Consider the following 68,722-nt stretch of genomic DNA (forward strand, 5'->3'; position numbering starts at 1 on the left):
GCTATTTAAAAAAATTGCTGGAGGCTGCTATGGGAAGAAAGGTTGTAGGTAGAATTGCCAGATAAAATTCAGTTAAATCTGAATTGTAGATACACAACAAATACTCTTTTAGTGTTACGTATGTTCCATGCAATATTTGTGACATAGTTATACGAAAGAAATGTTTGTTATACATTCTACAACATGGGTGAACCCTGAAGACATTATGTTCACTGAAAGGAACTAGTCACAGAAGGACAAACACTGTGTGATTCCACTCATAGGAAGTCCCTAAAGGAGTCAGATCCACAGAGACAGGAAGTAGTTGGTAGGGCCAGGGGCTAGGGGAGGGGGAGTCAGTGTTTAATGGGGACAGTTTCAGTTTGGGAAAGTGAGAAAGTTCTGGAGATAGATGGTGAGGATAGTTGCACAACAATGTGAATGTGCTTAATGCCACTGAGCTGTGCATTTTGAAATGATTAAAATGGTAAATTGATTGTATATTTTATCACAATGAAAATACTTAACAATAAATGCACATAGCATCCAGTAAAAATATTTTTTAAAATAGCTTTTTAAAAAATGGTTAAGATTGTAAACTTAGGGGAAGGGTATAGCTCAGTGGTAGAGTGAGTGCCTAGTATGCACGAGGTCCCAGGTTCAAGCCCCAGCACTACCATTAAAAATAAATAAATAAAATAAACCTAATTACCTCCCCCCAAAAAAATTAAATTAAAAAAATTTAATTGTAAACTTAAACTATAAAACATTAAAGTATTTGGGGTTTTTTTGTTTTTTGTTTTTTTTTTTTATAAAGTACTTGTTTTTTATCTGAAATTCAGATCTTACTGGGCGTTTTGTATTTTTATTTGCTGAAATGCTTAGGGATGGAAGTCCCATAATGAATGAGGAAGTTGGTGCAGAGGGGCCTGGATTAGGCCAAGGTACAGATGGGGACACTGAGGCCCAGAGAGGGGCATGCCTTGCCTGAGGTTACACATTCAGTTCATCCCAGGGCAAGAGAGCCACTTCTGCGAGTCCTCACCTCCAACGCCTTCCTGATTCGGTGGAAACTTCTCCCCCAGACCTTGAGCCAGTGCAGAAAACCAGAAGCTTCCTGCCCAGGCCTGGCTGAGCTATGTCAAGCAGATGAAAAAAAGATCAGCTCTGTTGAGAGCTGGGTGCAGGGTTCCCCAAGAGGCTTAGGAGGGCCCTCAAAGTGGCGGGTTGAGCAGAGAGAGGATACATGCCTTCCCGCCAAATAAGAGGCCAGTGAATCCCAAGGTTGAGCCAATAGTAATCACCTGGGGAGGTGACATTACTTCCTGTTCCCTGAGAGATGGGGCCTGACACCTGGCCCGAGGAGGCAAGGTGGGGAAGGCGCCAGTCTCAGCCCCGCCCAGAACTGCATGAAACGTCCCCTTCTAATCAGCAGGTGGCCCGAGCTCCTACTGTGTGCCACAGGCTTGCTCTCCAGTTTACAGCCTGGACCATTAGCTATCAGTCTTGTCTTTGGCAGATACCTACTGAGCACTTACCCAAGTAGAATTATAACTAACATTTATGGAGCAGTTCCAAGCCACAAACAGTAAGTAAGAATTTAACATGGTTAATTTCACTCCCCTGTCAATTGTTCTTTTCCATCCCTACTTTCCAGATAAGGAAACTGAGGCAGAGGGATAGCATCGGGGGTTGGAATCCAGGAGTGTGATTGGGGTCTGATGGTCCTAGGTTTGAATGTCCCTCTGCAAGCTGTGGGGATATAGACAAGTCCATCCGAAACTATAAATTGGTAAGAAATATCAGTACTTATTTCCCAGGGTTGTTTGTTTCAAAGGTTTGGTATGGATTTCTTATTACTTCTGTGACAAATTACCACAAATTTAGCAACTTAAAACAGTGCAAATCTAATTGGAAATGGTACATTCTGGAGATCAGAAGCCCCCCGTGGGTCTCAGTGGGCTAAAATCCAAGTATGGGCAGAATTGCATTCCTTCTAGAGGCTTTAGGGGTGAAGCCATTTTCTGGCCTTTTCCAGCTTCTACAAGCCGCCTGCATCCCTTGGCTTGTGGCCCCTTCCTACATCTTCAAAGCTACAACAGCAAGTTGGGTCCTTCTCGTGTTGTTGCAGTCACACATCTCTTCTGACCCTCCTGCTTCCTTCTTATAAGGACGCTGTGATCACACAGGGCCCATCTAAGTCATCCAGGATCACCTCTCCATCTCAAGGTCCTTAATTTAATTACATCGGCAACATCTCTTTTGCCACAAATGTCACCATATTCACAGGTTCTCAGGATTAGGACATGGTCATCTTTAGGGCCCACTCTTCTGCTGGCCCCTGGGATTCAAAGTATGGACCCTAGAGGGTCGAAGTACTATTTCTGCTGCACAAAAGCTGGGCAATCTTAAGCAAGTGGTTTGATTTCTCTGGGCCTTAGTTTACTCATCTGTAAAATGGGAGTCACAACAGTGTTTGGTTTATAAACAGAGCTGCTGTGAAGATTGTGATGATAACACAGAGAACATGGGCCAAACCCTCAAAAGAGAGCCAGGCACATAGTGAACACCCAGCAAATACAACCAATGGTTATTACAAGAGGGAGTTGCTTTGGGAGCTCAGAGAAGACTACATCCAGCATGAGAAAGGTGGTCAGGGAGGGCTTCCTGGAGGAAGAGGATTACTTTAGATGGATTGGAGAGAGGTCTCTTCCAGCAGAGGTGACTACTTGGACAAAGGCCTGGAGGTAATAAGCTATGAATAGTTCTAATTAGCTAAGGCAGAGAGGGCAAAGTGGGTGATGACAAGAGGTGAGGCTTGGCAGACCCCCAGGAGCCTCCTGATCTTGAATGTCAAACAGAGGAGCCCTACAGGGCTTCACTCTCAGGGAAGTGGCCGGGGGTGGAGGGGTCACTGCCATTGTCTGGCTGTGTGATTTTGGGCCTGTCTCTTTACCTCCATTGAGACTATAAAGGATATAATCCTTTATTTCACAGTGCTAAACTGTAATTTTCAATATTTCAAACATTTAGAAAGCATAAAAAGAGTAGCACAATGAACACAGTATGTTCTTCTATTGGTTACCTATTGGTGCCTGATAAATTACCCCAGAATTTAGTCACCTAAAACAACATTTAATGTCTCATGCAGATTCAGTGGGCCAGGGATCTGGGGGGTTCTGGCTGAGGGTCTCTCATGAGACTGCAGTCGAGACATCAGTCCAGGGGTGGTGAGAGAGTATAGCTCAGTGGCAAGAGTGGATGCCTAGCATCCACTGGGTTCAATTCCCATACCTCCATTAAAAAATAAAATAGATAAACATAATTACCTCTCCTCAACAAAATTTAAATAAAATAAATAAATTAAAAAAAAATGAGTCACTAACTCCAACTCACATTCAAGGGGAGAAGAATTGGGCTCCACCTTTGGAAAGGGGGACTGTCAAAGACTTTATGCACATATTTTAAAACTACCACAACACTGTACCTAGATTCAGCAATTAACATTTTCCCATACGTGGTTTATATATCTGTGTGTAAATATATACATATTTGTTTCTAAACAAATTTGGAAGTAAGTTTCATACATCTAGCATGACATTTCACCCTTAAATACTTCAGCATTTCCTAAGAATAAGGAAATTTTATTACATAAGTAAGATACCTTTATCACACCAAAAAATCATATTTATGCCAAGATATTATTTAATATTCAGTCCATTTTAAATTTCTTCATTGTTTTAAGAAGTTTTTGCAGCTTTCTTTTTTTTTGTACCAGGATCAAATCAAGGTTCATGCACTGCAAGTAAGGATTGTGTTCCTCTAATCCTTTTAAATTAGAATCTTGTTTATTTTTCACAACATTGACTTTCTGGAGCAAGCAGGTCAGCCAGCTTGGAGAATGTCTCACATCCCTTGTAATTCCTGTAACTTAGACCTAGAGGCTTAATTCAATTGTCTTGTATTTTAAAATAATATTTTCTATTGTAAAATTAATAGAGCTCCATTAAAGAAAACTTGGACACTAGGAAAAAAGGGAGAAAAATCCCCTATAACCCCCCCAAACCCAAGTAACCTGTGTTAGAATTTTGCCCTTCTTTCCTGCCTTGTTTTTCCATAGCATGCTTTCTACCTGCTGCAAACTGGTGGGCAGAAAGCACCCTCTATTGCATTTGTACTCATTGCTCTAGTGTGGTGGGGCCGCCTCCAAGCTGGACCCCAGTGATCTCTTTCCAGTGCTATTCTTATCCGTATTTTGTAGACAGGAAACTGAAGTTCAGGAAGGTGGTCTGCACTAGATTCTTCCTTAAATCCCGCCCACGCCCTTGGGATAATCTCCGTCTCCTTAATTTAACCCCCTTGGGGATCCGCCATCGCGGGTCTCCAAACCCTAGCCCTGAGCATCCTCTTCATTCTCTCCTCCACTGTGTGCGTGGGGGCTACTGGGCTGACCGCGGGGCTGGGGTGTGGGGGCCCTGAATGTCCCCGCATTGAATTGGGACTTTATCGCGTAACCGCTGGGGAGCCAGGGAAGGTTCCTGAGCAGCGGAAAGGACAGAGCCATTGCTTTCTCCGTGAGGGTCAGTCGGCCTGTCCCTCCCTCTCTTGTCTCTCTTTGGAGAACGCGGTGAAAAGCGCTCACATACAGCCTAGGAGCGCCTTCGTTGCCGATGGCAACAGAGTCCTGGAGAACCACCGAGACGTGGCCCAAGAGTGCAGAGCGGTCACTCTGGGGCCAGCAAGACGCGGAGAGCTAGAGAGGCACGCCCAGCCGATTGTCACGTGGGTGGCCGCGCGAAGGCGGGACTTCCGGCAGCACTGTATTTTCTTTCCGGTTGTTAGCTCCTGCCGGCCCCTCCCTGACTGGGCCCTGCGCCCCCCGCCCCCGCGGCCCCCCGCCGCTGGGCCCGCCACCACCATGAAGAAATTCTTCCAGGAGATCAAGGCCGACATCAAATTCAAGAGCGCGGGGCCCGGTCAGAAGCTCACAGAGTCGGTGGGGTGCGTGACGGGTGCTGGGGCTTGAGGCCCGGGGGCAGGGGGAGGGTGTGGGCTGGGGGAGGACAGAGAAGGCGAGAGGCAGGGAGGGGCAGCAGAGTCAGGGGGTGGGGAGAGACCTTGGGGGGGCGGGGCAAGGGGGAAGTGGAAATAAGGGGGAGGGGAGGCCTCTGGGGGCGGGGCAGGATGGGCGAGGCCCAAGGGGGCGGGGCTGCAGGAAGTGAGGGGTCTGGAGAGATCTTGGCGGGCTAGGGTGGGCAGTAAAGGAGAGACCAGGGGAGCGGAGAATGGGCATCACTTAAGATTGGGGGGAATCTAGGTGACCGGAAATTGGGGACTGATCCTGAAGAAGCAAGTAGAGCTGGGGTCGCAAAAAGTTGTGAGACTTGGAGTCCATGGCAATAGGGACCTGGGCCTTGGTTCTGGAGCAGGAGGGAGGACGGGATGAGGTTCTGGAAGGCCAGGGAGTCTGAGGCGTTGTTGGAGGGGTGGTCAGGTACTTGAGAGGTCCAGATAAACTGGGGGATGCTGCGAGGGGCTGAAGAAGATCTGAGAGGAGAATGGAGGCAGGTGAGTGGAGGCGAGGAGCTGGAGGAGTCTGTGACAGGAAGGAGATGGGGGCTGTGTGGGTGATGGCTGAGCTGGCCTGGAGGCCCCGAGGGAGATCTGGGAGGGGAGGGAGGTGGCCTGCACTTCCAGGCCTCTGACTTGTCTGGGAGGACTTGGAGAAGAGAAGGGCCTGGGGGCAACACTGGAGACTCCTTGGGGAGGTGTGTGAGGGGTCAGTGCTGTGAAAAGCTGGAGCAGGTACAGATGCCAGACCAAGGGATGGTGGGCTGAGAAGGAGGCATCACTGCGGGGTGGGTTGTGCAGAGGGAGTCTCAGAGGGGCTGAGGTTGCTACAGGGAGCTACAGAGGGTGCTGGAGGGCCTGTGGAAGTTTTGGATGGGGAGTGACTAAGAAAGATGTAAGGCTGGGGAGGGGTCTGTGAGGAATGATGGAAGGGATTGTGAAGAGGCGGGAACTGGGAGGAGTCAGAGAGTCTGGAAGGCTGGCAGGAAGGGATGGTGAGGGAATCATGAGGCAGTGGGCGTGGGTGAGGGAGAGTGGGTGTGTGGCAAGGACATCAGGGCATCTGTCACAAGGATTGGGCATTCCTGGGGTTCCTGGGAGGGGAGCACTGTGTGGGTGAAGGAGGCCCATGAAGGCCAGGTCTGTGAATAAGGGAGGAAAGCGCAGGTCCTGGGAGCCTGAGGTGGGGAGAGGAGGGCAGCAGGCCCAGGGGAGCCGTGGGCCAGACAAGGGGGTCCGTTCATTTGTTCAGCAAGTAGTCAGTGGAGATGGGGGGGGGCTGGTGCAGCTGAGACTGTGTGACAGGAAGGAGGTGGGGGCCGAGTGGGCGATGGCTCTGTCAGACTGGAGACCTGGGAGGGGAGGAGTGGGCAGTGAGATGGAGATCTGGGCTTCTGTGACTTCCCTGGAATGAGACTGGAAACTGAGGGTGTGTGGGAGGGTGTGTCCAGCACTGTTACGGTGGCAAAGAGAGAAAACCCCTGCCCTCTCAGGGCTCACCTTCTAGTGGGGAGAGTTGAACAAGTAAACCAATGTATAAATGATGAAAGATCAACCATGAAGGAAAATAAACAGTGTCAAGATAGGGACGTTGGGGACTGTTAGGTAGTCTGGGAAGGCCTCTCTGAGAAGGTGACCTTTGAACTGAGAGTTGGATGAGGTGAGACTCAGTCATTCGGAAATCAACCCCTGTCACCCACACACCCCTGTGAAGCAGTCTCTGCCAACCCGCTCCCAGACAGCACACTCCAGGCATAAGGCACAGAAAGTGCAAAGGTCCTGTGGTAGGAATGGTTGGGCCTATGTGAAAACAGCAAGGAGTGTAGATAAGATAGGAGTGAATGAGAGAAAGGGTCAGGTTGTAAGGGGCCTGTAGGCTTTGGAGGCTGCAGGATTCTCTTGTGCTTGTTACGGGGGCTTTGTGCAGAGGAGGGACAAGCCCTGGCCTGGGTTTTAGAAGGATCCCTCTGGCTGCATAAAGGGAGTGCGTGAGGGGTCTTGGAAAATGGCATTTTTATAGAAAGATCTAGATACCACATGGGGCTTGGGTGGAGCTACACGACTGGTCTTTTCTTCAGTGCGAAATCCTCAGCTATGGGGAGGGCTAGAGAGAGGGGCAGGGCTAGGCAGGAATCTCCCAGAGGCCTTGGGACAAGAAAAGAGGGCTGCCTGGGGATCTGAGCAGAGTGGCAGCGTAAGGGTCATGAACTGACAGCCTTGGTTCCTGAGAAGTTGGTAGAGATACAGCACAGATGATTCCAGCTACCGAGGTTGGGAGAGGGTCCTGAGGAAAGGAGGTCAGACCAGGTCATTTTCGTGCTAAGATTAGGAAGCTGCCCATCCCATGGGGTAATCACCTGCTTACCTCCCAGGAGGAGGGGAGATGAAACCAGATCTTTGTAACACACTCCACGCAGGGCTTGTGTGTGACCTGGCATGCTGCCCAAGCTTCCGTGACCCTCTGGGGCTTGTGAAAGGGGATCTAGAGACCTCCCCTAGAGGAATGTTGGTGTGAGGAATACACAGGCTGAACCCCAGCTAGCTCCTGGCACACTGCCTGGCATATAGCAGGTGCTCAGTAAATGAAGCCTGGATGTCTCACCGTTGTAGATAGTGGAGGGGGAGACTTCCTGAGGGAAGGGAGTGAGAGGCCTGAGGTCTCGGCCCCTGCAGACGGTAGGTGCTTCACGCCAGCTCCACGGCCCCACACTCACAGGCAGGCGCTCTTACCTCCACTTAACAGGTGACAGCTACCTGGCTCAGACTGGTGTAGGACTTGCCCAAAGGGGCAGAGCTGGGAGCAGAACCACCATCTGCCTGCCCCCACGTTGCCTCACTGTCCCTCTGTGTCTGCTCAGGGAAAAGGCCCCCAAAGAAAAGCCCAACCAGCCGGCGATCCGGCAGCCCCGCCAGGGACCCACTGATGAGGCGCAGATGGCGGCCGCGGCAGCCCTGGCCCGGCTTGAGCAGAAGCAGCCCAGGGCGCGGGGCCCCACGTCACAGGACTCCATCCGGAACCAGGGTAAGCTGCAGCCGTCCTTGGGCTGCTGTCGGGACGCAGGGAGAGGTGGTGCGGGCCTTTGCCCCTCCACCCTCGAGGCTGATCCTCCACTGTTCGTGGGTCCCAGACCCTGTGCTTGGCTCCGGGTGAAAATCATTGCATTAACCATTGATTTGGAGTTGGAGGGGTGGTTTAAATCACAGTTGTGAACCGGTCCACAAAGGGGAGATGCAGGTGAAAGGCAGAGGGGTCTGCCGTGGTCTGGGTGGCTCAGACCTCAGGGAGATTGCGGAGGGGAGACAGGAGGAACGCATGGTCTGGCACAGCCTGGGGGTTTGGAGAGGCGGTGGGGCCTCGTGGGACCTTGAGCTGCAAGAATTCGAATTTGACCCACGTGAGGATCCGGGCTGGGGAGGGCGTGTGCCTGGCTCACTGGCTCACACACCGACCCATACCTGTCTCTCCAGTGAGAAAGGAACTTCGAGCTGAAGCGACTATCAGTGGGAACCTGGACGCCCTGGGGACCAACACGGTAAGAGCCTCCCTAGTGGCAGCACAACATCCTGAGGGGCGGCCTGGGGTTGGCGAGCTGGGGGCCCTTAGAGGCCCTGCTTGGGCTCTCTCCTGTGTCAGGTGTGGGGAGGCTGGGGAGACACAGAAGAGATGTCCCAGTGGATCAGTCACCTCTGGCCTTGGGGTGTGAAGGAGGTTGGGGGACCCCACCTTGAAAGGTAGAGGTGGCTGTGGTGGAACGTGGTGTCCTCTGGGACCTGCATGCTTGGCACCTAACGACACCAGGCCCAGACGTTGGGAGAGGGACTGAACCTCCACTAAGTCATCCCCACAGCCTGTGACCCCATGAGAGTAGGTACTGTTATAGCTCCCACTTTCCAGAAGAGAAAACAGGTTCAGAGAGGTGAGGCCAGCTGTCCTCAATCATGCACCTCAAAACCAGCAAGGGCAGGACTACAGCCGTAGTCTGTCCTGCTCTAAAGCCCTTACCCTAGCACTGCCCTCTGCTGCCTTACTTAGAAGTAGAAGGGTGCCACAGAGACTGGTGCAATCAGGACAGGGTTCCTGGAGGAGGCAGGCCTTGAAGGAGAACTTGAGCAGAAAGGCTGTTCTGAGCAGCGCTTCCCGTCAGGCCTCACTGAATTTTAGAAAGGAGGAGACCCTGAAGATTGTCTAGGAATTGAGGGCCAGGGTGAGGCTGGGACTGGTCCAGGGCACCATGACTCCTGACTCTCCACTAAAGCCCCTTCCTCACCAGAGGGGGAATGGGAACAGCAGGAGCCATCGACTGAGCGCTTGCCCTGTCTGGAGCTGCCACATGTTCCTTACCTTGTTTAAGTCTGAGGTGGTCCTGTGGGACATCTTACAGACCAGAAGACAGGCTCAAAGGGGCTTGGCCACTTGGCCAAGGTGTCCCATGGCCAGTAGGCGGAGGGGACAGCATTGGGACCAGGGGTGTTTGGCTCCCAGGACCAAGCTCTCAGGGCTTTGGCTCACAATCCAAGCTGAGACGCCTTCACCCCTCCTCCCAGGTGCCTGAGCCCAAAGAAGAAGGCTCGACCCACCTGGCGGTGCCCGGAGTGTACTTCACCTGCCCGCTCACAGGGGCCATCCTGAGGAAGGACCAGCGGGACACCCGCATCAGAGAGGCCATTCTCTCGGTGAGTGCCCGCCCGCCCCGGTGCTGGAGCCGCCTCCCAGGAGCCCGGCTGGCACCGAGGCCCTGTCACGTCCCCACCTGCGTATGCTGTGGTCTGTTTTAATCTCTCTCTAAGGAGGTAATATTCACACATGGGATAGAATTCAAAATACAGAAGGGTAGGTGGGGAAAAGCTGCCTCCCGCCCACCTCCGGGCCACCCTCCCCGAGGCAGCTGTCGGTGGTGGTTTCCGTCCCTATTCAGACAGAGTCCTAACGCGTACAAACCACCGAAGCCTCTGTAGCTCCCCACACTTGTTGTGTTTTTATTTTATGTAACAGGTAATGTATCATTTATACCTGACATGGAAACTGCTGGGTGTTATGTCAATACAGAGAGAACTCCCATTTTTTTCTTTTTTATTCCTTAAAACCCTGTATCTGGAAGTAATTTCAAACTTAAAGAAAAATTGCAAGAACTAAAAGAACACCTGAATACCTTTTACCCAGGGCCTGAGTTCCAGTAGGAACTTATTACTAATTTGTCTTACTACTGTTCTGACAAATTGCTGCGAACTTAGTGGCTTCAGACAGCATGTCTCTCCTCTTAGTTCTGGAAGTTAGAAGTGGGACGTGGGTCTCACTGAGCTACAGTCAGGGTGCCTTCTGGGAGCCCTGAGGGGAGTCAGGCTGTCTGAATTCCGTGGCTCCTTCCTCCTTCCTCCATCTTCGCTGCCCGCGGTGCCAGGCCAGGGCTCTCTCAACTGCCATCTCTCTGCTGCTCTCTCCTCTCCCTCATCCCCCTTTTAAGGGCTGGACTGAGTCTGCTGGGCTCACCCGGATAATCCAGGCTCATCTCCCTATTTTAAGGTCCACTTGATCAGCAGCCTCAACTCTACCTGCCTCCTTCCTGCCCCCGGCCAGGTAACTTAGCACATTCACAGGTTCCAGGGATCAGGACACACATATCTATCATTCAGCCCATCTTAGCCAGATTTGCCAGTTGTTAACATTTTTAATCCCATTTGCTTTGTCACCCTTATTTTTTTCTGAGCAGTTTGAGGGAAAGTCTGCTTTCTCCATACCGACTGTGTGCTGTTCACTGCAAATTGTTCCCTGTTTACCCAGCCCCACGTGGAAGAGCATGTGGGAAGGTTCATCTTTTGCTAGTGAGGACAGTTGATATGAAAACGTCTGCACGTCACTTCGAGCTGTAGGTTGTTCTGGAAGCAGAGCTCCTGGGACAAAGGACACTTGTGTCGGGCTTTGGATGGTTGTGAGCAGGTGACCCTGCATGAAGGTGTCCGGACTCACACTCCTGCCAGCAGCGTGACAGAGTACCCACTTCTTTGTCCCCTCCGCCATCACTGTTGCCAGACTTTTTTTTGTCTTTATCCAAATTGATAGGTAAAAACAAGAGCTTAGTTTTAATTTGCATTTCCCTTATTTTGGGTTAGGTTGGCTATGTTTTCATATGAGAATGCATCCTTTGCCCATTTTTGTGTTGGGTGTTGGTTCTTTTTCTTACTGATTTGTAGGCAGTTTTTTAATCAAGAAACTTAGTGTTTTGGCTGTGGTTCGAGTTGTGAATACTTCTCTCCGGTTGTTTACTTTTAGTCGACATACACCACGTTGCCACGTAGAAATTTTTTCTCTCTATAATTGGGTGTGTCAGTTTTATTTTATGGCTTTCGGGTTTTGTGGCATACTTAGAAAGTCCTTCCCCACCTTGGGATTAAAACAGTTCCATGGTTTTTCTAGTGCTTTTCTGTTTTGCTTTTTGTTGTGTGTTTTGTTTTAATGTTTAAAGCTTTGATCCAGCTGGAATTTATCCCTGTGTAGAATATGAAGCATGGAGCTAGTGTTTTCTTTTCTCCCAGATAGTTACCGATTTTTCCCAGTCCCCATTTATTGAAAACACCCGTCTTTTGGCCGCAGCTGTGAAATCTGCCCTTGTCACCAGGTAAATCCCTACATGGATTCTGTTCTTCCCGGACGCTCTGTTCCTTTGCCCCTTGTCTGTCTGTGTGCCCTGGCCCTAATTCAAACGAGGCTGCAGGCCACCTGGAAACATCTGAGAACGGCGTTTGGAGCTGCGGCTCTTCCCCAGGGGGTGGCTCTGCTGGCTCTTAGGAGGTAGGTGGGGTGGTCTGCCAGGGCTGGCCTGGCTCAGCCGTGTCCTGATGCCCCCATCTCACTGTTTCTCTGCAGACCTGCTTTCTCTGCCCTTTTCGGCCCTTTTGTCCTACTCCAGCAACTAAACTGGCCGGCTGGGCTGGGTCCCAACTTGAGGTTCACAGGAGAGCTGGCCTAGCTTGGATCCGACATCCGAGTGCCACCAGCGTGGCTGCTGAAGGCTCACGCCTGTGTAGTTTTAGGGAGGCGGCTGGGGCAGGGGCAGGGCCGGGGCAAGGCCCACACCTGCCTTCCCTGAGCTCTGAGCGTGCCCGGGCCAGGCCTCTGGCTGGGCTTCTGTGAGGCTGTCCGGGGTGACCTGAGCGTGCCGGCTTGTCTGTGCTCTGACACATCGCCTCTGGTGACCCAGCTGTCAACCGGACAGTGCAAATGAACTGGGGCTGATGCGGGTGGCAGCCCTGCTCGCCCTGTGCCTGTTGCCTTTCTAGGACAGCAGAGAAACGAGACCACATGGCGTGGCCGTGTGCGGTGGCTGTCCAGAGCGCGGGCAGATCTGCTGCGCAGTCTTGCTCCTCGCTTTAGCTGCCGTTCTCGGCCTCTCCCCGCCGGGATGCTGTTCACAAAGTCCCTGGCGTTGGGGGGCAGCTCAGAGGCTGGGCTGGCTGAGGGATCAAACGTAGGCCCTGTGACCTCTCCAGAGTTCCAGCTTCAACTCCCCCCCTCCCCAGGGAAGCAGGTGGAACCCCTGAGGCTCGGGGACTGGTCAGTGGTATTTCCACTATTTTGCCTCCCCAGCTGTGTGCCAGGCAGCCACGGGTCACAGACCTCTTTTGTGTCCTGTCTGTGCCACCTGTTTCTGAAACGCCCCTTGTCGGGCTGGGAGATTAGGAGGGGATGGTGCATCCACGGTGGCCACTGGGTTCTGGGTGCCCAGAAAGCTGCAGCGCCCTTGGCAGAGCTCAGTGCTGGGGTCGGGCTCCAGGGTCAGAGCGGAAGGCAGAGGTCTGTGTCAGACTGACCTGAGGGGTGGCGTCGGCTCAGCTGCCAACGCCCCCTCTTCCCTAGAGGTGAGGGCAGGGCCAAGGCCTGTGATGGAGTCATCAAAAGAGCTCTTCTTCCTTTGCTGCTGGGCAAGTACAGTTGAGTTTGCATCAGTCACACGCTGGGGCCTGCTATGAGACAGTTCCTACCATCATCACCCGTGTCACCGTTGCCACCTGAGTGCTGAGACCAGGCTGCTCAGCAGGCATGGCCTCCAGGCCCCGAGGTGGGTGCTTTCTGACTTGCTTTCCTCCCTCCTCCCAGCACTTTTCCACCGACCCGGTGGCTGCCTCCATCATGAAGATCCACACCTTCAACAAGGACCGGGACCGGGTGAAGCTGGGCGTGGACACCATCGCCAAGTGAGTGGGTGGCCCCATCCCATGGGGTCCCACCCTTCACTCCCCTGAGCCCTCAGGGAAGGGGCTTGGCCTCCTTGGGCCTCAGTTTACCTGTCTGTGTTATGAAAGGGTTTACCAAATCGGGGGTTCCCCCCGCCGGCTTCCCTTCGGGATCATCAGAAGAATGTGAAGGAGGCGTGGTATCTCCACCCCCAGTCGCCTGATTGAGCAGGTCCCCGGGGACTCAAAGGTCTGTGTTGCTCAGGAGCCCCCAAGCTGGCTCTGGGGATGGTTATCCTGGCTCTGCCTGCTCCACCCCTCTATGCAGGTTCCTCGGTGCCCTCAGGGGGAGGCAGGTCAGAGAAGGAGGCCCAGCCTCAGCAGCACCAGGGGCTGGGTATCCAAGGTATGATGGTAGCCTTCCCTGGGGTCACTCTTAGCATGAGCCAGTGTGGCTCTGAGTGGCTGTCCTGTCCTCCCCAGGTACCTGGACAACATCCACCTGCATCCCGAGGAGGAGAAGTACCGGAAGATCAAGCTGCAGAACAAGGTGTTCCAGGTGAGGGCTGCCACCAGGGTGACGTAGCCTGGTGTGGCTGGCGTGACTGGCGTGGCTGGGCCCATGAGGCCACAGGGGACCCAGTCTGGTGGTGGGAGCATCTAGCCTGCAAACACCCAGCGGTGCCTGAAGCCAGGCTGCAGAAGGGCCCCCACAGGGTTCGGGAGTTGAGGTGCACATGTCGTGCACAATACGCGACGTTGTCTGCTCTCCCTGCCACCCACAGTGTGTTTGACTTTTCTTTGAATTAGCTGGGAACACATTAGCACTGGGGAGGTTTTTCACACAAATGCGGACTTTTGATTTCTATGGAGAAATCGCAGGGTCCTGCCACCCTGGCCTGTAGTACCCGTGCAGCTGGCAGGGTACTGCTGTCTCCTGGTGGCCCCCACCTGCATCCAGCATCACACAGCCCGCCTCCCCACACTGTCCTTTGACTCTTCCTTCTGCCTCCTTCACCTTAGTGTCGACTGTTAGGGGTCCCAGGCCCTCTGAGCTTAGTCCCGCAGACTGCTTTCGGGATTCATCCTGTCCAGGGGCAGCCGCTGCTGAGACTGGGGCCTCTGGGCTGGGAGGGTGGTGTGGGCAGTGAGATTCATGGGGCACAAGAAGGCCCCAAGGGTCTTGTGTGACCTCTGGCTCCGCTCCCAGGAGCGCATTAACTGCCTGGAAGGGACCCACGAGTTTTTTGAGGCTATCGGCTTCCAGAAGGTGTTGCTTCCAGTCCCTGACCAGGGTAAGAGGGACAGTGAAGGGCCTTGGCTGAGCCTTGAGGAGTGGGTGGGAGGGCCCGGTGCGGGGGGGCTCCCTCCCGCGGCAGTGACATCAGTCCGTCTGTGCCCCAGAGGGCCCTGAAGAGTTCTACGTGCTGAGCGAGGACGTCCTGGCCCAGCCCGAGAGCCTGGAGCAGCACAAGGAGCAGCTGCTGCGCGCCGAGCCCGTGCGGGCCACGCTGGCCCGCCAGCGCCGGGTCTTCCGGCCCTCACCCCTGGCCTCCCAGTTTGACCTGCCTGCAGACTTCTTCAACCTCACAGCCGAGGAGATCAAGCGGGAGCAGAGGCTCCGGTCGGAGGCCGTGGAGCGGCTGAGCGTGCTGCGGACCAAGGCCATGCGCGAGCGGGAGGAGCAGAGGGAGCTGCGCAAGTACACGTACACGCTGCTGCGCGTGCGTTTCCCCGACGGCTGCCTCCTCCAGGGTGCGTGCCTGCTGCCCGGCTGACCTGCCAGGCTGGGCTCTGGGCGCGGCGTGGCCGCTGCTGCCTTGGGCTTGCTGGGCCCGGGAGGCAGCAGAAGGCCTCTCTGGTCTGAGCTCGTCCTGGGGGAGGCACTCCAGCCCCATCTTCAGGCGAGGAGGGTGATAGCTCAGGGGGCTGGGTGGGCCCAGGCGGGTTCCCACGAGCTCCAGCGCCACCTGCCTGTCTTGCCCCCAGGGACCTTCTATGCCCGGGAGCGGGTGGCGGCACTGTACGGGTTTGTCCGGGAGGCCTTGCAGAGTGACTGGCTGCCTTTTGAGCTGCTGGCCTCAGGTGGGCAGAAGCTGTCCGAGGATGAGAACCTGGCCTTCAATGAGTGCGGGCTGGTGAGTGCAGCAGGTCCGGGGTCTCTCAGGTTCTTGAATTCTTGATGAGGGGGATGCTCTTTAGTTTGGGGTGGCCTTAGGGGAAGGTATCCTGGGGCCAGCCTTCCCAGGTTTAATATGTCCCACCTTTCCACTTACTTGCAGTGTGATCTTGAGTAACTTCTTGTCTATAAAACGGGAGTGTGGCAAGTGTGTAGTCTTCTGAGCAGCAGGACAAGTGTGGCATTCGAAACGCAGGGAATTACTGGGGAGGATGCAGGAGGGGGCCTGAGGGTGACCAGACCCTGATTCAGGGAGTCTGGGAGGGCCTGACTGCCCTGGATATTGGGTCAGCGTCAGCCTGGCCATTGCCAGAGGATCCCCTGCTACGGGGACGGACTGACTGCATGACTGTGTTGTCACTGGCGGGGAGTGGCCCCAGGTGGGCCTGGCTCCAGCTTAAAGATTTTAACATGAAGACAGGGCTTCTGTCACATAAAGGCCAGAGCAGGGCTGAGGCTTCTCATCCCGTTGCAGGTGCCCTCAGCCCTCCTGTCCTTCTCGTGGGACACGGCGGTGCTGGAAGACATCAGGGCCGCGGGGGCCGAGCCGGACTCATCTATCCTGAAACCTGAGCTCCTGTCGGCCATTGAGAGGCTCTAGTGAAATAAAAGCAGGGTTGGCTTCAGCCCCCGTGGGTCTGTCTTGTGCTCCTCCTGCCTCCCTCACACTCCTCTCGTCCCAGTCCCCCCACCACTCCAGGGCCTCCCGGCCTCCTCTGGAACCGCCTGCCCTGGCCCCCAGTGCACGTGGGTGTGGGGAGGGGCACTGCTTGGCCATGGACATGTGCTGTGACCGTGGCCTGGAGAGGACAGTCACTGTTGACCTGCGTACAGAACCCCCAGGCAGGAGGGCAGGCCTGCAGCATGGCCCAGTGTCCGTGTACTGTGGCCCAAGTGGCTGTGGCTGGCCCTGAGGTGACCGGCAGCAGAGGGAGACACTGGGCCTGTCAGGACAGTTCTGTAAAATTATGAACCTGAATAAACAGGCTGTTTGACCAGTTTCCTGGTGGGTCCAAGCTGTCAGGTGAAGTGTAGGTTTAGAAGCTGCAGAGTTGCTGGCCAGAGGGCTGGCTATGGCTCCTGGTGAAGTGGGACCTGCTCTTGGGGACGTGTCTGGGGGCCCAGGAGCCCGCGTGTCGGGGCAAGCTCTTCATTTCCTGTGCTTTCCTGGGGGGGCAATCCCTGACTGTTGTCTCCACCTGCCAGATGAGCCTGCTGGGGAGGGCTTCCCAGGGCCTGGGGCTGTCGGGGCCAGAGCTGTGCAGGCCTGGCAGACCAGGCTCCCTGCCGATGTCCACATCCTCACTCCCGGAAACTGCATGTCACTCATGTGATGAAGGGTGAGTTGGGAGATGGCCCTTGTTGTGGTGCTGGGCCCAGTGTCATCGCAGGACAACAACATGGAAGAAAGCGGGAGAGGGAGATGTGACGCTGTGGGTTTCAAAGACGGAGGAAGGGGCTACGAGCCAAGGAATTCAAATGGCCTCTAAAAGCTGAAAAAGGCACAGAAGTGGATCCCCTGGAACTTCTAGAAGGAACCAGCCCTGCTGACACCTCATCAGACTTCTGCCCCCTAGAATTGTAAGAACAGGTTTGTGGTGATTTGTTACCACAGCCACAAGGAGTGAGTACAGGCGGAACCCGGGGCCTGGAGTGTGGGCTGCACTTGCCTGAGCCTGGGCTCTAGACCACTCTCCCCGGTGCTAGTCCCTTCTAGACCCTTGCCTGCATGGGGGCCTGTGGGGCCTACTCCTCTGGCCTCTGGGAGATTGAAGCTTCCAGGCCCCAAGTATGAGTAGAAACAAGCCCCCCAGCCGGTGAGTAGCCCCCACAGTGCTTTGTCTCACATCTGGGCTGCCGGCAGCTCTGTTCTCACGTGGGGGCAGGACCTGGGCACCCCCCCTTACCGCCTTATCGCTGAAACCCAGCACTGCCTAGGCTTGTCACTTTGGTCTCACGTTCCGCCCTCAGCTGCTGCTGGGAGTGGCCGCAGCTTGTCAGGCGGCAACTGACATGGCTTTAAGCTGACCTGACCGGTGCAGGTAGTCACATCACAGATGGGAGTCACACGTGAGCCCCGTCCCTGTGCTGGCGCTCGGCAGCTGCACCCAACCTGCGGCAGTTAGTCCTGGGTGGGGCCAGGGTCCTCCCAGGCCTGGCAGGGGCTTTGCGCCACACAGTGAGCTCCCCGATGGCGGGGTCGAGCTGCCTTCTCAGCTGTATCCATGGTGCCCCCCTTCTCCCTCGGGAATGTCGACAGCAAATACAACGTGACGGGAAGGGCTAGCAGGACAGGAGTCTAGTTCCCTGTGAACTCTGCCCAAACCCCAGTTGCCCCGGCCTTCACCACACGCTCGCACACCTCTGCAGGGCCTGTCACAGTCCCCGTGTCGGGCTGCTCCGGGGCCTTGCACACCATGCTCAGGTGCTGTGCTGGCGCCACTGTCCTCAGTTTCGATGCTTCCCTGAGGTGTGGCCTTACTCAGAAGTCAGCTCTGGAAGCCGGGTTTCAGCTCATGGAGGTTGGAAATACCCTCTGCTTGCCTACCTGAGGAGCAGGAGGGTTTAACTGGCATAAGTAAGCACCTGCTGAGAAGCCCTCTGAACTGGGTCAGCGGGAAGGCCGAGTATTTCACAACAAAGAGGTACAAAGCGATGAGACAGCTTTTGCAAAGCGTAAAGTTTCATACAAACATCACGGGTCCGCGTGTGGGGAAGGGGGTAGCAGATACCCGACGGCACAGAGCACTGGGCAGCGGACACACCGCTCACGGAGGCGACGTATCTGAAAAGACGACAATGTGCCAGGTCAGGGCTAGACAGTTTATACACAGCCACGTCCGGTCCGGGCACCACGCCACACCCACGGGCTTCAATTCATTTACAAGCATCTCCTCGTGGCATCTGCCAGGGGTCCACAGGGCACGACCAGGCTTTCCCCGTGCAGGGCATCACATCACAATAATGCTTTATTAAGAGGCAGATTAATATGCAGCTTTTGGGGGAAAATCTTTACAAGTATCAAAAAGAACTAATCAAGCATCCTATATAACCTTTCCAGACCTCCAGGGAGGTCTGCGAAGCAGGACAAAGTGCTCTTTACACAGGAGTCAGGACTTTCAAGTATCTGAGAGGCGCCGAGAGTGCCCTAACCAGTCCACGTACACACACGGCCCGTCAGGGGCTCAGGAGGGGCCGAGCGAGCTGGAGGGCACAAGGCTCGCTCTGGTGTCCACTCCCACAGCCCCCCCAGCTCCAGAAGTGGTTCCGCACGGGGCCTGGACCTCTGCAAGGCAAGAGAGGGAGGGGCTTCAGCCACTGCACCTGCCGTGGGAGTGGGCGGGCAGGCCCTGCTCCTCACTAAGGCTTGGGCGGTGTCCACCTCGTGCCTGGGCGCTTTCCCTGGCACCCTTCAGCTGGCTTTGCACCCGACCTCCCGGGAGAGGAAGCCCGTGGCGGAGGCGGGGGAGGCGGGCACCAAGGCCCAGCGGCTTGCTGTGCAGGCCGAGGACAACGGCCCAGGCTCCCTGCCCCCGGGGAGGCTCGGCTCCCGCCCCTGGAGCCTGCCTCCCGACGCGGCTCATCACTGCCGACATTCAGGACGCTGGTGTCCCACGTGTAGCTTTCAGACCAGGGCAGATGGTCCGGGCCTGGGCTGGAGCCCTGTGCCCACACCGCCGCCTGGCCAGCCTGCCCAGTGCCTTCCAGGGCCTCTGAACTCAGTCTTCGTTAGTCACAGAAGAAGGCGGGCGGGAGAGTGAAGGTGCCCGTTCTTCCCTCCCCTGCCAACTTGAAGGAAAAGAGGAGGGTTTGGGACCCTTCTCACCCCCAACATCTGAGATGTCCATCAGCACACAGTCTCCTTCCTCTTCTTCCTCCTCCTCCGTGTCCGCCTGGAAGCCATCCAGGTCCCCAGCTTCAACCTGGACAGACAAGGGCACACAGTCCATCAGCAGCAGCCAGGGATGGTGTGATCCCTCCCATCACCTGCTTCTGTACTCCTGACCTCTGCCCATTTTGGCAACAAAAGTTGAGGAGTCTGGTCAGTTTCCCCAGAGGAAACTTTGGGGAGTCCTCTCACACGAACTAATTGTGTTCAGATTTCTGAAAACTACCCTCATCGTTATTTATCCTATTACAGAAACAATTTGTGAATTGTTTTTAAATTAGAATTCTGGGTTTCTGGTTTGGTTTGAAAGAGAGATTGATAAGGCACACACCTTCCCTGAATTATTACTGGGACTAAGTGGCTGAGACATTAGTTGGTCAGTGTTTTCTTCTCTGCCCAACAGCTTAGTCCCCTCTGCCTGATGCTTTGGTGACACTTTCCTTTCACTGATGCTCAGACCAGCTTTGCTCTGAGGATGCCATGTGCGCTGCGTGGACAGGGGTCAGGAGGAGTGGGAAGCCTCTACTGAGGGTAGGATTTCCAATGAGATCTTGAGCCTGGGCTTTTACCAGAGGGGACAGAGAGAGAGGATGGAGAAAGTAACAGGCCTAACTGTAAACATCAACCAGCCACCCGAGCTTCACACTCTATAAATGAACAAGAGAACCGGCAGAGGAGTCAGAGCTGGGCTTACTTCTGAAGCGAGGCTATTTCTCAAAACACTTGTGAAATTCCTGTCATCCTTGCCTGGAAAAAGGATGACAGCGCAACAAGACCCTCTGCCTTGCACACGGGTTCCCCGGCCTGGCTGGCAGACCAGGCTCATGTCCGCAGTCCCCAGTTCTCAGGTAGAAGCACCACACCAGGTCCTCGTGGCTGGGAGCCACGGAGGCAGGAATGGCTCCAGGCAAGCAGGGAGCACTGCTGCCGGAAGGATGCTGCAGGCAGTTTCCAACTACTTGTTTCAGAAGAACTGAGCAGCTCTCAACCACGCCAACCTGGGGGTGTTCCTTTGGGTCTGGTGAGCAATGGGACAGACAGGTTTCTGCACAGCCTTCCCCGGTCCCCGGGCCCTCCAGACAGGAGGTGCAAGTGCAGATGGACGAGGATTTCTCTGGGTCCACAAGTTTTTAGAGGAGCCACCATCCACAGCTCCCCGGGCGCACAACATTCTAAAATGAAGAATTCAGGACGACATCCTGAGTCCTGCTGTGCTGAGAGCTGTCAGCAGTCTGCAGGCGCGGCGGAGCTCACCACGTCGCTGTCCTGCAGGTGGAGCGTGCAGAGACAGAAGGGAAGCCTCCGGAGTTGGGAAGACGGTGAACAACCATAAAGAACTGAGACTGGGTAACACCTGGTCTCCTTTTAAGTTCCTTTTTTTTTAGTTTTTCTTAGATTTTTTCCCCATTTTTTTAACCCTTTTTATTGATTTATATTCATTTTACAATGTTGTATCAAATTCCAGTGTAGAGCACAATTTTTCAGTTATACATGAACATATATATATTCATTGTCACATTTTTTTCTCTGTGAGCCACCATAAGATCTTGTGTATATTTCCCTGTGCTGTACAGTATAATCTTGCGTATCTATTCTACAATTTTGAAATCCCGTCTATCTTTTAGGTTCCTTTTGATCACAGAATATTTTTGACTGGAAAGAGCAAACAGAGCCTCCCCCCATTTAAAAGTAAAACCAAAGCCAAAGAGTTGAGCCACCTTGGGGCCACACACATACGCGGTGTCAGAACTGGCACATAACCACAGGTGTCACTGGAGCATAGGCCTTGTAGACGCAGAAGGTATTATGACTATTTGGTTCGTGAAAAGAAAAGTTTAAATTGCCACAAATTTAGAAAGCCCAAACTAATCTAAAATATTCACATATGTTTATGGTATAGCAAAAATTATCCCCAAGGGGGTGGAAGCATCAGTTAGTGGCTTTACCAAAATGCAAGGGGAGGCACCCTGCATGCTCCCGGGCCTCCAGCCCTACTTCCAGGAAGCTGTGCCCACGGCTCCCCTTCCTGCGCACGTGACAGGCCCCACTCAGCACGCACCCAGAGCTGTCCTCCCACCCGCCCTTCCACACAAGCAGAATTTTGTTGCTGGTGGTGAAGGTCTCACCTCCCCCACCTCCCCAGCAGCTGGGGTGGCTGTGCCAAAAGATACAGATGGAAGCTGCTTCCTTCCTGCTAAATGGGAATCCTCCCCTAGGAAGGCCCCGGCCATCCTGGTCCTGCTCCCCGGAGGTGTGGCAGCCGTTCTGCAACCATGAAGACAAAGGCCACAGATGAAGTCAGGAGGCAGTGGGAGGCAGGAGGAGGCTGGCCCCAGATGAGTGTTCACCAGCTCAGGACTTCTGCTTGCTGGAGACAGACCCACACGCATTTAAGGTGACGTGGGGGCTGTTACCTGCGGCCTTGCACAGGCCTGGGAGACCAAGTGCTGTCCACCTCGAGTGCTCAGAGGAACGGCAGGGATGACTCCCCACCACCCCAAAGAGCCCGAGCTCAGAGCTTCCCTTCCTGTGATGCATGCAGTGTGCTAGCCCATGCTGTGGTCCTGGCCCTTCCCATGGAACTCCCTGAGAAGGGGCTTTGAAACTGTAAGAACTTGGCACCCGCCCTGAGACTCGCTGAGTCAGACTGGCTGCGGCCAGCGTGCCCAGGGAAGTGAAGGCCCAGGCTGGGGCGCGAGCCACGGGCTGTGTAGCCTTCCGTGAGTCCCCGCCACACTGCGAAGCCTCAAGGCACTGCCTATGAACAGAGAGAAGTCGCACTAGCACCGTTCACAGGAATATCGTCAGATGAAACGCCTCTCCCCTGGGGAGGGGGCACCCGGTTTATTTGGGAGGATTTTCTCTCTCCTGGAGGCTCAGTAAATAACAAAGTACCAGTGAAAACGCAGGCACCCACGTCAAGTGCCTGGCGTGAGGCTTCAGGTGATAAGGGTTACGCCGTCCTTTTCCACGCAGAGAAACAGGCCTCGAGCCTGTGTGAGGACACCCCCTGCCAGGAGAGGAAGAGCAGAGGGGGCTCAGGACGCAGCTGCAGCCCTCACATGGAACCTGAGGGAGGCGGATGGGGGACGAAGCCTGCGAACACTGCTTGGATAAGGAAACAGAATGTGTCTTCCAACCCCGGCTTTTTAAAAACTGGCTGCCCAGCTGGTTTCCACCAGAGCAGCCGCACCTGCGCTCCTTCTGGGACAGTCTGGGTAATGGTGGCATCGGCCAGGCACGATCTGCGGCCCGAGTGCAGCCTGAACACACAGTGGACCATTCTGGGCTGAGCCCAGGGAGGGAAGTGTTTGTGGGGCTGAGGCCTGACTCCTAAACAGGTGGGCTCCCCTGAACCAAGCCATGTCCACACCTCACCCGGACAGGGTCCGGGTGTAACAGAACAGCCGACAGGAACACGTCAGACCGCTGATGGTCCCCATGCTGTGACAGTTTAGGAAGGTTTACGACACATCAAAGACCTCACCAGTAAGTAACATCAGAGAGGCAGGGGCAGGAGTGGGGTGAGGGGCACACACTGTGGCTCCCCTCTTCCTCCGACACCACCCAGCCTTCAGCAGCAGCTCCTAGAGCGGCGGCTCCCTCCAGGGAGGCCCGAGACAAGAGCCGGAAACCCAGTTCTCACCACACCTCCATCTCATCCTTGTGAAATGGAGTCTCCCAAACCTCTAGCTCTGTGAGATGCCTGCCTAAAGTGAGGGCCCAGCGCTTACACAGCAAACCAGGTCTCCAGTGAGAGACATGAGACGAGACACATTTACACCCACATTTCAGTAAGAACCAAAGTGCCCGCGGCTGCAGTCAGGGCCCCAGGCTGTACCAGGGGGTACAGGCAGCACTGGAGACTTCACTCTGGGGGCGTTTCTCAGGAAGCCCACCGACCTCAAGGTCCCCATGGGGCCGTGGGCTTTCTCCTTCGTGCGCTGTCAGTTTGCAAGTACACGGCTGTTCGCTTTGCGAGCCCGTCTCCCATTATATGGTGTTTTGCTCCCCACTGTGCCTGCAAGACCTAGCAGGCGACCTGGCGCAGAGTAAGTGCTTAGAAACTGCGTTGAATGATGTAAAAACTATCTTACTAACTAAATAAAGCCACCACATGGAACGTTATTCAGTGCTAAAAAGAAATGAGCTAGCAAGCCATGATAATTAAATGCACATTACCAACTGAAAGAAGCCAATCTGAAAAGGCTACATACTGTGCGATTCCAAGGATAGGACATTCTGGAAAAAGCAGAACTATGGAGGCAGTAAAAGGATTAGTAGTTGCCAGGGCCTGGAGGGAGGGAGGGAGAAATAGGCAGACCCCAGGGGATTTCTAAGGCATTGACGTGATTCTGTGAGATACTGTGACAGTGCAGACCTGTCATACGTCTGTCCAAACCCACAGAACGTGCAACACCAGGAGTGAGCCCTGAAGTGAAGTACGGACTCGGGGCGACAGCTCATGAGCTGTAACAACGCGCTGCTCTGGGCAGGGTGCCAACAGCAAGAAGGCTGTGCCTTCGGGTGTGAGGGAGGGAAGCATACAGGAAATCTCTGTCCTTCCCCTCAGGTCTGGTCGGTTTTGTCGCCTCGGTTTGGCTGTGAATCTAAAACTGCTCTGAAAGAATGTGTTACAGATGACGAAGCCGCACAGCCCGGCCACTCACCTGACCGTCGTGCCGGCGCTTCTTCATGAATTGGGTGATGCACATGCTGCCCCCTGATTTCCTCTTGAGCGAGATGGGCATCCCCTGGCCAGGCCCCGTGATGGGGACACTGCCACTGTCCTCCCTGGTGGCCGAGGGCACTGCAGTGATGTAGCTCCACTGGCAGGGCACAGGCAGGTGCTCCTGGGCAAAGCTCTTCAGCACCTCTGGATGGACGTACCAGCACATCCTGTAATCGGGCCTCTTCTCGTAAACCGAGTTCTCGGAAATAATCCGCTTGAGCCTGGCCTTGGAGGGGATGGCGGCGTCCTCGCCGGCAGTGGGGGTCTGGGGGCGGGAAGGGCCAGGGCTTGGGGGGCTGGTGGAGCCGCGCTCGGGGCTGCCGGCGTCCTTGCTGAGCAGTCCTCGGCGGCAGCACTCCTGGAACTCCCGGATGATGACCTTGCTCCCGTTCACGTTCCCGTGCAGCAATGGGAGCAGCTGGGCCAAGACTGGCAGGGACAGGGAGACACGGGGCAGCTGTGAGACTCGGGGAGAAGCGGAATGAACACCGCACATGGTTCTGCCATCTGCCACCGAGCGGCCTTTCTTTTCCTTCCGGTTTTACTGACAGCTGACACACGGCACTGTGTAAACTTAGGGTATGCAGCATAATGATGTGACTTACAAACATCGCGAAGTGACCACCACAGTAGGTTTAGTGCGGGTAGTCTTTTATGGGTAGATTTAAGACACGTGAACTTGCTCCAGAAGAGATTCTGGAAGCCCAAGCCGCACAAGGCAGGATTCGTTCAGATAGACTGTCACGGCCCTCCCGGGCTTTGGGGAGCCAGGGACCGAGGTGTGTGGCCTTGGGCCCGGTGCTGTCTTATGCCAGTCGGTGACGTGGCTGCACTGCTCTTGTATCACAGAAAGGACAGACATGCTCAGAAAGTGGTGGCTTCTGCTATTTTTTTAAGAATTTCTAAATTATCACTCCACTTGACTAAGAAGTCTCCGGCCCCTGGCCTAGGAACCACCTGGGAGTCGGAGCAGCTGGAAGCCTGGCCCCCTCCATCCCGCCCGGAGCTGGCACTCACTCTGCTGGTCCCTCCTCTCTCTCTTGGAGGCCTTGGGCGTCGGCTCCTCCTCAGAGGGGACGGTCTCCAGCAGGCACGCCGTGAACTGCTGCAGCACCTTCAGGTCGGCACCGCCGTCCCTGTCGGCCGCCCAGACGCAGCCGATCTTTACAGGCTGGAGCACCCGGAACCTCTTCCCTTTGGCCAGAAACTCGTCCCACTCCTTGGCCTTCAGTTTCTGGCGAACCTTGTGGTTCTCCGGGTCAGCACACTCCTTGCAGGGTAGAGAACAGACACTTGCTCAGGGTCCCCACTCCCCTGCTCCCCAGCACCCGCAGTCCCAGCCTCTGGGCCAGTGAGAGAGAGAGCAGGCCGCAGTGGGCAGAGCCATTCACAGAGTCAGGGCCAGTGCAGCTCCCCAGACTGCCCGCCATGTCTAGTCATCCCTCTTCTGACCCCTGACGGGTGACAAAACAGGCAGAAAGCATTTTCAGGTTGAATGGTAAGTGGTACTTTCGCCCTTTCAGGGTCTGAAATGCACCCTCTTCTCCGGCCATCACTGGAGAGGCACAGGTATTTTGATAACCTCGCCAGTGATCCTCTGACACTACCCTGGATTCTCTGGTTAACATGTGATCCTGGAGCTGTCAACTCAGCAACCCGAAATCACATGTGTGGCCTCTCCCACCCCAGACCGATGCCACTCGCTAAGACAGCTACCCCGTGGGCATGAGGCATGTCTGCCTCGTTGGCCGGAAAGGTAGAAAGAACCCAGGCCCTTCAAGTCTGACCCTGAGAAAAAATCACCCCCTACTGGTATCGCACCAGTCACCGTTTCCCCGCCACCAAAACACCACAACCCGGCAGGCCTTCTGAGCCCTAGAGATGGCTTCCCCAAAAGTCCCACCACCTGGCAGAGCTGAGAAAGCTGGGGGGTTGGGCTGAGCCTCTGAGGCTGTGAGGAGCGAGGTGCACGTGGAATTGGCTATGAGGCGGGCTGGGACCTACGTCACCACCCCCAGGTCAGCGGCCAAGCACCAGCCCCGACGCCTCCCCATTCACCTCTCACCTCAGTTACCCCTTCATCCTCAGACAGGTACCCATGGGGCACAAAGAACCCATCGTCCTCATCTTCATCCTCTGCTACGTCATCATCATCATCCTCAAAAAGAGGGAAAAAAAGTGCACATGATCATAATCCGTGGAAGCCACGTGCGCTTCCTGTAAGGCTTTAATCTCTGAAAACCTCAGAAAGAAAACACCGTCTACCGCTTCAGGTGTAGTTCCTACGGACACCGTGAGGACTGGCTAAGATCCCACTAACTAGTCCTGCTGCACCGCGGTCAGCTTGGGGCCCTGGTGAAGCAGGGAGTGGGCCTGCCCCAACCCAAGGGTTCCACTGCCAGACAGGGCAGTATCACCAAATAAGGGTTTTCAAGAAAAGCTGGAAATGCAGGTGTTACAAGCCAGCTGGGATTTCCAGCAGGTTAGACAGATGCTGTCTGTGAGGGGTGCTGGCCTGGGGCCGCCGCAGTCTTCTGCTCAGAACCTACAAGTGCTCACCCCTTCACTGTGGGAGAGGGACTCTCCTGGCTCCTCCTCTTCCCACTCCTCATCGCTGTCTACCTCGTAGTCAAGGAGGTCCTGAGAAAACAAACACCCAGTGGTCATTGTTGTCTTCAGGGTTGGAAGGGAAAGGCAGAGCGGAAAGGCTGGAACACTTATGGACTCCACAGCACGCTGAGAAGGAAACACAAGAGGGTCAGCCGCTGCTCGCGCTCACCCTGTCCTGGGCCCAGGGGTCCTTCGGGTGAATGACTGTCGTCTTCTTGTTCCATGTCCCCCAGTAAGCTGGTCGGTGATTCTCAGAAAACTGCAGGAGTTTCATCCTGCCGAACTTCCTCCTTTCAGGAACACCATCCACTTTGCTGCTCTCCACGATCACCATGTCGCTGAGAAGTGAAACCCCCACTCAGGAACGCCCCTTCTGTGGCGCATTCACCCGCCCCCAGAGCAGCAGGCTGGGCACTCTACAGAGATGGGCCACCCATCTCTGCAGCAGCGTCCCTATTTCCAAAGCAAGCTAATATTCACCCCAGGGACACAGTGCAAGGAGGGAGACACTAGACTATCAGGCTGCTGCCCCACAGCAAGTACAAAAGTGGGGCTGAGGAGGACACACAAATGTCAAGAACAAAGGACACCCTCCCAGGGAGGCTGGCACGGAAGTGAGAGGTCCAGGCAGTGGGACAGGCAGCCTGCACTCCAAAGCTGTGGCTTTCAGCAAGGCCACCACACCTGAGAGACTCTGGAGGTTCATGGAAGCCAGAAGAGAGAGGACTGATGAAGCATGGAGTTCCAGAGAGAAAGGAGTGGCCAAGGCCACAGGACTCAGCAGCGAACCAGAACCCAGGGCTCTCTGACTTCACCAAGAGGCAAACAGCAGTCTCCCTGGGCACTAACCTGTTAAAAAGGTCTGTGTTCCGGTTAGAAACCACGGTGGGTCCAGACCTGAGGGGCCGCCGGCCTTTCAGATCTTTCAGGAAGGAGAATTCGCTGCTCTGCTGCTGGAGGAGGTGGTCTAACCGATCACAGAGGTCTTGGTCGAAGGGAGTCCGACAGCGAGGGGCGAGGACCATGTGCTCTTTAATTTCAAAAGGGGCAAACTTCCCACAGGAACCAGCCAGGGTCTGAAATGGAGAAGGGATGTGATGGTGCACACTCAGCAGCGGCGAGGTGCTGCGAACACTTGGCCAGTGCTTTTAAGGGTCACCCAGGTTGGCAGGTTAAAGGAGACGCACATAGGCCACACACTGTGTGATGCCATTTACACAGGTTTCTGGAAAAGGCAAAACCACAGGGCCACAGGCTCCATCAGCAGTTGCCGGGGCCGAAAAAGGGGGTGAACAGCAGGGGAGCCGTCTGGGGTGACAGACATGCTGGAAACGCACTCCTGAAAAGGACAGACCTCATTCTGAAAGTACACCCCAGTGAACCTGGATTTTTTGTTTTTTGTTTTTTAAAGACTAGGACCTGAGAGTCCAGGTGAGGAAACTAAGACCTGGGAGGATGACCAGCTTACCCAGAGCCACACCATTACAACACATGATGGCTTGACAGAGCTGACCTCACACCAAAGCCTGTCCTGAGCCTGAAGCAGTGCCTGTGTCTAAAGCTCGTCCTTGGTAATCCTTGCAGTTGGGGTGCCCTCCCCGGGGCTCCCTCAGCTGCGTGAGTGTCCGTGTCAGCGGGCCCCAGGACTGGTGGCACACGTGGACAACGTGGGGGTCAGGAGGAGTCGACATCTCTGAGGCTGAGCGTAAGGAAGCGAGCCTGTCAACCCAGCAAGAAACAACAGCTGAGGCTGACACCCTTATCGTGGCCGCTCGGCAGGGCCATCCAGGGAACTGTTCAAAATCCCAATGCCTAAGCCAGCCCATCAGATTCTCTGGGATGGAATCCAGGCCCCAGTGAGTTTTCAAGTTTCCTGGTGAGTCCAACATGCAGCCGAGGCCAAGGACCAGCAGACTGTTCTCTTCACTAATAGGTGCTGGGAAGATCAAGTATCCACTTGGGAAACAGGGCCATGGGCATAAAGAATTCTAGCTAAGCCAAGGAACTAAACATAAAAAACAAGGCTTAAGCTAAAAAAAAAAAAAAAAAAAAAAAACAAACCTGAAAAAAAAAAAAAAAAACTAGAAAACGTCTATGACCGTGATATTATATATAGTCTTACAGGCTTTGTACCAAAAACCAATTGCCATAAAAGATTAAAATTGTTCACATTAAAATGAAAAATTTCTGTATGAGAAGATACCATAAACAAGTCAAACGGCACAGAACGGGCTGAGAGAAAGCCTGTGCAGTGCAGCCCCAGGAATGAAAATCCAGACTACGTAAAGAACTGGAGACTGGGGGGGAAAGCCACAACTGCAGAAACATGGGTGAGAAATAGGAACCTGGAAGTTACAGAAGAAGTAAGATGGCAGACACAGAGGAAAAGATGTGCAGCTGCACTGGGAATCAGGAAAAACGTAAAGCGAAGCAAAGATACGTCTTTTCCACCCGTCAGGTCGGAACAATTACTAGAAAACTCATCACAGCCGGTGCTGGGAGGGCACCTGGACAGTAACAAATACCACCTCAAGAACGTGCGTCCCTAGACCAGCAGCAAGCCCATGTCCAGGTGGCCGTCTGACAGCAGGCGCACATGCAGAGAGGCACTGGTAACATCCACGCACTGCTGGAGAGGGGATCAAGACGGGAAGGGGTGTAAATCGCAAGGCCACCCACACCCGGACACGCTGTGTGGCAACAAGAGAGAATGAAGACGGGCCACCGTGGCAAGAATCCAAAATACAGCCAAGTGAACAGAGTGGTAACACAGTAACTTCTTAGTTTGTCATGTGCATAAACACACAAGTACACCAAGGGATGTAAATGCCCAGAAGATCTGGAAGGACACCCTTGCGTTGGAGATGAGTTACCTCTGGAGCAAGGAGAGGAAGGGGACGGAGGTCTGGGTGCTCCATCAGCAGAGGCTGGTTAGACGCTGACTGGGTGGCAGACGGGGAGGCAGAATTCTGTGCTGGATCCTACATGGTTGTTCCACGCCTGGTCTCCTATCTGAGCAGAAACTCCTCCCTCACACCTTTCCACACAGCTCCCAGCACAAAACTGCTCATGAAGCAACGTCTAAACACTTGGAAGTTTTCGCACATGTGCCACTTTTTGCGTCTTTGGGACGTGGTGAGTGACAATGAGCCTCCAGATGCGACCAGAGATCAAAGCTCCCTGGGCAAGCGGAGGTCCCTCTGGATGAAAGGAGAGCCAGCAGGTCAAAGACATCCTTTTATTTTTTCAAAAGGAAGAGCCTGACAGAGACCATGAGTAAAGCCAGAGGAAGCCAGCTGCTCACCTTGGGGGCCTGTGGAGTCTTTGGTTTCTGAAAGAACCTCGTGATTTCAGCCTTCTCTGCTTTAATGCGCTGCAATTTAAGAGAAGAGGATGAGGAAGAATGAAGAGAAACATGCAAAACACGTAAAAGCCTCTAGAACTGAACCCTAAGCATTTTTAAGTTGAAAGTATCATTTTGATGTTAGCTCTCAAAACCCATCAGCCCACAAGCAGGTACCAGGCAACCTCAAAGGGTCAGGGCCACTCTTGTGGGCAGAGGGCCCGGGACGTCCAGCAGCAGGCACGTGACAGGCCAGCAAGAGTGTGTCTATTTACATGTGTCAGTCCCTGGGGGCCTTGGCTTCCCACCACCCAGGGAACCAACGCTGAAGAGCAATCCGGCAAAACCCCCGCTGCTCAAGCACATGGGAACTTGCACGTTCTGGAAGAATATTCTACCTTTTCTTCCTCTCGCAACCGTTTCTCCTCTTCTTTCTTCCGCTTCTCCTCCAGCTTAGCCCTGTGAACGTGAAACTCAGTTCTAGCCGCCCCACACGGGCGCCGCGTGGAGGCGCAGGGGGGACCCAGGGGTGCCCCAGGGGACGGGGGGGGGGCAGGGGCACGCACTCCAGGGCCTCCTGGCGCTCCTTGCGCCGCGCCTCCTTGCGCCGCTGCTTTTCCGCCTTCTCCTTCTCGTCCTTCTCCCGCTTCTCCCGCCGCTCCCTCTCCTTCAGCTCCTTCTCTTCCTCCTTCTTCTTCCTGGCTTCCTCCTTGGCCCGCTTGGCCTCCTCCCTCAGCTTCTCCTTCTCCTCCTTCTCGGCCCGGAGCTTCAGCTGCTTGCCCAGGCGCTCCTTGTCCTGCACAGAGACCAGCCACAGCTCAGCCTGGCGGCCGCCCCGAGGGCAACCGCGCTAAACAGCAGGGGGAGCACTAGGGAGCCAGCCCCGGGAGAGGCCTGCGGCCACTGTCCTCACAGCAGTGAGCTTTCAGTCCATTATACTTCGTGCTGTTGTGAGAAGGGTGATGAGAATTAGCTGACACCACAGGGCCTTCCTTTAAGACACCATCTTCACATAGGATGAGGGTCATTTTTTATTGAACTAAAAAAAGATTAAGTAAGTACCTCTGGGCCACTTATGCAGAGTGCCCGCTGTTAGGCCTGAACGGCACTTAATTTATCAGAATACCTTGGCAAAATGAAGACACAAAAACACCCACAGGTTTTCCCTACCTTCAAAACAAAAACAATTTCCTTCCCATCCCCCCAAAACTATACCAGACAATAGGGTTTATTTTACTTCTCTTGAAATGAGAGAGTGGAATCAGGCAAGGATGGGGAATCTGATGAGTAAATCTTAAAACTGGGGAAACAAATGAGAACACATAGAGAATAAAAGCAAAAAAAAATTCTTTTCATCTTTAAAACCATTTCTCAAAAGCAAAACAAAGACTTCTCAGAATCTGAAAAGAAGATCAAATGTTAGGAAGGGCCAGGAGTGATCTCTATGACTACAGTAGTGCTGTTTCACCACCAGCAGGAGGAAACTGCCAGTTTCTTTGATAGTCTTTAAAATGGGAACATCTCATTTTATCACATCCACAGAATTCATATGTGGCCCAGAATGTGACTAATCAGAATTCACATTGAACAAGTGTCACCTCCAGGGTGGAAGGGCGTCATCTTCCAACACAGCACTGGGTGAGTTTCAAGGACTGGCATCATCAATGATGGCTTCCCATCTGGCAGGAGCCTCACAGCTCAGCTTTCGGTCTGGGCCTGTGCCTATGCTCTTGTCCCCGGAGAATATCCTGCTCTTCAGCCTGCTCAACCTCTGGTCCCTTTCACAAAAGCCATGAGGCATGCGGCTGGAGATGTGCGGACGTCCCTGCCAAGTACCCTCCACACTTGACACGTGGGGTCCTTGGAGAAGGGGCTGGTCTGACAGAGTAACTCGAGTAACGAGACCAGCACTGCGAGTGCAGGGCAGGGAGGAGTCGTCTCCCCACTGCTAACTAAGAGGACAAAAGGCTTCTGGAATCATGTGTAAATCAGAACTTTTTAGCCACATCTGAGCCCCTCCTTACCCCTTGCCCTGCAGGTGCCTATCTCTGAAATTCCAATGAAGAGTGAGATAAACTCTAAAAGAGCCATCAAAATACCAAAATGCACAAAAATCAAACGCAGCCATAAGGCAGACAGCACTGGAAGCACCTGGTGAATACTCAGCCAACTGTCACAGGCACCCCTTCCATGAGCTGGCGGGGGAGAAGTCCATGGCTTTCTCTGCTCTTCACCCAGTAAGAAAGAAGGCCCCTGCATTGCTGTGTGTGAAGTTTGGTGACCCCCCTCCAGAGACCAGAATCGAAGACTCAGCAGGGAACCACTAAACACTAATCTACCATCTGGCGTAGGGAACACCAAAAAGCACAACACCTGGGAAGGAACTGAACTTCAATCTATGTGTAGGAGCCTGGGGTGCAGGGAGACGGATGGGGTTCTTTCTAAGGCAATTTTTTGTTTGTTTGGGGAGAGGAGGAGGTAATTAGGTTTATTCATTTATTTATTTACTTACTTAATGAGGGACTGGGTATTGAACCTAGGACCTCATGCATGCTAAGCACACGCTCTACCACTGAGCTACACCCTCCCCGCCCTTTTTAAGGAAGTTTTAAACTACAATAGGATGCCCAGCTATTAAGACAGTACTCACTGTAATAAAAGCTTAGAAAACACTACACGCAAAACCTTAGGATTTAGCAAAGCTAAAAATGATACAATCCACAAGCACGAGGCCCAGTTATGTAAAATGAAGCAAGACGCAAAATGATGCTCAGGACAAGCAAGGGAAAGTGAAAACTGGGCCAAAGAAGGGCAGAGGCTTCGCTTCCTATGTACCGCCAAAAGCACAGCAGGGGAACTTTCTATTTTAGGGGAAATGTCTTACTCTTTGCAATCTCATCTTGTTCTTCTCTGCAGAGTCTTTGACCAATTTCTTACTTATCTGAAAGGAAAGACATTTATCTGTAAATATGGGCTGTTTCAATCACTTTAACACATTTAAATACCGCATAGTCCTTGGGGAGGGGAAGGAGGAAACAGTGACCCACGCTGTTAAGATCTTTGCAAAGTAAGAACAGCGAAAACCTTTCCAGGTGACCAGTTTCCACTGAACAGAACCAAAACATCTTAGGTGGGTCATAATCTCCAATGAATGTGCACTTGTGTGCATCTGGGGATAAAAGGAGAGACCAGAAGGCAGATGATAAAAATGAAGGAGGCCTAGCTGGAAAGCAGAAGCCACAGCCAGCAGCCATCAGGGAGATGACACAGTGGTAGTTCTGTAGCCAACTGAAGGACTCGCCCTGTCTGAAGAGGACGGGGTCTTAAAGGCTCGAAGCCCAGCACTGCTGCCTCTTCCGATTTTCCTGGGAGGCTGACAGTGGGAATTTTCTGTGAATTCTGTAAGCACAGGCACACCTTGCTTTATTGTGCTTCCCAGACACTTTTATCCCCCCCCCCCCAAACTAAAGGTCTGTGGCCACCCTGCGTCAGGCAGGTCTATTGGCGCCATTTTCCCAACAGCATTTGCTCCCTGTGTGTCTGTGTCACATTTTATTCTCACGGTATTTCAAACTTTTTCATCATTATTCATTTGTTGCAGTGATCTGTGGTCAGCGATCTTTGATGTTACTATCGCAAAGATTATGGTTTGCGGAAGGCTCAGACAACAGTGGTTTTTTTTTTTGGTAATAAAGTATTTGTAAATTACTTTATTTGTAAATTAAAGGGTATGTCCTTTTTTTTCTGACATAACACTTTATAGACTACAGTACAGCATAAACATAACTTTTATATGCGCTGGGAAACCAACAGATCGCCTGACTGCAATATTTGCATCATTGTGGGGGTGTGGAACCTAACCCGCACCATCTCGGCAGTCTGCCTGTAATGTCTAAAGATCACCACCGTGTGAATCAAGAAAGACATGTTTACGGGCTGGATTCCCACCGGCCACCAATTTGTACTCCCTGCCCAGCACAGCTCTGCTTTTTAGAATACAGAGTGAATGCCCAGGAGAAAAGGTCAGCTTGCCAGAGGTGGCGATCTGCTCTAGAACCCTACGTTCTGGAGCACAGCAGTCTCTATCGTCTCTGCAAAATGAATTGAGTGTGAGCTACAAGGATTGACTGAGATGCACAGCTGGACTCACTCGCCGTGCTGGCCAGATGGTCCCAGGTAGGAACACGAACGAGGAGTCCAGACTCCAGGCTTAAGCTATCTCCAGAGCAGGAATCCTGGTAACCAAAGCACTCGCTGGAAGAGCAATGGGGAGAATTCAGGCCGGAAAGAAATACATACCGAGGCTCACTGTAGACTTGGGGAAGTAGTCAAAAGATGAGACAAGCTGAGCTGAAAAACCAAAAGCCCATTTCTTTTGAAATGGTCTGACATTCCAACAAAACTATGTAAGAACAGTTATTTCTCTACTGGGAAAGACTCAGACCTGACTAAGACTTTCTACTGAAAAAAACTCACAGATTAAGACATCCTTCTTACCTGGGATACCCTGAGTTCTTTCTGAACTAAGCCTTCCCTCAAGAGAGGGCCAAGCACAGCCACATGTTTCACAGGCATGAAAGCCATATGACTGGCAGAACACGCAACCCCGTCTCACCGGGCAAGCGTGACAGAAACGCCAGTTACTAACGCAGTCTCACCAAGAGCTTAGAAGGATGTATCTGCCTCTCCAGAATCCACTCTGCCAGCCAACTTGGACTTCACCCCCACAATAAAGGATTTAACGGCAGGAGTCTAAGTTGCTGTGTCTATGTCATTGTCCTTTGTGTTCAAAGATGATAGCACCAAATGTGACTGCCAGACCGCAATATGAGAATATTTGGGGACGAAAACACATTTGTTTAGTCTTGCCCATACTTGCTGAATTTCAGCTGCAGAATCAGTGCCTTTTATAATGCTTCCCCTCTGCTGTGAGTCCAGGAGCACTGGAGGTAACATGACCACCAGAAGCTGCCTTTATGATATCCAACAACCAGAGCAATTATGATTTAAAACCAGTATCTCTCTTGCTTTACTAGACATCTAGATGGAACTTACTGAATGGATATTTTATCTTCTTGACACTTGGCCCAAGTATTTATAGAACTCTCTCAAAATATGGGCCACAGTTGACCTATCTGGAACTTGGCCACCAAAAACGAGATCCAGGATCCCAGAATGAAGCTGAAACACACACACATCAACCATTCCAAAGAGTCAAGGCTGATATGACTATGTCTGTGCAATAAAATTCCTGCACTGTATTCAGAAGAATCCTAGAGCCCACTCACTCTGATGTGACACGTAAGGAGATCTAATTTCTAAGCCCAGAGCAAGTAAGTCTCAGCAGCTGAGGTGAGGAGAGGTGGCTGAGGACAGGCCCAGCCACACGGGGACTGCAAGCAGCCGAACCCACACGCCCATTCCTGTGAGCCTGCAGTTCTACTTAACAGCAGCCCAAGGAAGCTCATGGCAACTACTGTCTGTCAAGACCGAGAATTAGCAACAAGAGAAATATCCATCCATCCAGGAAGAATGGCTGTGCAAACTGCAGTACGTCCGCACCATCGCACCATCAGCACGTGATACAGCAGTTAACAGAGACAGATACTCCCATCCCAACGTGAAACACAGCTAAGACACCCTGGAATCAAAGAGAAACATGTTTACGGTATCATGGCTCATGTAAGGAAACAAAATGATACTGTGTATTCCCAGGGATTGCCCACACAAGCACCACACAGAGGACTATGACTGACAACAACGGCAGCCTAGGAGACAGAAAAAAGCCAGAGGGAGCTGCAATGTTTCAGTGATTTTTTTTTTTAACACGAAGAATTTAGTACTCGTATAATTTAAATTATCTGGGAAAATTCCAGCAATCCGGGCTCATGTGTACAGAGGTGAGACATAGATTCCAGTCACACCACTAACCACACAGCCCTTTATGGAACAATAATCTTGAGTCATCAACAATGTAGGCTAAATTACACATTTAACTGCAGGCAAACTGGAGAAATGGTTCTAGCCTAGGTGTTAAAAAGTTCTGATGCTAAGCACCAACAGAAGAGAGTCCTGAATTATCTTAACAAGGTATTCCTAAATTGTTTTTCAAAGTGAGACTCTCTAGATACCTGGGAGTACTCCAAACAAAACAAAACAAAACAAAACAAAACAAAATAAAGCTCTCTCGGGGGATGCTGTCCTGCACTCCCTGGGAAGAGACAGCAGGACCCGCATCGCACCCAGTTCCCCTGGAAAAAGCACACACTGGGGACCAGTAAATGCTTGGGGGCTTGATTTCTCAGTACCCGGTCCAGGACTAACTGAGCCCAATGAAAACCAATCTATGACATGGTTAAGAGGAAACAATCTGTGAGCCTTCAACAAATTTCTGCCTACAATCTGGAGAGGAGGAGGAAGTGGAGAGGGAGGAAGGAAAAAGAAAAGTACTCTCTACAGTAACAGGGGTCAGGAAAAAGGGGCACACGGCAGGGAAAGGTGCTACAGTTAGGTACCAACCAACCAACCAACCACATGGCAGGGAAAGGTGTCAGAGTTAGGTATCAACCAACCAGGAAATCCAGCACTCCTGAAAGGTAAACAGATAAACTAGAAAGCTGAGTGTGTGATGCTGGAGGCTGCTGTCTCAGGCTGTCTGGCCATCACAGCGCCCGCAGGTTCCCGGTCATCCCTTGATTTCGCCGTCATACTTGCGGTTTTGCCCAGCATCAGGGGCTCTACCTCCAGCCGGTGGGTGATTGGGGCACTTTTCTGCCAAAGGCCCAGGGCGGGACCTTCGCCACCTGCAGTGTGAATTATTTGCAAAGCTGTGTGGTAACACTGTCTTCTAGAACATCTCAAAACTCCAAGTCTGCATTCAGAGTAAGACCTAGCATCTCAGAGGCAGGACTTCCTAAACTGAGCACTCTTGGTTCATGTGCTCAGCTGATTTATGGCCATTTGGGACAGTGGACAAGAAGGAAAACTGTTCTGTGTCAAGGCCCAAGTATGTAGCTTCCCAATCCCCAGGATTGTCTATGGACATAAAAACAAAATTAAAAAAGGAAGTTGTTAAGAAGAATGGAAAAGGTGTACATGTCCTGATGTCCAGGCTCACTGGCTATAACAAGTCACATGACAAAGCAGTTCTGCAAAACACAAGCAGCCGCCTGGAAGGACCTGGAGCAATGGTTGGACAGAACAGAACGAGACGACTGACAGTGAAACTCAGTCTCGGATTTTGAGTCCGACTAATGGCTCGGATGGAAGTTTAAAAAATGAGCATCTCAGTCAGCCGTATTTAGAAACTTAGAAGAAAAAATGATGACCCCACTCGTGACTGATACTTTGTGAACTAAAGAGGAAGCCATTTTTCCCTTTCTCCGATCTCCTCAGGGGGTAAAAGACAAGAAATGTAATCATCTAGAAAAATAATTCATCCCTTAGAGATTAAATTTCAGAAAGCAATCACGGTTGGTTGGTTACGGTCAAATTAAGCAGGTACAGTAGAAAATGAACCACCCACTCCAGGATCCAATCTTCTATGAAAACCTGATATGAAAAAACACAAGTGCTACAAAATCAAAGAACACTTTTAAACACAATTTGGGATTCTTGACTAATTTTAACAGCTCTACCCACAGGACCTTAGGGACAGGTGAAAACAGAGACAGTTGCCATTGTGCTGATGGGAAACCAGTGACAGAAACAGGGGTCCTTAAAAATGGTGCTAGGTCTCTCCTTCTGATTGCTCTGGGTGAGGTTTTCAAAGTGGGTGGCCATGCTGACAAGAGCCAACCCTACAGAATTCCCCATTTGATTCTCCCTGCTGTCTTGGGCTTTCTTTACCAAAGCTTATGGACTGTTTACCAGCAATAGCCCTACGAGTCTCTGTGGGAACCAGAGGAGTGCAGGGAGCTGAAGCTAAAGGCTGACGTGACGGTCAGTTGCCTGCTTACATCTGTTAGTCACTAACGTGGCTAAGGTGACCAGTACCATCAATTAGATGTGAACAAGGCGACCAGGACAGCACCAACACAACAGTAACTAACCAAACTACCAGCACATCGCAGGGTACATGGAGCTGAACACTTCTAACGGCTTTTGAAATCAGAAAGAGTTCTGCACCAGAAGTCACAGGATCTGGTCTGTGGCCCCAGTCACTTGGCCACTAGCCATCTGGGTGACACAGTATCCGAGTTAAGAGTGAGGGGCCGGACCCAGAAGCCTCTGGATTCCATCAGCACTGGTTTATGGGAGATACTCACTCTGTGGGCTGCTGTGGAGGTGGGAAAGGGGCTGGGGCTGTTGCGCTGCTTTGCAGGAGCAGACTGCCCCTCGGGTGAGCTGGTAGGAGAGGAGGAGCTCAGGGATGAATGGCTCAGGACAGAGTCCTCTTCGGGGCTGGACCCCAGCGTCTCGCTCTCGGAGGGCATGCCCTGGCCCAGAGGGGTGGTGGGAGGAGACCTGGCTCGGGGTCTGGCAGCCAGGATATCCTGCAGGACAACCACAGGCACCTTCCCTTTGAACAGGATGCCCCTGGCTTCGCTCCACCTGTCCTGGTCCTGCCTGGAGCACGTTCTCAGGCCGCCTCTCAGCTCAGGGCAGCTTTGGGGCAGGCCCTTCTGCTCCAGTCCACTCCTCTCTGCACTCCCTGACTCAGCACCTCTCTCCTCCACTTTGCATGGAATGTCTGAAAGGGCCTCTTCAGGAAACGCCAGCTTGTCCTTCTGACTGGCCTTCGGCAGCCCCCTCTCACCTCCAGCTTCTTCTGTGACCCCATTTACATTCTTCTGAGAGAGAGAGGCGGCAGAATTTGGTTTATTGTGGCCCATGTTGCTGTCGGTTAGGTCACTCAAGTCCTCCATCAAATCGATCATGACCATGTTCTGGCCAATATCGTTTTCGACTTGACTTCTTAAAAAGTTATCTAAGGGACCCTTCCCATTGGCAAGTTTTGGCCTAAAATCTATGTCAGAACCCATATGACAGCCGTTCTCCAAGTGGTCCAAAGAGGTTTCTAAGTCGGGGTCTTGACTCTGCACAGAGGTGCTCTGAGAGCCCCTCGTGTCCTCCAACCCGTCGTCAGTCTTCTCCTTTGTGACAAGACTCAGGCGTTTGAATGGCAGACGCGCTAAAACAAGAAGAGAAGGAGGCCACCTTTTTAGTGAGTGTGATCAATACTCTCATACTCCATATGCTCACAAGCGACCAACCTTGCTGTGCCTGGGGGTGGGGGGGGATTTCTCAAGTTTAAAAAGGGGTTATCTTTTCATTATGTAGTTTCCCAACATCCTAACTAAAGGCAAAAGCAAAAAACTGACAAGCTTTTATAGCAGGGATACTGACAGAATTTTGAAAGAGACATTTTCTGATCTGTTCAAATTCCAAAGTTACTTGTTATGGGTGGAAATCCCATTTGAAGATAAGTGCCTCTCATTCTGAAAAGCAAAAAGGAGATCCATTTGCAGAAAGATTTCTCTCTGCCCCTAGCATCCCAGGCTTTCAGCATTTCTTGCCGATGAAACAACTACCCTCCCACTGCATGCCAGCCTTCTGGCTGCTCTGAAGAGATACATGGCAACACCTCAGGAGTGTGAGGAGGTTCAGATGGGTGTCTTCCCAAGGCGCCCACATTTCCTCAAATGCCAAAGCATCTCATTAACTACTTTATAGTGTAAGACCGAACAAACCTGTTCTTGAGCAGTTTATAAAACAATCATGCCCTCAGAGTCTAGTCTGCCCCTAACCCTTTAACCTCAGAAGAGGGTTGCCACCACCATCAAACTTGATATCAGTTGTCACAGAAGGCAGGCTGCTACAGGCGAATGAGACAACCAAGCTTTAAAAACCAGAAACCATCCTTTTTTATATAATCCAACCACTAATCTGGCCTACATGAAAGGATTTGGAGACATTCGTGCAAAAAGTGGTTCAACCAGGAGCAGCTGTGCCTGCCAGGGGGTATCCAGCAATGTCTGGAGACATTACCGGTTGTCACGAACTTGGGGAGAAGGCTTGGAATGCTGTTAAACTCTCTACAATATACAGGATAGCAACGTTCCCCCATGACAAAAAATGACAAAATCAACAGTGCTGAGGTAGAGAAACCCAGCTGTAAAGGCAGAACCTCTGGATTTGATCTTGGGGACAGTAGTGTAATGAAATGGGTTTCCTAGTTTCCAGTTTTAAGGTGCAATTGTTTTCTCCCCTCTAACCCCTTGATGCGTCTGCTGAGGACCCCAAAAGATGGCCTCTGCCCAAGGGGAATTAAAAATATAATTGAGGAGACAAAATATTTAATCCATTCCCAGAAAGTTACCTTGTATTAACTTCTTGACTGGAAAAGCTGGTCTGTCTTTGCAATCCATGGCTGTGAATAAGTGTCAAAGGGTAAGTTATTAAATGTTGGAAACAGTGAAGCAGCAAATACATACGCAGTACCTGTTATGCACACAGTGCTTGTTCAGTGGGGGTGATTTCGCGCCGCCTGCCTCCACCGCCCCCAGGAACATTTGGTGACATCTAAGGACACTTTTGGTTGTCATGACTGGAGACAGGATGCCACTGGCATCGACTCGGTAGGCGACAGGGATACTGCTAAATATTCTGCAAAGCACAGAACAGCCCCCCACAACAGAGATTATCTGGCCCCAAATGTTAATAGGTTGAGAAATTCTGCCCTGGACACTGTCACATCTTCACTCTTTTATTTTCCTTGAGCACTTATCATTCTGAGACCTTTGTGTTTCTATCTCCCTACAACAGAACGCCAGCACTCGGACAAGATTTGTTCCATATTGTACCTGTCCCACCAGCCCAGGGTCTGGCACATAGTGGGAAATCAATGAACACAGTAACAGGAACAATGAAAAGGGGACTGAGTAAAAGTAGAGATGAGAGAAAACACTGTATCACTGATTTCAACATGAATATGACCCCAAAACAACCTCCTCCAATCCAATCACTCCCCCATCAACAAAGCTGTAAAATTAGAATAGAACTTACTTCCTTTTAAAATATAGTTTATAAAGATAATACAACTTGAAAGCATTTTGAGTTTGCCAGGCTAGAGCTGAAGTGCTATCAAGAAATGGTAAGGGAGAATATTTTCCTATACACACACACAGACACACACATACACACAATCTCAAAAAAAAGCACCTAACAATATCAAAGCTGATGCAGAAATGATCATAAATAGAATCAAATCTTTAGATAGATATCTTCAAATGGCTAAAATAAATTTAGAAGCTGACATCTAGATCTGGCTTGGAAAAATCTAGTTTAGTTATTTTGGCCAATCTACATTTTAGAAAAAGATATATATATGTGGGTATTAGTAAAAAGCAGATCACGGCTTTATAAAAAACCCAGCTTTCCATAGATGAACCTGCCCTCCCCCCTTTCAAGCTTGGAATATAAGAAAGGTATCCAGAAGACTCACATTTCCTTTCTGTCCATTTCAAGGTAATATTCTCAAGTTCTCAGTTACTAAAAACAAGGATTTTTCTTCCCTCAACTGAGGGATATATAACCTTTAGCCACTTAAATTTATTTTTAGGACAACGACAAGGATTTACAGGCATGGCCCTGAGTCACCAGCTTTGATGCAACAGAACCGAAGATGGAACAGAAGTGACCTGGGCCCAGAAGCAACCTCAGGTCTACAGAAAAAAGGATCCCATCCAGGGATCCAGACTGCTCAAAGGTACACATACAAACTTACCAATGCTCTTTATTCTGAGATTATATCCCTCATAATTTTATTTAGCATTAAAACATCCTTCCCTTTTATGGTCACAGCAAATGGTGCTTTTTAAATTTTTTTAATTGAACATCTTTACTGGGTCAAATGATTGTCCACAACAATCAGTCCCAACTTTATTTATATGAATTCTGTGTCTCTTTAAAATCCCACAGTCTGGAAACAATTAGCACAGTGGTTTTCAACTAGGGGGCCCCTTGGCAATGCTTTGGATACATTTTTGGTTGTCACAACTGGGAAGGGGCGGTTGCTACTGAAATCTAATGGCTGGAGGCCACGGATGCTGCTGGACACCCTACAGTGCACAGGATGGCCCCAAATGTCAATAATGCTGAGGCTGAGAAGCCTTGGACTAGACTAATTGATGTCCCTGCCAACACTTAATTCATTCAACCAATCCATATTTATTGGGCACCTACTACATGCCAAGCATTGCGCCAAGTGCTGGAGGTAAAATGGGAGTCAAGCAAGAGAGACAAGCAGTCTGGTCTTCCTTGGTTCACCACTCCAAGTTCTGGGGGCTTGCCAGGCACCAGAAAGCCCCCTCCCAAGACACAGGAAGGAAAGACAAGTCCTCACCATGCATATCCGGCAGCATCAAGAACCCGGGACCCCTACCATCTGGGCCTCTTACCTGGGCTTGTGCAGACCCGCCGACGCAGCTGTTAGGGTCCTTGAGCCCGTGTGACCCCCGACCTCAGGTTCCCCACCCGGCCCTAAGGCCGCTGCAGGGTCCAACTTGTTCAGGGGACACAAACACACTTAGTAACCTGCAAAGCCGGCCCTTTCACCACACTGGGTCTCAATTTCCTCTCCTGGCCACAATGACCCGTCACCACAGAGGGCTCTGGAAGGACGAACTGACGCAAAAGCGCCGGGAAAAAATGGTCGCGGCCGCAACAATAACGTCAAGGAGGGCGCCCTACGGGTCGCAAGGCCCTGTCTCGGGATTGTAACGGCCCGCGAACCGAACGCCAGGTGCCGAGCAGCGGGCCCGGAGCCGGGAGGCCCGTCCATCCACAACTGCTGCCTCCGTGCGCACAGGCCGCGCGCCGCGCCCCGCCTTCCCCTCCGCGCGGGCCAGAACCGACCTGTGGCCGCTGCTCGGGCGCCCGGCGCCCCGCACTCCGGCTCTTCCAACATTGCCCCGGCGGCGTCTCGAGCTTCCCTCAGGCGGCGGAGGCGCCGGCTCAGCTCCGGCGGCCGCTGCTGCTCGCCCTCGCGCCCGCGCCGCTGCTGCCGCGGCCGCCGCGCTCGTATTTGGCGGGAACCGCGGAGACCCCCGCGGCCCACGCTTCGATTGGGTGAGGCCGCATCACGTGACGGCCCTCTTCGGGAAGAAGGGAGCGCCGGGAGCATCCTCGCGAGAGCCGAGGCTTCCATTCCTCACATACCTCCCTTATTGATATTCCTGCAGAGGGCGGGGCTTCCTCTCGGCGGCCAGTCTCAGGCGGGGAGCAGATGCCCTGCGATTGGGGGTGGGTGGTGTCACGCTGAGAGCTCGATTCTGTGATTGGCTGAGCGCGTGGGATCGGTCAGTGGGAGGAAGGAGGGCCAGGCTCCTACGTCATGACGAAACGCTTTACGTAAGGCGCCAGTGACAGCCTGTAAATGCTATTTAAGTGAACTGAAGTTCTTTTACACTACCTGGACTTAAGATGAATATAGCAACAGCAGTTAAAATTATAAATTACTTTATATGAACAATAAAAATAAATAAACTCTGAGCATCTCTTCAGAAGCATTTGAGATGCAGTAAATATTTTCAGAGGGAATGAATTAAGTGGTTGTTTCTGGTTTAATCCTCAGGATTTTGCACATACTGTTTCCTCGCCTGCAACACTTTCTGCAGCTCTTCTCCTGGTCGATTTCTACCTAACTTTCAGATCTTAGATTGAAACCCCAAAGAAACTTTTCCTCTCCTACTCCCAACCAGATGAAGTTTCTACAACACTGTTCTTTTTCTTGGAGCAATTACAGCTTATGCTTATTTATTAGCGTGTTTTTGGTTAATGAATTAGTTTCTGTTTCTGTCATTAGCAGGAATCATTTATCACTGTATCCTCAGGGCCTATCAGTGACTAATATATTAGTAGGTACCCAATATATATTTGAGTGAACACAAAGCCTCATGTAGAACAGAGACTTTCCGAGTCAGCCTGCGAGCCTCAGAACAGGTTTTCTTCAGCACCAATTTAATCTCTCAAGCAAACAGAAATGAGGAGAGAGGAGTTAAATTTGGCCCAATTTTGGGATTCTATTTATCCTGTAGGTTGGATGATTAAATCAGTAGAATTAGTTGGAAATAATATGGAAAAACAGGAAATTTGAGGACATCACTTTTGGGCCTCAGTTTCCTCGTTTAAACCATTAGGATGTTTTCCCTTCCTTCTCTGACATTCTGACGTCTGAAATGACGTAGACCAGTGGATCAGCATTCAGGGTGCCCATCAGAATCACAGGGGAGGTTTTTCAAACTATTCATAATAGCCCCACTAGGATCTTGGGGGAAGGAAGTTAGGTCATGCATATTCTGAGGCAATCCTCTGATTTAGCCCAGCATCTTCTGTTGAAGCATTTGGAAACTTCCAGCAATCTTCTGCTTCAGAAAATCACTCAACTCTGTCAGAGATTTCAGCACTGAAGCTGTAAGCACTTTGGCAGAAGTCATTTTCTTGTTCCTCTTTTTGGATTCATTTACACATTTTGATTCACTATTAATTTCCAATTCATTCAATACAACAACAATTGATGGAAAAAATCAATAAGCATGCATCAATCCAAGAAGGCTTCCTGGAGGAGGTGACATTCCAAACAGCATCCTCTTTTATGCACAAAGGATAGGGGAAAGATTGGGAAAGAATGTGCAAGAGAGGAGCAATGTTAGCAAAGCCCATGAGCAACGGGAATCATGGGTTATAAAAGAGGAAGAGAGTCGAAGTCAGAAAAGATGATAGGGCCAAATTATGCAAGTTTTGTAGGCCATTTTAGGAAATTGGGAGAGTATTCTAAGGCCAGTAGATGGTCTTTAAATAGGGGACTGATGTGATCAGAATTGTATTATAGAAGCTTATTTTTGGCTGTCTTGTAGGGGATGAATTGGAGGGGAGAACAGGTTGGCTGGCCGAATGGTCTGATCCTAGCAGAGAGGAGAGCTGGGAAGGTGGAAAGGAGGGTGGAATGATACCCTAATGTCTGACTTGGGCAACTGAATGGATGAACACAGGGCTGGACCGGGTGGTAGTGGAAGGAATTAAACGCACAGAATAATTGGGTATAGCTGAGATCAGCAAACATGGATCTTAAGATTTATAAACCCAGCCTCTGGAGTTCTACCTGCCTCTTGGCCTCCCCAACTTCTGCAAAAAGGTCTAAGCGCCTTTCCTAAGACGTTAGGGCCACCTCCGGGACTCCAGGGGTCGCTACAGCCGCTACGGCCCCTCTAGGCTCGCCCTGGTCCACTCACTCGCCGAGGTGTCCTTCGGGGCAGCCGGCTAAGTGCCCGTGCGCTTCCCGGCCGGCAGGGGGCGCGCGAGTGCAGACGGGGTCGGGAGCGCGCGGGCGGGGGGCCGGCACCGGAAGTGTGCGGTTGCCATGTAATATCCTGGCTGCGCGAGCGCGCGAGGAGCTGGGGCGGCGCTGGGGCCAGCGCGGAGCTGGCGAGAGGGCGGTGGAGGCGGTGCCGTAGGGGCCCGCTGAGGCGCGTGGGGGGTTGGCGGCGCCCGGGAGCCTGTCGCTTGTGCGGTCCCTCCGGTTCGGTGGGTCCAAGCAGAAGGCCCGACGGCGGGAGGCAGCATGTCGGTAGCGGGGCTGAAGAAGCAGTTCTACAAGGCGAGCCAGGTGAGCGGAGGCCGTGGCGGGGGCGACCCCCGGGCCCCAGGCTGCTCGGAGAGGGGCCAGGCCACGGCAGGCCTGGCCCGGGCTCGGGAGAGGGCCCGGGCCACGGAGGGGGCGGCATTGGCACGTGTCCCCCACAGGGTGGGGACAGCCTAAGAAAGACGAGGTCTGCGTGCGAGATGGCCCAGGCCCTGCCCGCTGTGTGGGCTCCAGTTTCCTCGAAAAGGGTGGGCAGACTTGAGAGAAGCAGAGATTTCCCCAGAGGCTGGCCCCCGGACGTGGACCCCTGCCCTCCTGTCCTCGCCTCTAAAAGGGCAGGGAGTGGGGAGGGAGAGAAGGGGAAGAAACAGTCCTGAGGCTGTCGACACAGGACTCTTGCCAGAGAGCCCAGAGGCAGGGAAATTTTGTGTCTAGACCAATTTTCTTTTTAAACAAAAAACCTTTTCCGTGAGTCCGGTACAAAGTTGAAAGGGTAGAGTGAAAAGTCAGTTTCCCACTTCAGTCCCTCAGGCATCCAGTCCCTCTCCCCAGAGATAGGGACTGTCACCGGCGACTTATGTCTCTTACCAAACAAAAGTGTATGCCTTCCCCTGAAAAACACACATAGTGGTAGTATGGTCTATGTAGAACTGTGTATTTGGTGTTTTTCATTTAATGTGTCTTGGAGAGCACACTAGGGACAGAATCCTCCACCTCGGATCATTCTCTGTTGTGGCAGTCGTTCTGGGCCCTGTGGGGCATGGAGCAGCATCCCTGGCCCCCACCCACTCGATACAAGGAACATCCCCCTGAGTTGTGATAACCACAAATGTATCCGGATGCTGCTGAATGTCCTTAGGGGAACCCCTTCCCTTCCCCTCTCTGAGAGCTACAACACTGGAGCCTACTCCTAGAGCTTTTTGGATCTTTTTCATGGGTACATGATACCCCATTCCATGAAATCTGTTATAATTTAATTAGCTAGTTGTGTGGCAGTGGATGTTTAGATTTTCAGTAGTTTTCTGCTACAAGCAGTACTATAGTGAATAGCCAGGGATATCTGTGCTCGCAGGTGGAATTGGATCTATAGGATAAGTTCCCAGAAGTGGAATGCTGAATCCAAGAAAATAAGCGTTATCCACGTGACAGACAGAATAGGTGTTTTGGAAGGTCCAGGCCCCATCGCTCAGGAGTCTGGTGGAAGCTGTGGATCCACTCTTCATAAAACTGGGCAAACGCAAAATTCAGTTTGTAATTTCAGATCCAAGAAGCTGCAGATTTGTTGATCCTATAAGAACCTTAGGTCTGAAGTTTGTGTGGATAAATTCCAGGAAGGATGGGCAACAGTGTCCTGGCAAACTGGAATCTACCCACAATTTGGAGAGGTCCAGTGGGAGGGAAGAGAAATGAGTCCCCAGTAATACACAGCTGGTACCTTTTGCCCCTTGAGGGAAAAAGTAATGACCCTAGTGGTTGTCCAGAGCTAAAGGTATTTGGAGACTATCTCTAGACTCCAGGCTAAACCCTGGTGGAAGAGAGATTTAATCCAGAGGGATTCTGGGATTGTTGCTGAGAGTACAGCTCTTTGCCCCAGCAGGGTGAAATTAAGTGACCTGGCCCTGGGTTAGACCCTCAACTAGAAGGCCTCAGGCCCCCGCCTACTTGACAGGAACACTTTCAAGTGCTGCTCACTCTCTTAGACCCTGATGTAGTCCCTTCTGCAGGAGCTATAGGTCTTGGAAGAATTCCTGGGTCACTTTGTTCCCTCGTGTAGACAGGTCTCTGGAAGCCCTCCCCACCACCCCTAGCCATCACGGCCCAGGCTGGTGGCCCATACGGTCTCCAGCAGACAGGCTGTGCTAGAGGAACTAGCTGGGCCTCTCAGCCAGCCACCAGAGCTTTCCTCTTGGGGAAGAAGGATGGCCTGCATTCAGATCTGTGGGAAGCGCTTTGAAACATGGAAAGCACAGTGCAGTGTAAGCTGGTGGTTCGGACCGACTTATTAACTCGACATTCTGAGGCCCAGTCCCAAAGGATTGCTGCAGTGGCCACATCCTACTCTAAGGACAGTTGTCTTGGCCTCCTAATGGATTCTTTGTTGAGTTGTTGCTCCCAAGAACCACCCTGGTTATGTTCCGTTCTCCTTCGTAATAATTTCCATAGACCTTCAGCATCTCCACCCTTCACCTGGATGTGTCCATCTCTTTGTGTGTTCCTTTTCTCGATCTTACTATATGTGCTGCCAAAGCAAGCACCTTTTCTCGATCTTAGGAACACCTCTTTTACCCTCTTCTATGCCCTCAAAATACGGTCATCTGTTCCAGGGTAATATTCTTGTTATGTTGTGATAATGGGTAGATTGAGTTTTCACCTTGTGAACAGTACTAAGCTTTAAACTGGTCAGTCTCAATTTGTCTCATCTGGCCCAAGGGTAAGTGCACTCTTCTTTCTACACAAAAGGAGTTGGGGGCATTTGTCTTCCTGTAGAACAGTGCTTCTCAGCCAGGGCCAGTTCCACCCTCCAGAGGACATTGGCAGTATCTGGAGACATTTTTGTTTGTCACAACACGGTGGACATCTAGTGGTCCATCTTACTGGCATCTAGTGGGTAGAGGCCAGGGATGCTGCTCAGCACCCACCGTGCCCTGGGCTGCCCCACACAGCCAAGAATTACTGGCCCCAAATGTCAACAGTGCTGAGGTTGAGAAACTTTGCTTTAAGGTTTAAGAAAAGTGAGGATAATTTTATCAAAACAAAACAACAACAAGAAAATCCCTCCTGGGCGTTCTTGTGGCAGCTGCCTGCTTTTCCTAGTTCTCAAAACACAGATAACCACGTAAACACAGATGGACACGTACATAAAACTCAGCAGCTAGATGCCAAGTCTCCCCATCCCAGGCCCTCAGGAGACGCCCAGAGTGTATTTTGTCATCTGGCACTTTTAAGAAGGTGTAAGCTTGCACTGTTGCTTCTCAGCCAGAGGTGACTAACCTTTCCCTCTTTCTTCACCCCCCAAGGGACCTTGGCAACATTTGAGGTGGTTTTTTGGTTGTCACGCCTTAGGAAAAGGGTGCTACCTTCATGATAGTAAGTAGAGGCCTGGGATGGTTGCTAAACATCCTACAACACACAGGATAGCCTTCCACACAACAAAGAATACCTGGCCCTGAATGACAGAATCGCCAAAGGTCAGAAACCCTACTTTGAAACAGGTTCTAGATTTCAAAGGCTTGTAACAGCATTGTTTCTAAGTTGAGAAATAGAAGCCAGGTGGATGTGTGAGAGCGCGCCGGGGTTAGAGAAGCTTGGTTTCTAGTAGGTGAGGCTGTGATGCTAATTAGAAGTTTCTGTCTCATTGATGATACTGGCAACAAGTCAGCTACCAGTATCTGGCAGTGTACCGGCAAATTCCACGCCGCTTCATCTCTGGTGAACACTTTCCAGTCTTGAATAAAATCAGTTTGAGCTTGAGTGGGAAGTTTGTGAGTTTTCACTTCTTATTGTGAACTGGTCTCCGACTGGCTGAGGGCCTGGGCTGAGGAAAGTTGAAGAATCTAGAGAGTAAAGCAGCCAAAGAAATAGTCGTCTGTCTTGGTCTCACGGTTTTGGTCCCCTCCAGCCTCCTGGTGTAATGTCACTCCCTCGACCTTGTACTTCCGCACGTCTAGAATTAAGGGACACGCTTTTATGAGTCTTTCTGGGGAACTGAGGAGGATAAAGGAACCCAACAGTGAGATCTAGACTCGAAAGTTCACTTCTCATTGTAGTATGTTTGGGTGACATTAATTTCAAGACCTAAACTGCTAACTGGTTTCCTGATAATTCTTGTGGCTGGGCTGTGCGGAGATTTGAGAGTGTAACTAGGGACAGATATGGCGGCTGGCCTGATTTTTTCTTTCTTTCTTTTTTTTTTTTGCCTGAAAGGAGGGAGAGAATTTGAACTCTAAAAGATTGGTCCCGTCTGAGCCGGGGGGGAAATTCGTGACCACCACATCCCACAGCTTTGAAGTTTGTTGGATACTCGCTGGGCCCCAGCTTCGTGTCTAGCAGGAAAGAGTGAACTTCCTAAGACAGACATAGGGTAGGGGCAGGCCTGGGGGACCTAGGACCCCACCCTGTTGGAGTCAGCAGTAGCTGGGGGATGTAGACCATCCCCAGGTACTGGCTGCTCTGACCTATTTTTTAAACTTCATTTTGTGGAATCACAAATGGCTTTTGATTTCCCAGCAAAGTTCTTGGCATGCTAAGTAATGGACATGGAATGATCTTAAGATACAAAAATCTGAAACTTGTAACCCATTAGTCTCAGCACAAATAGAAGTGTGGAACCCATGAGCTGGGAACAACAGGTGTCAGGCAGGGTCTGGAGAGGGGTCCCCGCCTAGGCTCTTCAGCTCAGCAGCTGCAGGCTAACCTCCGGAAGACCTTCGGCCTTGGGACAGCAGACACGGGAAGGGCTTTTGGCCACTGCCACGTCCACGTGCAATGGGAACTGGGTTAAGTCCACTCTTACAGGAAGCCACTCTGCTGACTCATTCTGTAGGAAAACCCTTGACCTAGCAGTGTCCCTGCAGGACCCTGGGTGGAGATGGTCCCATCCTGCTCCTTCAGTGGCCAGGCTGGGCTCTCCCCACTTGCATTCCGTCACCACCTTGCTTGGATGGACTAACCAGCCCCGTGTTTTAGGCTGGGCTTTGGAGCTACGGCAGACGTTTAAGACTGTCCTTTCCCAGAGGAACCAGGAGCCTCTTTCAACCCCACTCCTTCCCAGGCCTGTGTATAAAACCAGGTTAACCAGACCCCCTCGGCACAGGACCTACGGTTTGCAATCAGGGAGGCACCCTGTAACCAAACAGCATCCTGCATACTCTTGTTATGAACACACCAGGACCAAGGGGCCATCACATTCTGATTCTGCTGCCTGTGAGTGCTGCACATCAGGCCTAAAGTTCACCTCTGACTCAGAATCCTGTGTGTATTAAAGACCAAGTGGGAGCTAATCGCCCTGCTTCTCTGGGTGGTGTTTTGAGGCAGAGCTGTAGGATACTTAATTATATTCTTTGTGCCACTTAATAGCAGCCTGTGAGGTTAGGAGTTTCACAGTATCTCCCTGTTCAGTTTGAGAAATTGGGGGCTGTCACAATGCTGAGACCCTAGAACCATCAAAGACTTAGCAAGTGAACCAAGGAAACAGTGCTTTTACCCACCCACCTGTCCACCCAGGCTCCCTGTGGAGCAGCCTAGCGACCGCTTAGTGCCTTTGGGGGCCTTGAGCTCACCGCCTGCCCTTCAGGTGTCTGTCTGCGCTTCTGTTTGCTTCTTTCTTCAGAGGACAGACTGGCCGGCTGTGACCGCCCCCTCGGGCCTGCCATTTGCCTGAGGCGTGTGTGTCCTGTGACCTTCGACCTTGGGATGTGTGCCTCAGTTAGCTCTGCCCTGGCCCCTGTCTCTCGTCTCCTCTTTGCTGCCGATATTCTGAAACTGGTCCAGCCTGGGGAAACTTGGTTTTTAATTTGGGGCGTGCAGCCAGCTTCCTCCCTGGGATTTTGGAGGCATCTGCACGTTTTGACACTGTGGAGCAGCCGCTGGCCAGGGGAGTGGCGGAGGAAAGTCGGATTGTCTTCTCTTTCTGGTTTCTGAGGTGGGGGGTGGAGTTTCTGAGCTTTAAGGAGGATTTGGTGCTGAAGCTTTCCAGCCGCTGGCCTCTTTGCCTCCTGGGGTTAGGCGCTCACAGACTCGTTGAGGCATCTGTACCCCTGTGCTCAGACCCTTCTTGGCTTTGTAATGTGCCTGGGGAAGTGTTAGGGTTGGTCTTTTCTGGTTCTTTCTTAAAGCTGCTCCTGGAAAGCTGGATGGAAGAATGTGTCAGCCTGTAGCTGCAGCTGGTTCCTCTCACCTCCCTCCCTTCTGCTCTCCCCCTCCTACCTTCTCTCCTCCTCTTCTTTTTCTTGTCTTTCTCTCTCTCTCTTTCTCTCTGCTGCCCCGCTGCCCCCCTCCTCTCTCCCCCTCCTCTCTCACCACCCCAGGCCTGGATTTGCAGCCACTTTTCCCAAGCACTGCAGTTTGGGTCGATTTTGCTTATTTCCTGTTAAGCAGTAACCAGGGTTCCCAGAACATGGGCTCCCAGAGGACAGCTTCATCTTCCTTTCCACTCAGCTCCTAGAAAAACCTGCTGACTGGGCCCAAGATCGGGGTCACGCTCAGAAGCTCCCAACCACAGCAGGAAAACAGACTTGCCGTTTCCTCCGAAGGGCCTGACTCAGCGTGAGCTGCTGTCGCTCTGGGAAGGGCTGCTGCCTGGCTGCTCAGCTCCCACACCTGGGCACTAAACCCCTCCAGCAGCACCGCACCCGCAGTGTGACACAGCCTAGCCCAGGGTCGCTGTCCCAGGAACTCGACAAATGTCTGATGGACAGATGTGTTTGCCCTGCATCGTGGGTTGTGAGAGTGCGAAAGTGGGAGGTCTTGTGGGCAAGCCTAGGAAGGGCAGAGATGGCACCTGTGAGGGGACATCCCCAGCCAACGTGAGGTGCGGTTTTGTCTCCAACCTGGCATTCAGGACCTTCTGGAGCCCACGCCCTGGCCCCAGCTTTAAATGCCACCCTCCCCCTCACAGACAGCACGCTCCAGTCTGACAGGTCTGCTCAGACTTGTACCTTCCCACCTCCTTCCTCACCCAGCCCATTCTCGTGTCCACTTCCTGTTTTTCCTCAGAGCCCTGCGGTATCTTCCTTTATCCTTGCTATCTCCCTGGACCGCCCCCCGGAAGTACTTCACCCTCCCAGCATCTGGCCCTGTAGTCTCCTGCCCACATGCCACACCAAGCACATTCTCACATCCAGTGTGCTCTTCGGCTCATCAGGCGTGAGCTCCTAAGGGAGCAGGCTGCCTGGCAGCTGGTGAAGGCCTGGATCCTTATGGGTCATGGCTTGCTGACCAAGTTATCAGAAGTGGTGGATTCCTTCTCAGAGCAGGAGTGGGGGGTACCAGTGACAGTGCTTGTACGTCCTGCAGTGTCCCTGGGGGTGGTTCAGCAAGGTCTGTCCAGCAAGGACTGGCAAGGTCTAGGTCGGAAACAGGTCTGACTGGTTTAAAAAAATAAGAAATCAAAGCTCAGAGGTTGTTCCCTTTGGCTTAGGATCTGCCTTGAGGGCTCCAGGCTGAGAGGGACCTGCACTTGGCTGGACCAGGGGGGTCTGGTCTGTGTCACAGGCAGTCTCTGTCACCCAGACCCTGCGACCAAGCCTGAATTTAACCAGAGGTGTCCAGCCCGCTTGGAAAAGGAGTTCCCTTGGCTCTCCTCTCCCCAGGGCCACCAGACTTAACCTCTTAGACATGACCAGCGTTAGCCACGGTCCTGTGTGCAGCCCTTTCTTCCGGCCCCTGGCTTCCACACCTGCCTGCTCTTCTGCCTCTTCTCTCATTTCCTCGGTCAGCTGGCCCGCTCTCTCTCCTCCTCCTCTGCTTGGCCCCTTTGGTCCTCCCTGTGGACTTGCCATCCTGCTTTGGGCCTTCTGCCTCCAGGACCTCAGTTACCTCCCTGGCCCCACCACCCCCCGGGTACCTATCCTCCAGATCTACCCCCCCCCCCAGTCACAGCATTCAGACGTGACACTCCCGACCGCCCTCTAGATGGTGGTCCACGACCATCCGGCTGGTCCTAGAAACACAACAGGCTGCTAGGCCCAGTGCACCGGAGGCCTGCCTCCTCACCTGCCCTCCCTCACTCCCCTGTCCCCCACCGCCTTCACGGGGGCACTCCATCTATCACATCAACTTCTGGGCCTGCAGTAACCTCTAACCAGCCTCTAACCAGCATCTGGGCTCACCTCACCTGCCACCTATCCTGTTGCTTGAATTAGTTAACTTGATTTTTAATAGACTCACTTTTAAAATTTATTTTAAAAGGAGTTGATGTTATTTCTTGCTGTAAATCATAGTAACTGGATCGCCAAATACAATAGAAACCAAGTGGTGTAATCCGTTCTTCCTGGATTCCTTCCCTCCAAGCTTGGGATATGGTCCCTCTTGCTAAAGACTTGTTGAAACCGTAAGTGCCCACCGGAAAGTGTCTCCTCACGAGAATGAGGGGATATTGAAAGAGCATCGTGGTGGAAGTAACTCTCACTTGTCCCTGTGTTACCTCTTCTCTTGAGACCCCTCCCCTGCCCCTCATAGTCTTCATGTAGAACCGGGAAATCCTGTGGACTTGAATTAAGGCATGAAAGAGAAAGCTTTGGGGTGAGGGTGGATATCCCTGAGTGTCTGGGGAGAGGCCTGACACTAAGAGGCAAGGTTTGGTCCATGTGCTTTGTCCTCAGACACCACCTTGGCCTATAATTCAAGTATCTCTGGCCAGCACACCTCAGTCCAGCCCTACTTTCTCTAAAGTGGAGCAACTAACTGATGGTTTTTCTGCTGTGGTTTGAGTCTCAGCCCCAGGAGTGAGCAGAGACTTAGATCACCTCTTGGGAGGGAAACTGGGAACTTACTGACCCTTCTCGCCCCCAAGGATCCAAGGCCCGTCCTCGTACCCTGCCATCCGCCTCCCTAGGATGAGGCCCTTTGGCTGCTTTGGGCAGACGGGCATCAACTCGAAGGCCTCAGTTCATCAGAGCCATGATTGTCTGAAGGCAAGAGGGCAGTCCCGGCCCTTCAAGGCCAGCCTTTGTCAAGAAGATGGTGGCCGAGGGGACAGGGACAGGACTTCTCTATCCCCTAACCCTAACCTCCTGGCCTAGGATTGTCCTTTATCTCCTCTCCCTGGGGTGTTTCTTTGGAGGTTGGACATCCTTGCTGTCCCAGCCTCAAGGAGGCTTGGAGCTGCTGCAGCTCCCCGCTGATTGCCCCCGATACACTGGGTTGTGTGTGATGCCCGCGGAGGCTGGCTCTGAGGTTTACCTTTTTCCCCCAGGCCTTGGTGCGCTTACTTCACAGCTGAGAAGCCTTAGGTGTTTCTCCCGGGCTTTCTGGGAAGTTCCTCATCACCATTCCCTTCCCGCCAGCAGACTCAAGGGCAGCTGAGCGCTCAGTCTGCTGTGCCCTGGAGCACCCCATGCCCTTGGCTTCGTCCCAGGGCAGGCAGGAGGTGCTGGCGGGCTGAGTCCCTCTCTGGCCTCCAGACTGCTGGGTTTGGGAGGCGTCGGGGGAAGTTGTGGAGATGCGGGCACATGGGGGACCCAGGAGGCAAGTGTGCTGCTTCAGGGCAGTGGGGAGGAGGACCTTTTGGCTGGTCTGAGTCCAGGAGTCCGCTCAGCTCTCAGCAGAGCCTGGGGGGTTGTTGGGCGCCTTCCAGGGGAGTTTCCCCTCAGCTAGTTCCCCACACCTTCCCGGGCCTGGCTGAGAGCCAGGCAGCGCCAGTGCATTGGAAAGGGCACGTCCATTTTCAGGCACCCACGTTTGTGCTATGAGGTGTCTCAGATGTAGAGAGAGACATAAAGAATGACCAGCCCATAGCTGGGTGCCCACGAGAGCGCGAACAAACACAAGCGGCACCGCTGGAGCAGGAGGCCCCGCCCTCGCGCGGCCCCCGCACGCGGGGCACCACCGGAAGGCTCCAGCGTTGTTTTGTAAGTTTACGTGTCGCCCGTGTCCCTGGGAGCAGTAGCTCAGTATTTACTAATTCAGAGTCCAGGCGACTTTGTAGCTCGGTACCACGTAGGTGGCGGGAACTGACTGTTTTCCCGTGGTGGGCAGAGCACCTCCCACCCCCACTGGAGTGTCTCCACCCTCAGCCAGAACCTGCAAATGTGTCACCTTACTTGGCAAAGGGACGTTGCTTTTGGGATTAAAAACTTGGGCCTGGAGGTAGAGAGGTTGCCCTGGATTTCGAGGTGGGCCCAGTCAGCCCTCAAAAGCAGAACTTTCCCCTGCCTGGTCAGAAGGAGACCCAGCGGCAGAGGAGAGAACCAGAGGGGAGGCGGCAGGAGAGGCCCGCCTTGCTGGCTGTGAGACAAGGGGAGGGGCCGTGGGCCAAGGAACGGGGGCTCCTCTAGAAGCCAAAAAGACCGGAAAGCTCTAGAGCTCTCAGAAAGGCACGCAGCCCTGCCAACACCTTGGTCTTCGCCAGGGAAGTCCACATGGTACTTCAGCCCTCTTTCAGATTTTCATGTTGTTTGGGAAACTTGTGTTTTGGGTCACTGAGTTTGTGGTAATTTGTTACAGCAGCCGTAGGAAACTCTTACAGGTTCACACTGTCTTAAAGCCTCATCTGGATAGAGGTTGTAGCTCAGCATCGAAGGGGGGTGTGTGTGCGTGTGTGCGTGTGTGCGCACGCAGGCACGTGTGGTTCATCCTTCCTTAGCTCTCACCTCCAGCTGCATAGCTGAGGTCAGCAAGAAAATAGGACCGATTCACTTTGCCAAGTTGACCAACAGGTGCTGTGCTCAGAGTGGGCCTCCCACTGAGCCGTCTTCCATAGAAGTTGTTCCCTGGTTCCTGGAATCTCACCTTGGTGACTTAGTAGCTAGTGGACTGATAGGAAATCCTCCATCCCCATAGTTTAACATCAGTTTGAAACTGGCTCTGTGTTCAGGTTCTACTGAAGCAAGGAACGCTGTTGCCCGTCTAAACCTCCAGTCCCACAGCGCGGAGACGGCACAGTGGGGTTTCCACCTGCATCACTTCCCACCAACTGTGGCAAGCGGTTGGCAGTTCTGGAGTCTGGTGGCACCACCTCCCCATCACGGAGCCTAGAGACTCATGCCAAACCTCTTCACTCACGGCCCCCCCCACCTTCAAAGAGGTATTTCAGAATCATGTCCTGGAAATATGTATGGAGGCCAGCCCTTAGCAATTCTGTCTGCGCTGGTGCAGACCCCGTGTCCTCTGTCTCTGTCTTTCCTCACATCATGTTCCTTTCTTCTTTTTCCATCCAAGTTCAAACCATCCTTCAAAGCCAAGTCCAGGGACTTCTCGTGGCTGCCCCTTGGCTTCTTCCTGTGGGTTCCTTGTCATAGGTCCTTGTATTTTTTTCTTCATGTGTGTGTGTGTAGCATTGTCTCTCTTTCCCTCTGCTATACCTAGCACATACAAATAACAAATATTTGTTGGATGAATAAGGGCAGCTTTCTCAAAAGGGGGGAGCTGGCCTGCTGACTTTGACCCCAGATGTTCAGCCCCACCCCGATAAAGCAGGTCAGCTCAGGGCAGGAGAGTGTTCCAGACATGCACGGTGGCTTAGTGATTGAAATAGGGTGGATACAGTGACACAGGGTCCTGTGACAGGTGCTGTGTATGGAGAAACCAGGGATGACTCACAAGGAGATGACCTGGACCTTGGCTTTATGAATTTGGGCCTAGGAAGGAGAAGGGAAAGAAGGATGCAGATTTCCCTGGCAGGCAGCCGGAGCGAGGCCCCCAGTGCTGGGGCCTCCAGGTTGCTAGCCTGCCCTGCTGTGTTCTTGTGCCTTGTCCAGGAGCCCAGACACTGCCTGTCTGTGGGTTCAGTCCTTCCAGGGGAGCAGAAGCTGCCCTGGGTGCTGGAGGGAGGTCCTGGCTGCTAGACCATCATCATCAGGGGAAGAGGGATTTGAATATTCATTCTTATGGGTGCTCACTGAGGCAGTGGCAGCACCAGACACACATCGCATGATGACAACAGAGAAGCAAGACCTGAGGGCAGGGCCGGTTTTCTCCTGCAAAAGTCAAAATAAAAAGGCATTACTGGGGAGCTCCTTGAGTCGGCACCGCACAGCCTTGGCAAATGCGGCAGTACCCCCAGCTTACCAGGCATGGGGTCTCCTGTGCACAGAGCATACGTGCAGCTTCCTGGGGGTGCACACCGGCATCTCCCTGAAGAACGGGGAGACGGTGGCACATCGAGGTGGAGAGAGGGAGGGATATCCCGGGGAGGAGGGCGTGGTGCAGGATCATGTCAGCCAGGATCAAGGTAGAAAGCCACTCGGGGTATTGAGGGTCAGCCAGTAGACTGGGTCTGTTGGCTGGACAGAAGCAGGGGAGGAGGGGTGGCTTGGAGACTGGCAGGAACCTGGGCCAGGGCATGAGGGAGTTTGCGGCCCATCCTCTTCCTTCAAACCCTGTCGTTTTACCTCTTGATGCTTCTACTCTTTCCTCCCCGCAAGTAGAGCTTCAGAATTGTGCATCCCAGCTGCCCATCAACAAATACACTTGGTGCCTCGAGCCTTCTGGAGTCTGGATTATGATCCGTAGGAGCTTTTGGTACAATGGAGAGCTAGCACATCAGCCTGCTATCAACCCAGTTTTACACACGTCCCTCGTGGGAGGGCCTTCACTCCAGAGGCCCTGGTGTCCTTAATGTCCCCATCATCCAGGCCCCTCAGTGTATCCTGCCTCTGAACCTCACCTGTGCATGGACACCACCTCAAGCTGCTTGCGTGCAGCCCTCCTGGCCTCGTTCTTTCCTTGGGATGCCCATCAACCAGGGAATGGCAGGCTCGTCTTTGTAGAGCAGCTTGTGGTTCTTAAAGCCTTTTCACACCTGAGTCCCACAGCACGTCGTCGTCACCACGTTTGACAGTTGAGGAGACTGAGGCTCAGAGGAGTCCACATTCCTGCTGTAAGTCACAGCGTGGTGGACAGAGCTGGAGGCAGTATCGGGCTGCAGTCCAGACCCCATGGCTCCCTGGCGCCTGGCCCTGTCTGGGGACCTCGCGGGCACGCCCTGTTTTGGCTTGTTAGTTAACACACCTGGGGGCGTTCTCTCTGAGCTTCTAGAAGGCGGGGGTCTCCCTACTGTGCATCGTGCTCCCTGGCTGCTCATGGCAGCCGGCCCTGCCCACGGGCAGTTAATGTTTGGGGACAGGGTGCATGTGGGTAGGGAGGCGGGGCTCTCCTGGGTGCCGATGCTCGACTGAAGATGATCCACAGCCAAGGAGTCAGCCCCTGAGAGCGCTCCTCCGGCTGTGGCCCAGGGCAGGGTCCCTGGGAACCTCTCAATCTGGCCACTCACCACCACTGGGGCACAGGCAGTAACATAAGGGGACGTGTGTGCCAGGCCTGGGTGTGTGTCCTGAGGAGGGAGAGGCCCACCCGCTCTGTCACTGCAGGGTGGATAGCAGCAGGGGACAGGAGCAGTGTGCTCTGGTGCCCCCTGGCCGCCCCCTGTTGGTCTCCTTATCTGTGTGCTGAGGTTGGGCAGTGATTCTGAGATTCCTTCCAGCTCCAGGTTCCCAAGGCTGACTTTGCAGATTAGAAGGGCAGGTGTCCCTGGACAACTAGGGTGGGGTAGAGAGAGAGGAGCGGCTGTGCAAGGTGACAGAGCACCAGCATCTGACACATGGCCATGTTTCGCGGTGCCCGTCACTAACCCTCAGGGGGCTGGTCTGCTGTGCTGAGAGCTGTTTACGGCTTCCTTCCCCTGGCTTGCCGTGTGCTGCCCCAGGATCGTGACCTGCCCAGGTGCTTCTGGTAGCCATGCCTGAAGAAGCTGGTCTCGGTGGCCCTGAGTCACCTGTTGTCACCAGCCTGGTGTCACAGGCAAGTGGTGGAGCCAGGTGAGGGTACATTCCTCAGCACCCATTCAGCCTCTGTCTGGAGCTGTCTCACGGAGGAGCTCCATGGCCGAGCTCTGCCCTCCCCCCGGAGAGACTGGGTGTGTGGCCCCTACTGGCTACAGCCCCGGCCTATTTTCAAGCCACTTCCCTTTGGCCTTCAGAACCTGTTTGCCTGTCAGCCTTCCTTTCCTGTGTCCTGTCTTCCCAAACTGCAGACCTGTCCGCTTCACCAGGGGTTCCTGTCAATAGGAAACCACCCACTCCGGGAGTGGGGCTTCCCTGGATGCGGGTCAGCCTGGGCCCCGGCTGCTCAGGTTGTTTGCTTTGTAAGTTTCCCCTTCGCTCTCCAGTGAGGGGGCCAGCTGGTAGGCAGAGTATCGCCTAACCTGAGCTTCCCATAACTGACAGAAGATAAAATTGGGGTACAGGGGTTGGGGCACTGTCATGCGGCTGGCTCCCTGGTCTGCAGCTCTCACAGTGCTTCATCGTGGGCTAGTGCAATGGGGTTAGGCCCTGTGAGGTCACGCCTCCCTCCCGTGGGTGCTCACTATCAGTTCAGCACTTCCTAGTTTCAGATGGTGTCCTGAGCATGGGTACAGCAGTGCCAGGGTTACTTACTTGAAGTTCACAGTCCAGTGGGAAGAGAGCTGTAAACAAGAGGTCTTGAGAGAGTGTGAGGGGTCAGGGACAGCCCCTTTGAGGAAGGGATGCTGGGCGAGACCAGATGGGCAGAACCCAGCTGTGGAAGGTCTGAGGACAGCGGGGCAGAGGCTCTGATGTGGGACGAGGTGGGTGCCTTTGTGGAACAGCCTGGTCCAGGGTGAGGTCCACAGGGGGCCGGCCTGAGGGAGAGGTGTTAGTAATGTGATGGGAAAGGTGGCCAGCGGCCAGGTCACTCCTGCCTGGGTAAGGAGGCAGGTGACAGAGAATCAGGAGGGCTTCCTGGTAAAGGTGGCTTCACATTAGACCTTTCAGAATGGAAGTGGTCTTAGAGATGGGGGAGACAGCATCTGTGTTCCAGGAGGCAGGGGCTCTGGATGTCAATTGGTCGGTCACCTTAGCTTGCAATTGTTGGGGTTCACGGGCCCCTCCTTGAGACTTGTGCCCAGGTGTCTCCAGCCTCTTGTGTAGTAGGCCGCAGTGACGGTGTTGGATGAAGGGTTTGTTCCGGTGCTTTCCAGAGGCCCAGCAGCTCTGGGCCTCACAGGATTTCCAAACCCCATGTCCTGTCTCTTCCTGAAGGGCTGCTCTTGCGTCAGCTCTGCCATTTACAAAAGATGAGTTTGCAAAACACCTTATCGTTTTCTTGCAGATGCGTAACAGAATTTTGCTCTGCCGTCCCGCCTCTAGATCTGTGGCCAGTAGCTCCCCCGCGGTGCACCCCAGCGCTCAGTGGTGCGCAGCGGGTGTGGCCCTGCCAGCCAGGACTCCGGAGGTTTATTACCTCATTTGTTTGTGGGTTGGATGTTTCTTTTTATAAATTTTCATCTGAAATTGATTTTCCCAGTTGTGTGACATTCAGCCCTCTTGCCTCGTCCCTAAGATGAGAAGTTAAAGTGCATGGGGCCAATTTGCACCTAGGGTTTTCAGCTCCAGCAAGAGCTCCAGATGCGATTTGCTGGCATCTCAGTTGTTGGATAAAAACCCTTGGCACAGCCAGGGGCACCAGCTTGGATCAGGCCCACTTCAGAGCCACTGGTTAGCAGGCCTTGCTCCCTCCACCTCTCCAGGAGGAGGCAGAATCCTGAGTCCCCACCCCAGTCTGTTGCCTGAATTCCTCAGCCGGGCCCTGTGGCTTTACCCTTACTTTTCCCAGTAGCATTTGGGGCAGGGGCAGGCTCAGTGAGGCCTGGGGCAGGATCCATCTGAGTCTTTCTGCATTGGTGGCACCATGGCCCGGGCAGGGTTCTGCATGAGCTGTTGCCCCTTAACAGCTCTCGGTCTGGTGTGCCATTGATTTTCATAGAAAGCTCTGTAGTGTTCCAGGGGCTTTGGCTTCATGCCACCCTGGAGTGGTGGGTTTTGTGTGAGAGGCTGGAGTTCCAGAAGGCTCAGGGCACAGCTGGCCCTCCAGCGCAGGTCTTCCACCTCCAGGCCAGTGTACTCAGCACGCTGTAGGGTTAGTCCTGAGCAGTCATCCCCCATGTCACTGTCACTGTGCAGGAACAGCTGTGGCCCTCTTGACCACCTCTTCCCAGGGGCCTGGGATGTGGCCCCACACTTGCTGGAACACTTCCCCGGTCAAACGGGAAGGGCAGGGTTTGCAGCCCAATCCTGAGCGCTGGCCTTTGCCTCCCCAGAACCCCTGACAGCCCTGGCCTGTCTTTGAAAATGAGGAAGCAAATCAGAGCTGCAGGGCAGCCTCCAGAGTGAGGTGATTTAAGACTTTCACGACTCCTGTCTGGCTTGGTGTCATGCACACACACACGCATGCACACTCAAACGCACCCACACTGCACTGCCTGGCCCTGGGCAAGGCACATCACCTCCTGGGGCCTTAATTGGCCCCTTTTATAAGGAGGAGATACCTCCCCAAAGGCCGTGGCTGGGCGAAGTGGGTGCTGAAGGTCCCAGATGGCTCTTTCCCTTCCTCTTGGGGTTTTCAAGGATGACAAAAGGGCCAGCAAGGCAGTAGATCCAAGGAATAATGTAGTCTCTGCGGTGTTTCATGGAAACATTAAAAGATGCACATTTTGTGAGCCCTCCTCGGCTCAGCAGTCCTCCTCCCCCTGCAAGCCCAAAGCGCTTCAACTCGAGCTGGCTTTCCACAGCGGAGAGAACGGGGAGCCCTCACAGTACCCAGGAGGGCCCACTTCCTCCCCCAGATCCTACGAGATTAACTGGGGTGCTGGTTAACAATGCATGAAAATGGGGAACGGTTCTGTGTGCTTCTGCTTCCCTTTGCAGCCACTCAGCATCTTAGGAGGAATCCCAGGACCAGCGATCATTAGAGTCAAGCCTGGGCCAACGCTGGGCAGGTGCGGTGGGGGGAGCCCAGAGGAAGCGGAATTAGGAGCTGTGGTGCCCTGACCCAGGCCCCCCGTCCCACCACAGAGCACTGGGAGGGCACTCAGGCCCGTGGCTTCTGGCCAGATGGGCTGCGAGGAGGAGGGGGGATCCCTGCTGTGGCCAGCCAGGCCTCCCGCGGCCGCAGCCTACACTCAGCCAGCCTTCTTCCCCCACTGGCCACGTGGAGCTCAAGCTAGGCAGGAAGTGAGTTCTTTGTCACACTGTCTCCAAGGACTGCTGCGTCATCTCGGGGAGGGGAGGTACTTTTCTCAAACAGAGACCTTAGGCTGTCTTCATGGCTTCGTTCCACTCAGCTGGGCCTGGAGCAGGAAAAGGCACCCCACATCCCCCTGTGTCTGCCCAGCCCCTCACTCTTCCTCCAGCCTTGGGTCCTTCTGAGCTGCCATACCTATGTTTTGTTAGCTGTTCTCTGGGAGGAACTGCCTGAAAGGAAGGGGCCTGGGCTCTTGGTCAGATGCACTGTGTTGGGTGATGGAAGAGCAAGACACACCGGGTCCCTGCGCCCTGGGAGCTTGCCGTCGGCTACAGGAGGAGAGCATAGGATGTGTGGCCGGCAGGTGAGGGAGACCAAGAGGAAGTCAGGCAGGATTTAGGCCAGTGCAGGGCCGACCCGCAGGGGAGGAGAGGAGCAGTCCCAACATTGCAGGGCGACAGGCCCTGACGCACAGAGGATTCTGGACTCAGCCCGCGGAGGCTACCATGGGCTGGAGGCTGGGCAGAGCCCAGGGAGGGGAGGCCAGTGTGGAGGGGTTCCCGGGAGAAGTGAGAGAGTCCGAGCCAGGGTGGGGCAGGCCTGGTTCAGGCAAGTGGAGAGGCTTCCGGGGGTACACAGGGACCTTCGTGACAGATTGGGGCACTTAAAGCCAGTGGCACAGCCTGAGGCCCCATCAGGAAAGCAGTGTGACAGCAGCGGCGGGAGGTCTGGTGACTTTGTCGTCAGCCCGGGGCAGAAGGGGCAACTCTCTGGGTGTCTGCCCTCAAGGGGCCTCTGGGTGCCGGCACCAAGATTCCGCACAGCCTGCAGAAGCGGAGGTCAGTGCTTCAGGATGAGACCTCAGCTGCACCCCTGTTCCATCTCGGGAGTCTGTCCTCTGGCTGGCCACTGCCTGAGCAGTCACTGAGCGATCGTCCCTATCTGCCAGCACCGCCTCCTCCAGTCATTTCCTCCCGACAGCCGGTCCCTGCTTTGCTCCCGGTGCCCGTGCCGTGCCGTGAGCAGCCCAGACTTGGATTAAGCCAGGTGCGACTTTGAGAGGACTTTTCTCACGTGAGGGTTTCCCCCTCCCATTTCAGAAGCATGTGCCAGGCTGGGGAGCGGCTGCTGGGACTCACGTGCCATTCCACTCACTGCCCACCACTCTAGCCCGGGGCCCTTTTCCCGAGCCAAGCAGTCCTGAGAGGGGCGGGACACCCGGAGGCATTCGGACTGCGAGAGGCCAGGTCTGACCAAGGTCCCCAGGCTAGGCCAGGCTCCTCTCCACAGCAGCACGCTACCCCTGCCACTCGTAGCTGGGAGACCCTACACTGACTTGTCTGCAGTCTCGGGGACCTGAGGGGTTCTGCTTCTGAGCCAGTATCTCAGCTGCCAGTCCCAGCCACCCCTTCTACTGAGAGAACGCCTTGGGCTTCAAAGACACTGCCCTCTTGCTGCCAGAACTAAGTCCCAGATAAACCCCAGGCATGCCACACGGAGGGCATTTGTGGGTCCGTGTCTGCCCCTTGGGGCCGAATCTGATGGTTGTGGTGCCCGGTTTGAGGTTTCCACAGGAAAAGTAGCTTCAGAGGCCTTTCCTGCTTGATCATTCCCACTGCTTCTGTTTACAAGGCTGCTTTTAAAAAAAAGTTTAGCTTTGATCCCTAGGAGGAGAGGAAGTATGTGCCTGGAGGCATGAAGGGTACCAGCAAATTTCAGAATTCCCGGTATACAGAAGGAAGTGCTGACTTGTCAGGACACTTCCCTCTGTGGGGCTTAACAAAGGGGATGGTGACTTACTCTCCGTCAGCTCACAAATATTTACAAAAGACCTATGACAGATGAGGTCTCCCCTGCTGCCAGAGCCCTCAGGCTTCCCACTGGCCCATCTCCTTGGGCTGAGGAGTGTATTTCTACCCTTATTCCTCCTGGTCTGGTATGAAGGTACATTTCTGTACAAATGGTGTTTCTAGTGGCCTTTACTTTGGTGGCACCTCACCCCTCAGGGCGGCAGTCCAGCCCCCACGCCTCGTGGCCTTTACTCTCAGCCACGTGGGAGCACCATGCCCCTGGAATCAGAGCCACCCCTGTCAGCAAGCATTTCATACTCAAGGAACTCACAAGGGCCCAGGCTTTGGAAATCATCCTAACATAGGGGCCACTGGAGGTTTCTGGGCAGGGACAGACATGTTCAAAGCAGGAGGCTTCAGGGCGGGTGTATTGCATACATTACCTCCCCAGAAGTGCCCTTAGCTCGCCTTTCCAGAAAGAGTGTCCAGTTAGTCAAAGAGCATACCCTGTGATGTCTCTGCCAGCATGTCTGAGTTGGGGGCACGGAGTGCAAGCAGAGAAAGGAGACGTGAAAAGGCCAGCGTCTTCGTGTATCGGCCACACAGCAGACCAGCCTGGGCTCTGCCCATGACCTGGGCTCTCTGAGTCATGAGACAGAAGACCGCAATGGAAACTAGAAGGGGCTGCTCTGAAATGTTGGCAAGCAGCTCCCAGATCTTAGGAGGCCAGCAGGGAGGGGAGTCACAGTTGGCAGGGATTTAGAAGCAAATGCATCCATCCCTATGTCTGTCCCTCCCATCCCTGGGCTGTCATCCCTGTTCAGGAATTTCTCAGCCCTGCCTGTGATCATCACAGTTGCCTCTGGGGACCTCCCATGTCTGGGCGTCCTGCTCATGGGCAGTCTGCCTCCTCCCCATGGCCTTCGGTGTCCCCCACCCTTCTGGCCAGGCCCTGCGCAAGCGCCGGGCTTCACCCTTCCCTTACTGCCCAGTTCTCCAGGACCAGCCAGTCGAACAGCTCTGGGCACAGCCCCCAGTTCCTCCCTGGGTCTCCTCATCTATAAAATGGGCACACTGGTCCCTCCCTGCGTCATCATCGCATAGAGGTGACAATCGGTGGCAGGATGTGTGAGAAGCGCCCACACTGTGCCTGGCACGTTCGGTGGACCAGGAATGGCAGCTCTTGTGTCCTGAACCCGCGTCTCACCCAGAACACCACCTGCCTGCCTGGCCAGCTCTGCCTGCTGGAACCCTGCCCTGTGGGGTCCGGCTCAGACAGCACGGGGCTCTGCAGCTCTGGGAGCCAGTCCTGCTGCCGTTTGGTGTGTCGGAACCTCCCTTGTAGCTCTTACTACTGTCGCCCTCCGAGTTGCTGTTCTCTCTGACTTCTTTTTTTTTTTTTTTAATATATTTTTATTAAAGTATAGTCAGTTCGTAGTTTGGTGTCAATTTCTGGGGTACAGCATAATACTTCAGTCTTATAGGAACATACATATATTTGTTTTCATATTCTTTTTCACCACAACTTACTGTGAGGTACTGAATATGGTTCTCTGTGCTGTACAGTATAAACTTGTTTCTGTCTGACTTCTTATCTCTCATCAGACAGACAGACAGACCAGGACAGCCTCTGACATGACGGTGGGCTAGCGGGCTTCCCTTGACAGCGGTCGCTGATGGAGGTCAGAAGTGCTCACACCCAGGACCCTTGGGTCACAACACCTCAGCAGGGGGGCGGTGGCCATTCACTGGCGCAGACCTGAGGATGGTTCGTGCAGGACCATGAACCAGGGTGGCTGGGCCTGGACCCCTGAGGCCCTTTCACCCCTGGGCCTGTGTCTCCATTGCCTTCTCCATGCCTTTTGTTCCCACCTGTCAGCCAGTGCCCATGAGGGGCTTCTCCCTGCTGAGCCTAGCCCTGGGCTTGGCCCTCACTGCCAAGGAGGGAGGGAGATGAGGGGGCTGCTCTGTAGCGCAGGGTGGGAAGTTTCACCCTAGCAATCACAGGCAGGCAGGGAGAAGTAAGCCAGGCAGAGGGCGGGAGGGGAAGCCAGGAGATGACAGGGGACCTCCGCTGTTAAGCTGGGAGCTGGTCACGGAGCGCAGCAAGTGGCCACCCAGAGTGTAACGGCTGAACGAGGCACGAGGATGCTGAGCAGGACGTGCAGAGCATCCATCTCGGACCACGAGGCTCCAAGCGGCCTGGCTTTTCTCTCCACTCCTGGCTCCTCTATGCCAGCTGCTTCCTGCTACATTTTTTCTCTTAAACTCTTAATTCATCAAAGCCAATCCTCCACCCAGGTCACCAAGCCTGCACATCGGCTGTTTATTTTCCGTGTCATATTGATCAGGTTTCCCTGCCGTGATGATTCAATTACACGGCCTCTCATCGGTGTGTCCCACTTAGCAGGTTTCAGGCTGCTCCTGCAGCTGCCCCCGTGTGGCCCTGCAGACGTGCCTGCCCAGTGCGGGGCCACCATCTATCCCCCACCCCTCCCAGAGGGGCTGCCGCCCTGCCTGCTCTTGGTGCACAGCTCTTCTCTTTGTGGATTGTTCCACTGCATGTTCTCTTTCTGTCCCGCGTGTCAGACTCCTAGCTCCTCTCAAGATGGCCAAAGGTCTAGAATGCTGACGAGCGCCGTCTTTGAGAGAGCAGCCCCCTCCTCCTACTGGTCTTTATCATCAGTGCCCACGAGCTGCACGTGTGGGTAGAGGTCATGCAGGTGCTCAGGGATGAAGACCCACCTCCGTTCCAGGCTCGCTCATTCCCCAGGTGCCTGGGACAAGTGCCATCATCAGACATGTGGCTCCACTGCGCATCAGTGGGAGAGCCTGAAATAGGCCGCTGTCTGCCTGTCACAGTCACCTGCGGGTGTGTTGCTGTAAGTAGGACTGTTCAGTGTCCACGTGGGAGCTGGGCCCAGGCCAACCCTTGGGGAGCAGCCCGAGTGGGTCAGCACTCGGGGAAGCACGCAGTGTGGGGGTCCTTTCACCTCCTTGCCGGCAGTGAGCACCTGTACAGTCTAAGCTACAGTGTGAACTTGGGGGACTTGGAGTTGTGGCCTCCCTCCCACCCTGGAGGTACTGCAGCCTGGATTGAGGGCAGGGCACGCTCTTCCCTCGTGCCCTGGTTAGAGGTTAGAATAATACAGGGGAATCACCGGTCAAACCAGACCTATGGTGTGAGTCCCCTGTGCAGCCTCCCCGAGAGGCCCTGCTTGAGGGAGGGGCAGCAGAGGGAGCCCCCTGCGGGGCCGGAGGTGTGCTGCCTCAAAAGCGCAGTGAAGTGCACGCTCCCTGCTGCGTCCAGTGACAAGCTAGCAATACGATAGAGCCATAGAGCCGTAGTCACAAAGGACAGACACAGGAAGGTGAGCACTCGGATGTGTCACAGAGCGGCACTCAGCGGTCACCTGCGGCTGGTCTCAGAACCACCTGTGGACCCTGTGATAGACAGGTGCCTGGCCTCCCTGGAAAAGACCCCGATCTGGGCCTTTGTGAGACACACGGTCACTGAGTGCCTCCTGGGGTCCTCGCCGCTCTGAGGTGGAAACGAAGCCAGGTGTGCTGGCGTGGAGGGCCAGGCCAGGCTCTGAGAGGCCAAGAGCAGCCTCTCAAAGATCTGAGGCCAGCTGTGCGCGGCCTCTCCTGAAGACCCTCGGCACTGTGAGCCCTGGGGAGTTAAGGGCACAGGGGTCTGCGGCCGCTCAGTAGATGCAGAGAGAAGAGTGGGCGTCAGTTCTCAGCCTGCCAGGCCCCTGCCAGGGTGGTGCCTCAGTTTACTCTCACGCAGCGTAGGAGCACCATGAGATTGTGGGGAGTTGGGGTGCAGACTGTACACACAGAGGTGTTCCTTCCACCATGGCTCTGTTGCTCTTGTCAGGCCTGAAAAGTTGTGTGCAAGGTCCTTGAGCAGGACTGAGTGTCGGGGTCCTGACCCCCCCCTCCACAGACAGGGCACCCCCACCCTCTGGCCTCACCAAGCAGTGTCCTGCCTGCGGAGTCTCCTGGGAACCCGTGTGGCTCCCAGCTCTGCCACAAATCCCCAGCCCCTCCCTGGGGCCTTGCCTGCCCCTCCCGGGGAGCCCCGCCCTCGTCACTGCGTCCCTCCTCTGATGCTCTTACTGTGGTTGGCATGTAGCTTGTTTTTTCCCCTTTACCCGTTTGGCCTTTTGTCATCCTTTCATCCACGTGTGCCAGTTCCAAGGGTTTGAGCCTTGGAGAGAAGGGAGGTGGGGCGATGGTCAGTTGAGGGGGACTAGAGCTCTGAGTTCCTGGGTGGGTGTGGGGCAAGGAGACTGCTAGGGGCCCAGATGTTCCCAGTGTGGCCCCCCAGGTGCCAGAGCAAGGATGGCCCCACATGGAGCTGCCTGTGGAGGTGTCAGGGCTCCCGGGGAGACAGAGAGGTGACACTCCTGAGGGGTCTGGAAGAAGCTGTGCGGTCTGCCCATGCCCTCTCCCCACAGAGGAAGGACGTGATCTGGCCAGCAGGGGCTGCTCCCTGGGAGCGCCCGTGACCCCTACGCTGAGCAGGGTGTCTGGCCCGGAAGGTGTGGTTTTTGAGCACCGGTGCTCCAGCTGCCCTCTCTGTTCACCAGAAGTGCCTTGTCTCACGGCAGGCAGCGAATCATTTCCCTCTCTGGCAACCACCGAACGTCCTGTTTTACCGTAATCAAAAGA

At 53.5% G+C, this 68,722-nt stretch overlaps 3 protein-coding genes across 5 annotated transcripts in view; 2 read left to right on the forward strand and 1 right to left on the reverse strand.

The window, feature by feature from the left end:
- The first annotated feature begins 4,777 nt into the window (after positions 1-4,777).
- On the forward strand, positions 4,778-16,023 carry UBXN6 (UBX domain protein 6). The gene is made up of 10 exons (XM_074351062.1): positions 4,778-4,980; positions 7,908-8,071; positions 8,518-8,582; positions 9,595-9,723; positions 13,142-13,239; positions 13,702-13,777; positions 14,429-14,513; positions 14,623-14,973; positions 15,208-15,356; positions 15,873-16,023. The coding sequence occupies exons 1-10, from the start codon at positions 4,898-4,900 to the stop codon at positions 15,996-15,998; spliced, it is 1,326 nt and encodes a 441-aa protein (XP_074207163.1). The 5' UTR covers positions 4,778-4,897; the 3' UTR covers positions 15,999-16,023.
- A 2,183-nt stretch (positions 16,024-18,206) lies between these two features.
- CHAF1A (chromatin assembly factor 1 subunit A) lies at positions 18,207-43,132 on the reverse strand. 2 transcript variants are annotated; one of them, XM_074351051.1, is made up of 15 exons: positions 42,830-43,131; positions 40,293-40,343; positions 38,239-39,104; positions 32,856-32,912; positions 30,538-30,767; positions 30,370-30,430; positions 29,933-30,001; positions 27,478-27,704; positions 26,798-26,966; positions 26,578-26,658; positions 26,084-26,176; positions 25,036-25,288; positions 23,957-24,447; positions 19,224-19,320; positions 18,207-18,683 (listed from the first exon to the last, which is right to left on the reverse strand). In XM_074351051.1, exons 1-15 carry the CDS (start codon positions 43,119-43,121, stop codon positions 18,583-18,585), a joined length of 3,138 nt encoding a protein of 1,045 aa, XP_074207152.1. In that variant the 5' UTR covers positions 43,122-43,131; the 3' UTR covers positions 18,207-18,582. The 2 variants fall into 2 exon arrangements, with proteins under 2 accessions (XP_074207152.1, XP_074207153.1); XM_074351052.1 differs by lacking the exon at positions 32,856-32,912 and having other exon boundaries at positions 42,830-43,132.
- Positions 43,133-45,338: 2,206 nt separating this feature from the next.
- Positions 45,339-68,722, forward strand: part of SH3GL1 (SH3 domain containing GRB2 like 1, endophilin A2) — a 30,101-nt gene continuing 6,717 nt past the window's right edge. Inside the window, exon 1 of one of the 2 annotated variants that reach the window (XM_074351067.1) lies at positions 45,339-45,578. In XM_074351067.1, the coding sequence (XP_074207168.1) occupies positions 45,534-45,578 (45 nt within the window). In that variant the 5' untranslated portion in view covers positions 45,339-45,533. The remainder of the gene's footprint in view (positions 45,579-68,722) is intronic. The other variant, XM_074351068.1, reaches the window with a different exon arrangement.

This window comes from Camelus bactrianus, chromosome 22 (assembly GCF_048773025.1).
Source record: "Camelus bactrianus isolate YW-2024 breed Bactrian camel chromosome 22, ASM4877302v1, whole genome shotgun sequence".
In the NCBI taxonomy this organism is placed as follows: domain Eukaryota; kingdom Metazoa; phylum Chordata; class Mammalia; order Artiodactyla; family Camelidae; genus Camelus; species Camelus bactrianus.

What these genes read in the sequence shown, in the direction of transcription:
- UBXN6 (XM_074351062.1), top strand. Translation starts at nt 4,898, where the DNA reads ATGAAGAAATTCTTCCAGGAGATCAAGGCCGACATCAAATTCAAGAGC. An exon ending in ACGCCCTGGGGACCAACACG is followed by an intron (nt 8,583 to 9,594) that starts GTAAGAGCCTCC and finishes CCCTCCTCCCAG; the next exon opens with GTGCCTGAGCCCAAAGAAGA. An exon ending in GCTTCCAGTCCCTGACCAGG is followed by an intron (nt 14,514 to 14,622) that starts GTAAGAGGGACA and finishes TCTGTGCCCCAG; the next exon opens with AGGGCCCTGAAGAGTTCTAC.
- CHAF1A (XM_074351051.1), bottom strand. Translation starts at nt 43,121, where the DNA reads ATGGAAGCCTCGGCTCTCGCGAGGATGCTCCCGGCGCTCCCTTCTTCC. An exon ending in AGTCAAGAAGTTAATACAAG is followed by an intron (nt 39,105 to 40,292) that starts GTAACTTTCTGG and finishes TTCTTGTTTTAG; the next exon opens with CGCGTCTGCCATTCAAACGC. An exon ending in GGTTGCGAGAGGAAGAAAAG is followed by an intron (nt 30,002 to 30,369) that starts GTAGAATATTCT and finishes CTTAAATTGCAG; the next exon opens with CGCATTAAAGCAGAGAAGGC.